At 44.5% G+C, this 60,948-nt stretch overlaps 5 protein-coding genes, 1 long non-coding RNA gene and 1 other non-coding gene across 24 annotated transcripts; 3 read left to right on the top strand and 4 right to left on the bottom strand.

Annotated features, from left to right (window-relative positions):
• Positions 1-1,752: 1,752 nt before the first annotated feature.
• LOC120655617 (putative pentatricopeptide repeat-containing protein At5g43820) lies at positions 1,753-14,791 on the top strand. 16 transcript variants are annotated; one of them, XM_039933528.1, is made up of 6 exons: positions 1,753-3,840; positions 4,268-13,795; positions 13,910-13,956; positions 14,136-14,211; positions 14,298-14,333; positions 14,582-14,791. In XM_039933528.1, exon 1 carries the CDS (start codon positions 2,008-2,010, stop codon positions 3,628-3,630), a length of 1,623 nt encoding a protein of 540 aa, XP_039789462.1. In that variant the 5' UTR covers positions 1,753-2,007; the 3' UTR covers positions 3,631-3,840; positions 4,268-13,795; positions 13,910-13,956; positions 14,136-14,211; positions 14,298-14,333; positions 14,582-14,791. The 16 variants fall into 16 exon arrangements, 6 of the variants coding, with proteins under 6 accessions (XP_039789462.1, XP_039789459.1, XP_039789463.1 ...); XR_005667619.1 differs by having other exon boundaries at positions 1,780-2,079; XR_005667628.1 differs by lacking the exon at positions 1,753-3,840 and having other exon boundaries at positions 11,071-12,095; positions 13,395-13,795; positions 14,049-14,211.
• A 7,921-nt stretch (positions 14,792-22,712) lies between these two features.
• LOC120655615 (formin-like protein 14) lies at positions 22,713-26,953 on the top strand. Its single transcript, XM_039933522.1, has 3 exons — positions 22,713-23,597; positions 26,400-26,456; positions 26,575-26,953. The coding sequence occupies exons 1-3, from the start codon at positions 22,785-22,787 to the stop codon at positions 26,611-26,613; spliced, it is 909 nt and encodes a 302-aa protein (XP_039789456.1). The 5' UTR covers positions 22,713-22,784; the 3' UTR covers positions 26,614-26,953.
• On the bottom strand, positions 23,921-28,690 carry LOC120655616. Its single transcript, XR_005667618.1, has 2 exons — positions 28,409-28,690; positions 23,921-24,251 (listed from the first exon to the last, which is right to left on the bottom strand). It is a non-coding gene; the product is annotated as an uncharacterized LOC120655616 (long non-coding RNA).
• A 2,046-nt stretch (positions 28,691-30,736) lies between these two features.
• On the top strand, positions 30,737-34,322 carry LOC120655613 (protein MIS12 homolog). Of its 2 annotated transcripts, none has more exons than XM_039933520.1 (7): positions 30,737-31,010; positions 31,150-31,216; positions 31,971-32,090; positions 32,704-32,796; positions 32,877-33,015; positions 33,743-33,877; positions 33,975-34,322. In XM_039933520.1, exons 1-7 carry the CDS (start codon positions 30,886-30,888, stop codon positions 34,031-34,033), a joined length of 738 nt encoding a protein of 245 aa, XP_039789454.1. In that variant the 5' UTR covers positions 30,737-30,885; the 3' UTR covers positions 34,034-34,322. The 2 variants fall into 2 exon arrangements, with proteins under 2 accessions (XP_039789454.1, XP_039789455.1); XM_039933521.1 differs by having other exon boundaries at positions 33,743-33,831; positions 33,975-34,114.
• Positions 34,323-36,209: 1,887 nt separating this feature from the next.
• LOC120653444 lies at positions 36,210-37,965 on the bottom strand. The gene is made up of 5 exons (XM_039931195.1): positions 37,828-37,965; positions 37,375-37,744; positions 36,830-36,996; positions 36,780-36,788; positions 36,210-36,335 (listed from the first exon to the last, which is right to left on the bottom strand). The coding sequence occupies exons 1-5, from the start codon at positions 37,963-37,965 to the stop codon at positions 36,210-36,212; spliced, it is 810 nt and encodes a 269-aa protein (XP_039787129.1).
• Positions 37,966-39,511: 1,546 nt separating this feature from the next.
• On the bottom strand, positions 39,512-45,227 carry LOC120655612 (protein DEHYDRATION-INDUCED 19 homolog 4-like). Of its 2 annotated transcripts, none has more exons than XM_039933518.1 (5): positions 45,016-45,227; positions 44,179-44,318; positions 41,392-41,469; positions 41,003-41,289; positions 39,512-40,075 (listed from the first exon to the last, which is right to left on the bottom strand). In XM_039933518.1, exons 1-5 carry the CDS (start codon positions 45,113-45,115, stop codon positions 39,964-39,966), a joined length of 717 nt encoding a protein of 238 aa, XP_039789452.1. In that variant the 5' UTR covers positions 45,116-45,227; the 3' UTR covers positions 39,512-39,963. The 2 variants fall into 2 exon arrangements, with proteins under 2 accessions (XP_039789452.1, XP_039789453.1); XM_039933519.1 differs by having other exon boundaries at positions 39,518-40,188.
• Positions 45,228-55,695: 10,468 nt separating this feature from the next.
• On the bottom strand, positions 55,696-55,804 carry LOC120657788. Its single transcript, XR_005668325.1, has one exon. It is a non-coding gene; the product is annotated as a small nucleolar RNA R71 (small nucleolar RNA).
• Positions 55,805-60,948: the final 5,144 nt, after the last annotated feature.

Genomic DNA, 60,948 nt, shown 5'->3' with positions numbered 1-60,948 from the left:
TTGTGCATTTATTTGTGTGTACGAAATTAAGTATATTGTGTATGTACTATGTCTAAATGTCTTGTTTAACTAGTTGGCAGTGCGTATTTCTATAGAATTTGGTTGTAATGAACGTAACCTTTAATGTAATATCTTATGTGGTATCTTGTTTAACGTTATATTTATATATCGTTCATTGTATCAAATTGGCTAGCCCCAAATGCTTGGACACATAATGTGACACATAGAAAATAGCTAAATGAGTACACATCCATGATACTGAAGAATCCAAATTATTTCAGTACAGTTTGCTTCACAATCTAGACCGATGAACAATATATGTTACACATTATTTCATGAAATCATCTAGGTAGTTACGCACAGGGGGAGGAACATCATCTCTTGGAGGCCATGGTTTGGGGGGCATGAAATCATCTAAGTCGTGATCCCAGTTAACAGAACTTGGTGCTGGAGGTGGTGCAGTTTGACTTGACGAATCTCTTGACTTTCCATTTCTCTCTTTTATGATTCTACTTTCATGTACAGGGGGGACATCAGGTGTTCGAGGCCACGATTTGGGGGGCATAAAGTCATCCATATCGTCATCCCAGTTTGCACAACTAGGTGCTCGAGGTGGTGCAGCACGACTTGACGAACCTCCGGTCACGTGTTCTTGCGGAGGCCGAGAACTATGACCCGAAGATCTTTTCCACCTCCTTCGTCTAGTTTGCGGCATAACTCCACCGAAGATACATACCAATTTTTTGAAATTTGGTATTGATTTGTTAATCAACTCCGTGTCCTCGGGGTAATCCTAGCATATAATTACACAATAATTTTACTATTTCGTAAATATGGATTACAAATAACGGACGTGATTAGAACTGAATAAGAGTTACCTTAATGTGCATCTCATACACCTCTGGCCGCATCCATATCTTACAAGTAGTTTGTAAGAATCCAATAACATGTTGATGATTCGCTAGTTCACATACCCTCATGTATATCTTCCTACGTTCTAGCAGATATTCCTTTAAATCTTGCATTGTAATACCTCGAAACAATGTCAAATATTTAAACTCAACTAATTTGGACAACACCATCTCTATCGTACCATCCGCTAATGGATCCAACTTCTTACTGATTACAAGACGTGTCATGATCTCAAGAAATATACTGGATTTTTCTTCGGTCCATGAAAATCCAACAGAATTGGAGGCAGACATTGCCTTATGCTGCAATAACAGTAAGGTACTGTCATACTAATTTTACTATTCTATATTTCACTATCCAAAATCTAAATCTATTCTAATTCATGATTATTTTAGAAACAAGTCCATAATAGTTGAGAAATATTGGTTACCTGCGGTTCGAATCAAAAATCCTGCAGGGCTTCGCCGGTTTTTTTACCTTCCTCACCCCTCCTCTCTCATTCTCTCCTCTCTAGATCTCGTGGGTAGAAAATAAGGTTGCAGAGGGAAGGGTTGGAGTTTTATATTTGAGGAGGGAGCCTGCCGCCCCCCTGCCGGGCGGCAGGCCCCCTGCCGCCCCACCAGTTGGCGGCAGGGGGCCTGCCGCCCGGCAGGGGGGCGGTAGGGACCTATATATAAATAAAAATAAAATTTTTTTGCGCAGAGATCCTTGCGCCCACCTGCCGGGCGGTAGGGGTATAGATTTGTAAAATCTGAATCAAAAATATATTTCTGTAAAAAATGTTTTCGAAAAATATAAAAATAAAAAAAGCGCGTGTAGTTTTGTGGATCTCGCCCAATCCATTCGCTCTCTCCGCGTTCTCGAGCCTCTGTTTCGTCTCGTCTCTCTCTCTCTCTCACAGTCACAGAGTCTCTCTCGGCCCCTCCTCTCCCAAACCTCACCGCCAGCCGCTCCCGGCGGTTGTTTCGGTTCTAGTTCCGACAGGGTCGTCGTCGGTGTCGACGAGGCGCGCCGATCGAGTTGTGATCCCGCGGGAAGGTCCGGCGGATCGGCTACCCCACGCCAGCGCAGCACGGTCGCGGGGGAGGCGCAAGGATGGCTGCCCGCGGCCTCCTCCTCCACAGCCGCAGCTACTCCGCCTCCGCCTTCGCCGCCGCCGAGGACATGGTCATCTCCTCCCTCCGCCTCCTCCCTTCCACTCCCCTAGCCAACCCACCTCCACTCCCCACTCGTACCCAATGTATCGACCTCCCTCTAGACCCCCGTCCACCACCTCCGCCGCCGCCTACCGCCCTGCTCCTCTCCGCCGCGGACCGCCTCCGCGGGGTCTTCCTCCGCAAGCCCCTGGGTCGCGCCTCGCTCCACCGGGCGCTCTCCTCCACGGGCCTCGATGCCACCACCGCGCTCTCGCCGGAGGTTCTCGCCGATGTCGTCAACGCCGGCGATCTCGGTGGCGCTGCCACCGTCGCCTTCTTCGACTGGGCGGTTACCAACTCCAATCCGCGCCCATCCGTCCGCACCTGCAACATCGTCATCAGGGCATTAGGGAGGAAGAAATTCTTCGGTTTCATTGACGATGCCCTGCAGATTATGCGCAGAAATAGCGTCTTCCCAGACCTGACCACACTGGAGATCATTTTGGATAGCCTAATTGCCGCCAGGCATGTCAGCAGGGCTGTTGAAGTGCTCAGAACTGACCAATTTGGATTTGGAATTGGGAAAGCTTGCTGCAGAAAGGAAGCCCTTACTATCCTCATCTGGTGCCTTTGCCGGAGGTCACATGTAGGCCTTGCCAGTTCGCTCTTGCAAACTGCTCGAAAGGAGTTCCTTGGTCTCGATAACCATGTGTACAATGATGTGATGGGTGGCTTTGCGAGGATCGGGAGTGTTGATAAGATGCAGGAGATCTGGACAAAGATGCAGGAGGATGGTCTGGTGCCAGATGCGGTCTCACACTGCCATCTGATTGAGGCCTTGGGTAGAGCAGGGCGGACTGAGGATGCACTCAGGGTGTTTGAGAATATGATACATGAGAGATATGGTCCAACTACAATGGCCTACAATGCACTTATTTTCAATTTTATCTCCATTGGGGATTTGGACATGTGCATCAAGTACTACAAGGATATGTTGGACAAGAATTGTCTGCCAAACATCGACACATACATCAAGATGATTACAGCCTTTCTGAAAGAGCGAAGGGTGGCTGATGCGCTCCAAATGTATGAGGAAATGTTGGCTCGAGGAGTTCTGCCAAATACCGGGGTGATAACAAAATTTATCGAGCCATTGTGTAGATTTGGACCGCCTCATGCTGCTTTGATGATTTACAAAAAGAGTAGGAATGCTGGTTGTGTAATATCCTTGAAAGCTTACAAGCTTTTGCTCGAAAGGCTTGCTAAATTTGGGAAGAGTGGAATTGTTTTGAACATATGGGAAGAGATGCAAGAGTGTGGATATCAACCTGATAAAGAGATTTATGAGTTTATTGTAAATGGGCTTTGTAATGTTGGCAAGGTTGATGCAGCTGTGTCTGTGGTGGAGGAATCACTTCGGAATGGATTCTGTCTTGGGAGAATTGTTTACAGCAAACTGAACAACAAGCTGTTAGAAATGGACAAAGTTGAGACAGCATATAATCTGTTCAAGAAAGTCAAAGATGCACGAGCACTTACTAACTCACGCAATTATTGTCGTGCTAATGGTTGGCATTCCTGAATCCTGACTCTTGAGCATAATCAGTTTGTGTTTGAATGGTATATCCGCTATTCCGCTCGCTGATGACTGGTGAGAGGCAGAGAGCAGTTTCATATGCCTGGGCAAGAAGAAGGCTGCAACGTCCAGGTTCTTCACTCGGCCGCAGGGTGAGGAGGAGGCCCCGACGCTCGGGTACGACAGCAAGCGGGTCGGTGGCAACGGCAACATCAGGTGGGTTGAGTACCTCCTGCTTGGCATCACACACGCCGGCTCTGTGCCCGTTGCCTCTGCATCCTCCTCGACATTGCTGTGCGCCGCGGCTGCCGCCGGCACAGACGCCTCATCAATGGCACGGCAGGCACGCTGCCAGGAAGCGTGTTCCTTCCCCAAAATCCCCAAATCCCATAGCAATTCCCAAATCCAGTAGCAACGAATCGCGTAGCAACAAATCCCCTAATCGTTGTGGTCCAGGGCCGCCGAGTTCAGCGTCGCCGAGTCAACTGGCGTAGGGGAGGAGTCGCCACCACCGCATCGCGGGGGAGGTGTGGTGCGGCGGCGGCCCATCGACACCGCCCTCCCGTCGCATGAGCCCTCCTCGCTAAATCCACCGCTACCACCTTCTCTTGCACTACTCATCCTTGTGCTTTTGTGCCTCCAGGTCTGGGGAAGGAAGCTTGTTCCATGCTGGAGTTCGCCTTCCTCGTCGCACACCTCGCGGCCGCGGGGTCATCGCCACAAAGAGGAAGAAAGCAGCAGAACCCGCGTTGTTGATCCATCTGGTCGCACGGAGGTTCGATCTGTGGTGCTCACTCCCTAAGTTCGCCTCCTCAATTGGCATCCGTGTCTGTGGCTCGATCTGGGGCATCTGCCCCTACTTAGCAGTTGTGCGATTGAGAGGAGCAGAGTTGCTGGCCACTGCTTAGATTAGATTGTCCACGAGGGAGATGGATTCGGAGGAGCCGGTGCCGTGTTTGTGGCTCGGGTAGGCGCAGATGAGGATAGAAGAACAGGGAGGAGGTGTGCTGGTGATTATATTGTTTTGGGTCGTTACTTTCCCATTTGGAGGACGAAGAGGAAAGAAACCAACTATTGGGATTGCTTGTTTGGTGGAGGAGAGGGAGAAGAGAAGCCTGAAGGAGGAAAGCTGCTGCTGCTGTGTGTGCTTTACAAGGGCTGGCTTGCTAGAGAATAAAAGGCTTGGAGCATTTATAGTGCCTTATTCAGAGCATGTCACAGGTGCTAGCATATTCGTCAGAGATTGTATTGTTTTATAAGTAAGTTCCATTCTGTAGCTGAAGTAAGAAATTGGCATCATTCATTGTTTTCTTTTTAACCCAATTCATGGTTGTGAGTCTGGGCAATCTATGGTTGTTTTTCATCAGATGTTTCTATTAACTGAAAATTTATAGTAGTTGCTTCAAATTCAGAGTTTGTTTTTGTCAATCAATTCACGGTTGTGAGTCTGGGCAATAATTAAATTCTTTTTTCTTGGAAGCATACTACATTCCTTCTAGTATGCTTCATAGGCCTTGTCATGGCTATTTTGTGATCATCATCGACCTGTTGATGAACCAATTTTATGAATTATCATTGTGTAGTGCACTGTTTCGCTCTATATACATGTCATATGCTTTTAGGTATTGCTATGTTCTTGCTGAGGGGGTTGTATATCTCACTGGAACTGTGATGATTCTAAAATTGCTATGTACTTTTCTTTTTTTTTCGATATGAGACGTACCCCCATGCCCATTCCAAATGAAACAGAAATACCAGTGTGCATACAAGAGAGCGAAGGGGTAGAGAGGGGGGGGGGGGGGAGGGAGGTAGAGGAGGTATTGTCCAGCCTGATTCAGACTAGTCGAGATAGATGCTATGTACTTCTCATGATCAGATGTAAATATCAGTATTTAGAAATAACTAAATTTTATTGATATCTCAACCTATCTATTCACTTTTTTCTTCTTTTTTACATTTGATCGAGAGGTTCTATCATGCACTACAAATGAAACCAAGCTATGGAATGCAGGTAACAACTATTCTATCACTTGTCATCGAGCTCAGCTGGTCGTGCAGTAGTTCTTTTGTTCTTTTTCAAAGGGACGTGCTCTTCTGCATAAGGTATCTCCAACTCCAATATTGCATCTATTGACATCTGGGTTGCTCTGTTTTCTGTGTATATTCGCCGTTTGTCAAGGATGCATGGTAGAACGTGAAAAGAATTCACATATAAGATACACATGAAAATTGCTTGCCAGAATTTGGCTCATTAAATCCTTAAGGTGTGGTCGTTTTGCTTGGTGTTCGGAACTTCAGTTTACTCTTCAATTCATCAGATTGTGAATAAAGAGTATTAGTTTGGTAATTGGTATTTTTTTTTCTAGATCAATGTTCCAAGCTGACTCTGCTGGTATTTCTGGCAATGGAGAGAAAATAGCTTCTACTTTGCTTTGTTTTAGTAAATTGCTAGCCTAATTCCGTACATTGAATAACCAGATTGTGGTTCTTGTGCATTTGTTTCTCTAGATCAGTATTCCAAGTTAAGTCTAATGGTATTTTACTGTAACTAAGTTGTGATCCCTATTTGTCTGTTTGTTTCAGTTCAGAATCAATGTAGTTGATTACCTTCAGTATATCAATCTGCAAACTAAATCAGATGTGGTTCTTGGAAATCTGATAACAGCTAATATAAGCATTCCATGTACATTAATGATTCACATATGATCTGCATGCAACTTTGTGATCCTGTATGGATTGGTAGATGACTCATTAATATATTAAGCCCTGCATTTAAAATCAATAATTCAAACGGTTGTTCCAGTGCAGTAGGACTGGGACCAAAAACCTCCCATATGCACCAACGTAAATCAATTGAAGAAATGACAAGTTTTTCCCATGGTGTGGTGGCTATGATCCCTTGAACCGTTTTTCTTCATGTGTGCAACAGGGCAACAAATGGAAAGAGTGCATGAAGAAGTCTTACTCTTCCTTCGAACTCCGGCATCTGTTGAAGCACCTCATCTAACATTTGGAATTTCAATTCATTCAACTGATCCTTGTACATCTTTTACTCCCTCATCAATGATATATGCTCCTTCAGTTTTACACAACCATGCCACTTGTTTTCAGACATTTTCTGCAGTAGTCTGTGGTATGCCCTTCAGATTTAGATCTATAGCATCAAATGACCACATCAAATAGTTATACAGATACCCACTTGAGCCGTTTAAGGAACCAGATACCCACTTCGAGAGTTTATGGACATAGGTGAGAATCCGAAAAAGGTTTATGGGCCCCTGGTGTATTTTCTCAATAGAACATATGTGCTGATATTACTTGAGAACTTCGCAGGCATGAAGGCCAACACACCTACACCATTATATAGTTTTTGAACCAAAATGGCCATTTGATAATGCTGTTGAATTATTGTGTCTAACCCACTCATCCCCCTAAAACCTGGAGAATAACAGGCTAGAAAAAAAGTCACTTACACCATATTTCTTTAAATTTATTTTATTTTGTTCAAAAATTGTGTGCCGTAGCATCGCACGGGCCTTTACCTAGCTTTACATCTAAGCAAATAGTCACATATCTGTTATCCGGCCTATCTCGACATGGAAAATATACATGAGATCTGCAAAATTCAATGCTAATGCTAGCTGCATCGTTTTTTATTTTATTTAACATGACCTCTATCTAATGGTTTTTCTTTTAGTTACTGCAGGTTCAACAGCACATTAGTAATTTAGTCTCTAAGTATTTTCTCTTCTCATCAAACCTTTTCTTTTTTGATATGGAGGATATATTTCTGCTATTTTGGTGCGCTTACTTCTCAAGAACATTTGGGTTAAATATTTCATGAACTCTAGTCTCTATACATTGTGTAGTGCGAACTGACAGACTAGCTGAAATGATGTATGCTAGTGTTATGGGCAGTCGGCTGGGGACTGACTGGGCTGGGTTAGGGTTAGAGATAAGTTTAGATCTCTTGCTTAGGGATCAAGTAAGCCTCTCTATATAAGGAGGGGATGTACCAATGAAAGGCAAGCAATGAAGAGAAATCAATCTAGTCCCAATCCCCAATCCAAGTCTACTCCCAGTCTAAGCAGTGTTGCTGCCCGAGTATCCTCTTTAATGATGTTTACCTCCTTGATGAACTACGGTTCGTAACATCTAAATTGTTAGATTTACTTTGCTTTACTAGCCTGCATTTAGACTTTGATTTCGTAAAATTTAGTGATATTCCCAGGCATCTGATAGTTTCCTTGCATAGTCCATTATGTTCCATTTACAATTACTGATAAGTGGAAGTCCTTGGCTAGAATATTTTACGCATCTTGTTGGGCAGGCTAAGAGCTGGTTTTATTTTGCATTAGAGATCATGGTGTGCCTTAGTACAGAGAAAAATTAAGTAAAGACTGAAGTGCCATGTTACAGGATTGTGACACCAAGATTATTTTCCTTCTTCAAGTAAAGATTTTAGTGTTCTGTAAGGAAGATCTGATCATATTGCATCTTCACCTGTAACTGTAAATATAAGTATAGGCTCAATGAATTAATGTATGTTATTGTCTTCTACAGAAAAATAGAAATAGAAGCTCTCTGTCATATTGCTGTGGAGCAATGACATGCTTGCATTATGATCGTTGATCCATCAGTCAGCAATCCTGTCATGTATGCTGCTAGTGTTCCCCATAAAGTCTCTATTTTTTTACGTTGCTTGAAATGTTGATTTCTTGATCAAACGCATCAGGACCATGCATTTGTTTAAAAGATGCTACTATAATATATTAACGTTGTAGAGATGCTACAAATGCATCTTGCTTATTGGCATTTTCCACCAGGGCCAAGCAGTTTGTAACGTCCCCTGTCAGCTTTTGGTCCTTCAGTACCAATTTAGCTAGGGATGCCATTTAACAATCTACATTGGCCTTGGCCTTGTTTGGTTTCCTAGAATTTCAGGAATAGTAACACTTTGACCGCTAGTTACTGTATTAAATAAAATAAATGTAGTTTACAAAACCAACTTCAGAACGAATCTAATGAGGCATTTGACCGTGTGATTAGAGGATAGTTAATGTAGCATCGCTGTAGTTAATCATGAATTAATTATCGTCATTAGTTTCGTCGTGAAAAGTTGTACCAATCCCTGGATGGGTTTTGCAAATAAACTTCATTTAGCCCTTCATATGGATCATAGAAGACGGCACTGTTCCTGGAATTCCAGGAAACCAAACAGCGCCATTGTATATCTCTACATAACGAAATCTGCTCCATAGGATCTGGCGTCTTATTTGGCCACGTCGCTGGCCGTTCTCTTCCGTTGGATGTTGATCGGACCATCCACAGTTGCAGTCAAATTACCTAGCGTTTCTAGACACTTCGTCCCGACTCCTGAGTGTCCGCCGCTGCCGCCGTTGTCCACCTACCCCCTCGCCGGCGCACAAGGAGCTGTCCCAATCCTCCTCACAAGGGCCATGGACCCAATCTCGTCTCGCTTTCATCACTCTCTCCAGCTAGTGCCATCCGCACTGGAATCTTTTTCTCCCATCTAGCTGACGCTCCTTCCCACTCATCCACAAGCACCTTCCATTCCCCCAGCAGTTGCCGGTCGATATTCTCCTGCCAGCTGCAAGGTCCGTCGTCCTCCACACCTGGCTGGTGATTCGTGAAGGAGCCGTGGTGTCTGCGCCAGCGCAGCTCAAGGCTCTCGCGTCGAAGAAGGTGAGCCGCACCAGCCTGCACTGCAAATAGCGGCCCTTGGGGCCTCTGTCACCACAGAGCACGACTGGTAGTGCCCCTACAGCCAGAGCGGTGGTCAACATGTACGACGCCCAACAACTGCTTGAGGAAATGCCCCAAAGGCTCTAAGGTAAAGGTGCTCACTGAAAGTTGGTGTTTGGAGGAGTTGTAGCCCAGTAGGACCTGCCAAACATAAAAATACGACTTCGATTCAAGAAGGGATCACATAAGTTTGTTGTGAAAATTATGGTTCACTTTGACCCATCTTTTCTATCTAAAATTACATATATAATTTTCAATTTATCCCTAATGCTTCATAATTTATCCCAAGCTACTGTAAAATTCTTTTATATGTTCAATACAAAACTGCTGGCTATTCCTGCATGTTCAGTCCTCGTGCTAACTCTTGTTCTCAAGTTTAATTTATGCTATCTTTGCATTTTAATTCTGTACAAACTACATATATTTCGTATGCATTCTTGATTGCCTTTTTGGCAGGTTGTCTCGGGTGTGATGAGGATTTTAAATCAAATTAGCTCTCCACTTGTCAGTATCTAGCAAACTTTCTCATGTGCATAAGCAGATGCTAGGTTAAAATTTCATGTGTAAGAGCCAATTTTGTACTTGAAAGTGAGTTCCTTATACTGATGTTTTTTGCCCATGGCTAGAAGTGCCTTGATTGGTTCAAAGCAACTGGTTAGTCAGTGCCATATATCAGCTTGATTGCCGATCCGCTTGGCTGCAGCATCTAATGTGGCACCCATTTGGTTGTGTCGTCATGAAATTATCTGCAGGCTTTTGAACAGGCTGTGGCCCATGCATAGATTGTTGTTCCCTTTCTTTGTCTGTGAGTTAAGGGATTGTAGTTGACAAGTGGTTTGCAGTTTCCACAAATCATGAGCTCAACCACTTCACGATGAATTATTAGCTTTTTATCAACCAATTGTGCACCATGGAGAATACCAAATCGGTTAGTGCACTGCTTTCTTAGGATTTGACTAACACATGTTGAGTATTTACAAGCAGCCAAATATTGCCAAAGCCACCAAGGTCAAGCTTGAGTTCTTGCCACATCAAATTGGAGGTATTGGGCTTACTGTCATATAGCATTGCCAAACTTGAACTTGGGAAATCAGCCTTTTCTGGTCGGAGTAGCCTTTTGAATATTGCATATATTATTTCTATGCATAAGGTATTAATTGTCAACCTTAGTTTTTGGCACAGGAAATGATCATTATCAGCTTGAGAACCTCAATGCCCACAATGAAGGTTTTGGTTCTTGACTCCAGATGACCTAATTTGAACTCAGTTGTCGGCTTCCCTGCTCGCAAAAGCTGTGTATAATTATGAGTCATTATCTTTGCTTGCTTTTAGACTTTAAACATAATCTAGCTAAATTGTTTACAACTTGTTTCTTCTTTCCTTATACAGCCTCACCATGGAAGAATATGGAAAACAGTCGAGAACTAGAACAGCAAGTGGCATGATGTTGACTTCGCCAATAAAACTTCAATGAAACAATATAGCTTCTTGAGATGCTCAATTGAAATTCCAAAGTGTGTATCAGAGTACTTTTGCAGGAAATAGACATACTCGTGACTTCTGGATGGTTGATCCCCTATAACAGCTTCTTATGTAAATGCTGCTTGAGGATTTCATGCCCTTCCATAAGATTGTCATGGCATTTGCTCAAAGCTAAAATTTTATACGCGTTACATTTCTATATATTAATTGTGCACCGCTCGGTGCACTCCTAGACTATCCACGTTAGCAAAATTAATATGCACCGTCCGATTCCTATCGTCCGGCGTCCATTCTGTCGATGCCTCCCCTCCGCCAATATGCGCTGCTCTCGGACGGAAGCTTCTCGACTTCAGCTGTCCGCCCGCGAATCCTCCACGTCGATGCTCTCCGAACCTTATTCTTCCTCTTCCTCCCTCTGCCCTCTCCCACTCGCTCCCTCTCTTCCTGCGCTCGTCGTCGGTGCTGCCTGCACGCGATGGCTGGCACTGTGCCGCCGGAGGCGGCTGCCTGCGGACCTGCGCGGTGCCGCCGTTCGCGAGGCCCAGCGATCCGCCGCTGCCGCTGGGCGCAGGCCTCCCAAACCCTAATCTCTTTTGTTTTCGCCCCTGGACCTTCGTTGCCGCCGCCACTGCCTCCTTCCCCGACGCCGGCCGCTGTCGAAATTCGTCGTCTCCCGTGAGCCTCCCTTCGATTCATCACGGCTACACCTTCACCTTTCCCTCCGCGGCCTATTTGAGCCCTCACCCGCTCGATTTCTCAGCCGCACAGCGCTCCCGGCGACCACCTCCGCCCGCCGCTGCCATCCTCCGAGGATCTCCTTGGACTCAGCGCCAACGGCGGGTCGGCGGCGATGGGCAAAGCGGTCCAACACGCCCACGGCCGGGCCTTTCCCCATGAGCGGCTTCTTTTTCAAGGCTTCGCCCCAAGAGCCGCAGACGCTGACCTCTCCTCACCGTCGGCCTCCAGCATCGCCGTTTGTCTTCTCGGCATCACGGCCGCCGCGGCTGGCGGGAGCAAGAAGCGGCAGCGGCCAAACCTCCACGTCAAGACGGCCTCGCGCTGCATGAACCCCCGGCAATGGGAAGAAGAGACGCCGCCGCCGCCGCAGAAGCTCGCCAAGACGAACTCACCTGACAACAACGAGTCCTCCCGTTCGGGCAACATGTCCAGATGGTGCTGTTTGTTCATCACTTTGCTGGCCACGACGGCCAACTGACCAAACAGTTAAGGCCGTGCATCTTCACTTTCTATTTTTTTTTGCCTCCGTGCGTCTGTGATTCCAATGGTTGCATTGCTGCAATTCCATCCCCTGCTGCCTACAAGTGCTTCGTCCATGGAGGATTTACACAATGTGTTCCATGGCTTGCTTGTGCAACCTGTGCTTCGGCCATAGAGGATGCACGCTATGTGTTTGATGGTTTGCCTCTGCAACACTGACCAATTAACCATGCGAAATTAAGCTAACAAGGAGTCCTATTTGATGGGGGGGAGGACACATCCAGGCTATTTGCCTTCTCTAAGTTAATGTTTCTTGCTCGAATATGAATTTTATTTTTGAAGCAATAATTTAAACAAGTTAAAAGTACCTTTGATATGATGCTCCTTTGTTGGTCTCACATATAAAAAAAAGTTCAGTGAAAAAGCACATATTTGACTGATTGGTCTCGCATAAAAAAAAGTAAAAATTTTGTTAGAATGCTAAATCACAGTTAATATTTTTCTCATGTTTAGAACTAACCTTACGACTGATTGGGATATGGACATATGCAGATTGGTATTTGCATTTTGCAGCTTCAGGTATCTGTAAAACAATTGGTTCCATGGAACCATGCAATACTCACCACAAAAAAGGGATGTATATTTCAACAGAAGTTTTTTTTTGAGCAACCAACAGAAGTATTTCATATTGCTCTTCTTTTTGTTGAAAATGCATAATTATGGCAGCAGATAAAGGAAAAAGGGAGGTAGTTGATAAGCTCTCTTAGTTTGTGGTGGACTTATGCCTGCTGTTCAAAAATCCTTATTTATGTCAACCTATGTTAACTGTCGGCTCTGATTTTAACTTTCTTATTTCGATTACGGTGTCTACAAGATCCAGCGCTATAGTTCCAGGTAAGCAAGAAAAACCTCCTATTCCAAAGTTGTAAATACAGTTAAGAACTATAATTTTTTTTGCTTATATTTGACAGTGAAAACATTTTTCATTATCTTTAGCTTGAAATACATGGATAGTGAAGGGTTATCAGCCAATTGAATTGCAACCTCTCCACACAGTGGATTTATATAGTATGAAGGGATTGTGTAATGTATCTATATGTTTTTTCAGTTTTTTTGCCGTGTGATAAATAACAGCTTTGATGCCAGTCACAATAGCAATTGCATAAAGTTTATTCTAACTTTAGTAGATAGGAAGCTAAATTTATTTGAACTTGAGTGCTTAGTATTGCTTTGAATATTGAATGAACAACGCAGGTGAGTGCAAACAAATCAGATGTGTTATTTTGGTCACCTTGAAACTGCAGGTGGTATGCACATGGATAGATATCATTGACATAGGCTCAGAGGATGCTCTCTGACGGCTGTATGTACCTTTTGCAAATTATCTGTCTAATTTTAGACAAGAAAAAGGCAAAGCCTATTTCTAATTACAGATTCTCACTGGCTTATATTGTTGACACAAAGTTCATACACTAATTAGTCCATGGGATCGCAATGGCATGGTTAACTATGATATTGATTCTTGTGGAGCGAACACGAGGCGGCGTATGGGAAGGTGAAGCTGATGGAGGGAGGGCGGTGTGGTGGAAGGATCTCTCATCTATAGTCTCTCATCGGCGGAGGCGTTCGTGGGGGGCGGCGCCAAGAAATCCAGGACATCTGCATCATCTACCTTGAGGCCTTCTCCTGCAGCGACCCCTCTGCGGTACTGCACCCTGCTTCCCTGCAGCCGTACTGAAGGAGATGGAACTTCGATTTGGGTTATGCCTTGCTCGGGCTCTTTAGCATGCTTGCTCTTTCTTGCTTGTGCTTGGCGCAGGTGACCATCTGCAAACACGAGGTCCACCTCCAGGGCATCCTTCAGTGGTGAGCATCTGCTCTGTAAATCTGCAGCTGCTTCGTAAATCTGTAATAGCTTTCTACAGTTCTTCAAGTTCTTTTGATATCTGTGTTGCTAGGATCATAGTGGTTGCGCCTAGGACTGCATAGCCATTTCGTGGATATATTTTCTAATCTCCCCCCCCCCTTCTACTGCTGTTTCTAAGAGAAGAAGAAAAAATCTCATTCGCTTCTAAACTGATTTGATCACGGTGTCTGCAAGAACCAGTGCTGTAGTTCCAGGTAAGCAAGATAAACCTCCTATTCCAAAGTTGTAAATACAGTTAAGAACTATAAATTTTCTTGCTTACATTTTTTACAATATACAGATGAGGATGACCCCAATGACGCTTACTACTATGCAGGTTAGTATACATAATACTCTTTACTAACTTCAAATAGCAAACCTATTTCAAACCATCTAAACTACGCATTTTGATATTTAAATTACAAATTTATAAAAAAAATACAGATCCAGATCGTGAACCCAAATATTGGTAACCTAACTAACCAAGTGCGTATTCAGTGCACAACAATATAATCTTCTTTTTCTTCTTTTATTTTCCCTTTTTTTGTTGAGTTTAAAAACTATCACTGATTTCTTGATTGTCAGTCCCTGCAGCAAAACGGCAAGACCCCCAAAACATTCTCGTGCGAAGCAAGTAGACAAAATACTATCATTTCCAAGACTCCAACTCATGTCCTCTTCCTGTGTATATACTTATGTATGTCTATAAAACTATCAGCTTGTATATAACTAGATATCTATTTTGCATATCAACAATTTATAATACCCTATCGTTATCCAATTACCTACACAAAATACAAACTACTTTTGCACTGAGAATGCCAACCTGCAGTATTAACCATTATAAACACAACGATAGCGCGCCAAGGGCGCGCGCAAAGTACTCGTTTATAGTACTTGTTGATCTGCGGTTGAAAAAGCAGAGACAAGTAGAAGACCGGAATGCATTTCCATACTATGTCTCGGCTAAGCTAATTTACTCAGAGGGTAACCAAACAGCAAGACAAATAAAAAAAACTCTTATCCTGTTACAAATAGAAATATATCAAAATCTGGCATTAATCACTCATGTATATGTTATACGTTGTACCATTTTTATGCTCATCAAAGGGTTGAAGCTACAAAACTGAAGTAACACGAAACACTGGCCTGATTCCAAATGGAATTTTTATGCTCATCAAAGGGTTGAAGCTACAAAGCTGAAGTAACACGAAACACTGGCCAGATTCCGAATGGAGCGGCAACGCCGCGCCAAGAGTTCTAGTGCAATTCTAGAAACCAACCAAGACCTGCGGGTGGAATTTTGCTAGGTACACACACATGACATTCGCAAAAGAGAATAGGTTGTAGCTTATGTTCTTTTTCAGTTTTTCTTTTGAACACATTTTTTGTGTTATAACAATTGCATACGTGCCAATTACAACGTTACATATATCGACATGTGCAGCCAGGGGTGATAATGGTTTGCTGGCCTAACTAACATGCTATTAAAAAAGAGTGGTGTACATGTACATCCCGTGAATGGTTGCGAGGAATGATATGTGTGATCGGATTCACGCGTCAGTGACCTAACGTCAGGGGGCGGAACCGTTTCCCATGGAGGTAGAGTTCAGGTCATCTTCATCTAGTGTGAAAGCGTGAAGCACCTTTAACCTGGTGGCAAAGCAACCCTTTCCCGTCTCTTGTAGGCGCTACAGGAGCGAGCGGCGAAAGGGTGGCGAATCCGCGTCCGGGGCCGATTCCGCTCCCTCTCCTCCTTCTCCGGCGTCCTCGTCGGCGCCGGGAGAGGAAGGGGAGGGGGGAATCGACCGCCGGTGTCCATACTAGTCTAGATAGGTTAGTCTACGCGTAGTTAGGTTCCTCGTTGTCGGTTTCGGCGGCGGAGGTTTGCTTCCGGGAGCGGCGGCGGCTCCGGCGGAGAATAAGGTTCTTCCTGGCCAGCGGAGGCATGCGGTTCTTCGTCGGCTTGGTCAAGCTTTTGGCTCTCCTGTGTATCTCCGGCGGTCGGGTCTTCGATTCCGGCGGTTCACCAGTGAGGTTTGGTTCCCTACCTGTTTGCGGAGGGGAGGGTAACTGGTGCATTCCTGTGGGTGTGCGGTTTGTCCGGGTCGCTGAGTTCCTCGGCGGCGCCGGATTCTTCTTTCGGTCGCTGGTTGTCTGGCTGGTGGTGGCGGATCTCGTGTTCCTCTTCCAGCTTGTCAAGGTGATGGCCGATAGTCTTTCAGCGGAATCGAGCCGTTTGGTAGTGTATTAGGCGGTGGATCTTGCGGCTTTTCTAAGGTTTGGGGTCCCTTGGCATGTTGAGAGGTGGAGGTTGCTGGCGGTGAAGTTGACGAACGGGATGCCGGAGAAGTTGAGGAAGATGAATAGTAGTCGTAGGGGCTCCTTTGTAATTTTTTTTTCTTCGAGGTCTTGTTTGTAAAAAGAGGATGTACTGTGCTGCGGTTTAATATATCTTCTCTTTCGCAAAAAAAAAGCACCTTTAACCTGGTACCTAAGCAATTACAAAAATTGTGAATCTAACTTTTCTCCTCGTTCTCCAACCGGCAGCCGGCCACGTACAACTAACTTGTTCGTTGTTCAGACAAAATCTATTTTAAACGTAGCACTCGATACAAAACATAACATCTTTGCTAGGGGTTACTTTCCCACCACCCTCTGATCAGTTTGATCTCGTGGGATAGGAACTTAGTCGACCACAATTTAATAAGAGCGGTGATAGCACTTGCTATTAAAACAAGAGAGTTGCTAATTTTCACAATTTTTAAATTCTCTTAGGCATGGAACAAGCATTTGATGCTCTTCATTATATGACCCTATTAGTTTCTTCATCCTTGCAAACCTCTAATAGCTTTTCCACCCTGCATCTCTAATATCAGCGACATAGCTATTTGTTGTGTCATTATGTTGTCCAGCGGCATCCACCTCATATGTTGACCGCCATGCGTATTTACATTACTTTTCCCATTACTATTTAGTCGTCAAAGTTGTAGAAACGTGTTCAAATTCTCACATATTTATTATACAGCTGGAGATTTCTTCCTCCTGTTCGGTTCGCTAGGCTGGACGCGGCTGGGGTTGGGGCTGGCGCTGGACTTGTTAGAAAGCACGCGGCTGCGGCTGGTCCTCAGCAGCTCCAGCCCAGCCGAACGGCACCCTTGTCGTTTTCAAATTTAGGTCGTACCATTACTTGTGTGCATAATAATAGGAAAAAAGATTTTTTTTTTGAAAAAATGTGACTTGGAAAATCATAAAGTTGGCAAATCAATGTGGGCAAATTGCCCCCTTCCTTTCCTTCCCAAATTGGAAAAAGTCCTTTTTGCCTCCCTGAACTATGGGTCGAATTTGAGTTTCCTCCCTAGACTCGAAAACCAGAAATGTTTGGGTCCCGAACTTACGAAACCAGGCATGCGACCTCCCGGAGACCATTTTTAGGCGGTTTTGTCCGACGTGGCGCCCTGTCACCAGTCCGCCGTGGAGAGTGGACCGAAGACGTGGCACTGGGCCCACCTGTCAGTGAGACGACCTGGGAGTCCAATAAAAAATGGCGACGCCACCCTCTCCTGCCTCTCGCTCGCCATTCCCCATCCAGCCATAACGCTAGCGGGCTTCGCAGGCGGGACACATAGGGCGACCTCCGGCAAGCGGGACACATAGGGCGACGACTGCACACTGTTGGAGTTCCCAAGCGGACCGAAGGAGTCGACCGGGGGGAGCTTCGCCGCGACACATAGGTAGGATTCGATTATTGAAGTTGTGCTGGATTTCTTGAATCTGGTGGTGCAATGTATAGATTAAGGGACTGTTAGGTAGATGCGGTTGGTTTTTTAGTCATTGTTGTTGTTGGGCAGTGGGGAATGGAATTCTTTTATCGTTGTTGGTGGATTTGTATATTGGTCGCGGTCTTTGTGTTAATCGATGTTTGTCAGATTTGGTCTGAGTAGTAGTATTGGGTGTGCATTTGCGCAGGTAGGCCAGAACATCAGATATTGCAATGGATCCGCTAGACACACTTGCAGTGAGGTTCCATTTTGGGGGGGGGGGGGGGGAATTCCTGAATGATGGAAAAAAAACGCACTACTGTGGAGGCAACGAGACAATGTCTGACATAGATAGAGATAAGATTTCTCTACCGGAGCTAGTGGGTCACCTGCGCGACCATTGTGTGGTGAAAGAAGGAATGTTAATGCATTGGTTGTTTCCTGGAAAAGAGTTAGAAAATGGCCTGCGTGTTTTGGTTGATGACAAGGCATGCCAATACATGTCTGACTGCATCACAGATGGTGGAGTTGCAGAGATTTATGTTGAGGATGAACCAACAGAGATGGAAGAAGATGAAGATGGTGGAGAGGCAAATGCAAGTGATTTTGAGGATGAGCTAGTGGATATGGCTGATGGGGGAACAGATTCACATGATGGTGAACCAACATGTGATGAAATTGAAGAGGTGCAGACAGATCAGTTGGTTTGCATGAAAGCAAGATCTGAGTCTAGGGAAGAAATTGAGAGGCAGATCAAACAGCTTACAAATTTTTACAGGAGTCCAACCAAGAAGGGAAAGGAAGTCTGTGAAAGCAGTGGGAAGTCAAGTAAAGATGGCACTGGGCACAGGGATGGGTCAGAATCTTCAGAGGATAGTGACTATGTACCTGGTGATGCTTGTTCTTCTGAAGAAGATGAAGAAGCAGATGAAATATTGAAAAGGTTCAAAACCTTTAAGAAGGGATTGAGAAGTGGTGGATTGGCTTCACTAGATGATGTGTAAGTCAGTGGTCGTGCTCCAAAATAATCAGAAATTGAAGTTCCCATTGAAGGCTATGATACTCCATATGCTGACTCAGATGATGAGGACTCAGTGGAAGAGGTTGACAGTGATGGGCAGTTAAGGAAAAAGAAAGACCACTACAAGAGATTCAAAGACAGTGATGAAGTACCCAAGTTTGAATTGGGAATGAAATTCAGTGAGAAGAAGGAATTCAAGGATGTTATAGTAAGGTATTGTTTGCATGAAAGGAAGGTAGTCAGGTTTGTCAAGGATGACCCCAAAAGGGTGAGGGCAAGATGTGATTGGGCCCACTGTCCTTGGGTTTGTTTATGCTCAAGGAACTCTAGGTCAGAGAGCTGGCAGATAGCAATATTTAACAATGAACACACTTGTCCACCTAGAAGGGACAACAAGCATGTAACTGCTAGAAGGATAGATGAGAAGTATGAGAAGTTCATAATCTCTAATCCTAGTTGGAATTTTGCCCAGATGAAAAGCACAATGCAGAAAGAAATGTTTGCAGATGTGTCCATCTCAAAATTGAAGAGAGCCAAAGCAATAGTGATGCAAAAGGTTTATGATGCTAGCAAAGGACAGTATGAGAGACTGTATGACTAACAGTTGGAGCTGCTTAGGAGTAATGTGGGCACTACAATTGTGATACACAAGCAGCCTGATGTTGAACCACCAACCTTCTGGAGAATGTACATTTGTCTTGATGCATGCAAGAAAGGGTTCATGGCAGGATGTAGGAAGGTTGTTGGCCTAGATGGTTGCTTTTTCAAAGAAGCAACCAATGGTGAATTGCTTCAAGCTGTAGGCAGGGATGCCAACAACCAAATGTATCCAATTGCATGGGCTGTTGTAGACAAAGAGAATAATGTCAACTGGGATTGGTTGTGATTTGCTGTTTAGGGACATACAAGTTGGAGATGGAAGAAACTGGGTATTCATTTCAGACCAGCAGAAGGTATGTGTTGCTTCTAACTTCTAAAAGTCTGCATAATTATAAATTAATATCTTTCTAACTCACTGTGTTCTTGTAGGGTATTCTGAATGCTGTTGAAAAGTGGGCACCAGAAGCTGAACACAGGAATTGTGCAAGGCATATCTATGCCAATTGGAAGAAAGAATTCCACAAGAAGGAATGGCAGAAGAAGTTCTGGGCATGTGCAAAGACTTCAAGTCCAATGTTGTTCAATCTTGCTCGAGCCAGGCTAGCTCAGTACACCCCAACAGGAGCTCAAGCCATTATGAGGACTCATCCACAGCACTGGAGCAGGGCCTATTTGAGGTTAGGGACAAACTGTGACTCAGTAGATAATAATTTGTGTGAATCATTCAACAAGTGGATAGTTGAGGCTCAGTTCTATCCTATCATCACCATGCTTGAGACCATTAGAAGGAAAGTCATGGTTAGGATCCAGGAACAAAGGGCCAAATCAGAAAGGTGGATGGGAAGAATTTGTCCAAACATTCTCAAGAAATTGAATGCCTACATAAAACTTTCAGGATATTGCCATGCAATAAGTAATGGGGCAGACAAGTTTGAGGTCAGGCATTGGGATCACAGGTTCACAGTGGACCTCCAGGAAAGAACTTGCTCTTGTAGGTACTGGCAGTTATCTGGATTGCCTTGCTGCCATGCAATATCCAGTATATATTTCAAGACAGGATCTCTTGAGAACTTCATTGCAGATTGCTATTTAGTGGATAGCTTTAAACTGACATACAACTATTGTTTGGAGCCGGTTGAAGGCCAGGATAGCTGGGCAACATCTGATAGGCCCAAGCTCAAAGCTCCAGGATACATCAAAATGCCTGGGAGACCCAAGATAGAGAGGAGAAGGGAACCTCATGACCAACCAAATGCAAATAAAAAATGTCAAGAGTGGGGACTGTTATTAGATGTCAGAAGTGTAAAGGTGTTGGGCACAATAGGTCATCTTGTAAGAAGAGGAGTGTCACAGCTGCTGCATCTGGTGGCCAGTCTACAACAGTGCCACTTGCTCCTGCTCCATCTGCACCACCTACACTTCCTCTAAGTTCCACAAATCAAAGCACCAACAACAGTAAAAGGAAGGTCCCCTCACAAACTGCAAGTCAAAAATCTGTTGGGACAGCTACTGTCACCAAAAAGGTAAATTTATTTTGTCACAAACTTTACAACATTGAGTTGTTGGACATAATTATATGACATTTTTCTTGCCAATGCTTGCAGTCAAAAACATTAGGCCTTGCGCATACCAAGGCAAAGGCCAGGGTTAACACTGCTTCAACTGGGACAGCTACTGTCAACCTAAATGCTTCTGCAGCAACTTCCAATGTTACAATCAACATCAAAGCTGGATCAGCATCAGCCCAGTGCTCTACACAACAACCCTTAAAGAAGCAACAGCAACAGAAACCATTGACTTCAAATGCACCAATCCTCTTTCTCCCTCCCTGGGATTCTGCTAAGCTTTGATAAAAGATGAGCTTGTCATCTATGCTACACTTGGTTGTCATGTATGCCAAACTTATGGCTTTGGTTGTGATGTCATGTATGCCAAACTTATGGCTTTGGTTGTCATGTAATGTATCTGAGACAAATCTGTGTTCTATGCAAACAATTTGCCTGCTATTTTCTATGTTTCATATTGTTGTCAACATAACTACCACTCTACTGTACTTGGACATAAATCAATATCACACAATATCACAGATTGCTTCACAGAATAGCACAAACCACAAATTGCAAACCACAGAATACCACAATATCACAGGTTCACAAACATGTTAGATAGATATCCAACACATACCAGCATTGTTCACAAACCACACAGATCACCTACTACACCTTCAGCTGGATCATTGAACACACAGTTCACATACCAAAACCTACCACATTCAGCTACAATTGTCAGTCACCCCTAACCATGTTACCAGGACCATTTCCTAACCTAAGCACTTGAACACTGCTCCAGCAGCAACGGAAGCAAGGATACCAAAGATCCAGAACCTTGCCATCGCTGGCTTCCGCGCATTTGCCTTGTCGCCAGCAATCAAGGCTTCATTTGCAAGCTTCAGCCCACAGATCTCCTTCTTCTGCTGCTCCATTTTCACCACAACATCAGCAAGAGCAGCCTTCAGCTTCAACCTTTCACGCTTCAGAGTCCAAACTGCGTCACGCAAGTCGACGAGCAAAGAAGCGACGAACGGATCCACAGGGCCTTCATACCATCCCATGAAATTACAACATCCAGACTGCAATGTGTACCCAATCCGTTGATTCAACCCAACATTGCACTTCAAATACAAACAAAACAAAATCAACTAAGCACTATGGACTTACCCGACTATGGTAGCACTTGAAATACCTCCGTCCCGGATTGTCATCGCTCCAGGAGATCCACAGTGCTGCCTTCTTCGCGCAGTGGCAGAACACGGCTGGCTCGTAGTCGAACGGGCCCCTGCGGTAGGGGATTGGTGAGGTGCGGCGCCAGCCGCCGTCGGCGCTCGCTGGACCACGAGCATCGCTGGAGCTCTGTGAACTTGCCATCCCGACTGCTCGACGCGCAGGCGGCTGCTAGGTTTTGCACCGCACGAGAATGGAAGCCCGCTAGGGTTATGGCTGGATGGGGAATGGCGAGCGAGAGGCAGGGGAGGGCGGCAGCGCCATTTTTTATTTGACTCATTGTCGTCTCACTGACAGGTGGGCCCAGTGCCACGTCTTCGGTCCACTCTCCACGGCGGACTGGTGACAGGGTGCCACGTCGGACAAAACCGCCTAAAAACGGTCTTCGGGAGGTCGCATGCCTGGTTTCGTAAGTTCGGGGTCCAAACATTTCTGGTTTTCGAGTCTAGGGAGGAAACTCAAATTCGACCCATAGTTCAGGAAAGCAAAAATGACTTTTTCCTCCCAAATTTATTTCTCAGAGTAGGGCCCCACTTCCCTTCCACCTTTTCGTCCTCTTCTTCAGCCGTCCCAAAGTCCCCACCACCGTCGGCCCGTCGCAGCCGGAGGGGAGAGGACGGAAGGCAATGCCGTGCTGCCAAACGTTGCTCACCGCCGCCGCCGCCGCCGCCGCTAGCACGCCGGTATGGCTCCACCGGCTGCACGCCAAAGAGGGCCTCTCCTTCCCCTCCCACCTCAACATCGACGACCTTCTCTATGGGGGGCGACAGGCCCAGTCTCCCCCGCCCCCGACCCCGCCCGTGCCGCCGCCTCCTCCTTCCGCCCATCACCAGACCAGCCTCGCCGTAGTCGTCAGGGAGCCGCCTCCCAAAGCCGCCGCTAAGCCCAAGCAGCCGCAGCAGCAGCCCCGCCCGCCGCGCAATCCCTCGCGACCAAACCCTAGCTCTAGCAATTCCCCACAGCCGCCGCAGCAGCAGCAGCTCGCCGCCGTGATCTCCGACGTCTTTGCGGTCCCGTCCTCCGCGCCGCCGGGCACCCCGCCGCCCAAGGCCTTCCGAAAGCAATCCCGGCCCCGCCCGAGGACTGACGACGACCAGCCGATCTCTGTTCTGCCTCCTCAGCCGCGCCCCCACAAGGACAAGAAGGAAAAGATCGCCAAGGCCAAGAAGCGCCGCCGGGCGGAGCGCGCCGCGGGGGCCGACAGGGAGCGCACCAGTAAGACCGACGTCACCGTCATTGACACCAGCATCGACGACTGGAAAGCCGCCAAGGTGCTCATCCGCAGGGGCGGCATCTGGAAGGTCCGCGACAAGAAGCCTTCTGCAGTGTCTGAAATGGAGGATGCCATCGCCAAGGGCAAGAGGAGGGCTGGCCTTGTCTCCAAGCTGCTGAGAGACAAGGAAAAGGAGAAGCTTAAGGAGAAAGAAGCAACAATAGCAGTGAGTACTCTTCATGCCGATGCTAGTGTCATGTAATATCAGTATCTCTTCTGTGCTGCTTGACCTCCCTCTCCCTGGAGCTTACATCTAGCTATGTGATAGGATTGCTTGTAGAAATTATGTTTTTTACAGAAATGTAGGATGCCTATAGTGCCAAAGTAAGAAATGAAGGCTTTTTTATATTCTTTTAGAATAAATGCAGTCCCCCTAGTTCCATGGATATGAAACCAACAGAGTGTTTTCAGTTTATGGCCCAATGCCTTCAAGCAGAAAATGTTCAGACTAGGGACTGCAGCTAATTTACTACCCCAACAACATCCACCTAGGGTCTAGCTGCCAAAATTGGATTATTTATATGTTTAGAACTCATGCCAACGGTGCTCATATTACCACATGCAATGGATTCAAACACAAGATCATCACTGGAAGCGGCAATCCTACCCTTTGATGCATCTGACAACATAATCCTTGGAAGTTCCTTGATCTCCTGTTTCAGCAACTTGATGCATTTGATCATTGATGCATCTTCAGCAACATGGTATAATAACATTTTTTTTCTCCAATTCAATAGTACCCCAAACTGTCCTCCAGATCTCTCCCATCCCTGTCCAAACTTGTCCTAGAAAATATAACCATTGCGCAGTTCCAAAGTTCCTATAGTCCATAGGGAAGCAGAAGTAACTACAGTGATAGCATCAATTTATTGTCACTATTAAACACCAATCTAAAAAAAAGGGCAGCCCAGTGCATGTAGCTCCCGCTTGCACAGGGTCCGGAGAAGGGTCCGACCACTTAGGTCTTTTTGTCGCAGCCTTTTCCTGCATTTCTGCAAGAGGCTGGTACCAGGACTTGAACCCGTGACCTCAAGGTCACAAGGCAGCAGCTTTACCACTGCGCTAAGGCTCACCTTCTATTAAACACCTATCTATGGATTCAAAATCAGTCCCTAACGATTTGTCAAACATTTCCTCAATAAACAACCATACATTAGAAGCACCATGTAGAAAAAAAATTAATGATGGATGCTCTTATTATCTCTGTAAAATAAGCAATCCTTCTCTCAGCATATCACTGGTAAGCAGTTTATTTTAGCAAAAAAATAAAAATAAAGTAAAACATTATTCTTGGTGTCAGTCATTTTCCATAGTGCTTGAATATACACATGTTTCACTTCACCAAAAGTAATTACTGCGTACAGGGATTGCACATTTTTATGTTTTGTTAATGTTCACGTTTTGTTTTTATTTTGTTTTCCTTCTTGAATTGAAGTGTACCTGTTGATTTACTTTCTTCGATTAAGTAATGTTGTTTTGACGATCTTAGGAGTGAGTTGGTGAATTTGGTTTTGTGCAATCCATTATCTTGTTGTGTTTTGTATTGTCTCAACTATGCCCATTTGTGCCAGCAGACATACATAAAAGTGCGCATATAGGTAGAAATATCCACTTACGATAGCTTGATTGTTTTGTTATGTGGAGAAAAAAGATATATTATCCGTGTTGGGAATACATCTTCCCGCACAATGCACTGGTGGCTGCTGAGTGATGGGATGAGATCACTTGGATCACGATTTTTGTTAGTTTCAAGTATGGGTAATATCATGTATCGGGCACTGTTCGTTGTTGTTGTTGATCATTGGAATTAGATGTTCGTTATAGTTGAATGGGTTCTCCTTTAGATCAGTTAGCATGGAATATTCTAATGTAGCTTTAGATAATAGATAGATAAAATGATCTGTCAGTTTCAGGATCTACCAAAGTGCACACTTGCACACTTATAAGATCTAGTTATAAATAATTGATCTTGTGTCAGCAAGTTGTAGCTTACATTATGTCATGACTTGTGGGTTGGGGCTAAGGGGGAAATAATGATGTGTTGGTTTCTGTTTCATTGTAGACCAAAGTGGGGAACCTACTATGTTATGCTTTATTGCTTTTACAATTACAACATTTGTTCACCAATTAAAAAGCACTATTGTGTGTCGTGCCAAGGGAAAAGAAACAGGGCATAGTTTAATAGTACAACCAGTACATTTTCCTTATATTTCAATTTAAGGATGATAGATTAGAATCACACAGAACAAGTTGGATATTCTTTTTAATCACATTACTTATAATTGAACCAATACAACATGTTCCTGTTGTTGATTTTCCAGCCACTTGAACCAGGTGCTTGGATTAGAGTACAACCTGATAGCTGTACTCGCTAGTGTTGCTTTGCTAATCATCAGGTTTGAGTGCCATTACTAACGCGAACTCATGATCACCCATTCCCCCACTTGAGGTGCTTACCACAAGGGCGTATGCACATTCATTAATAACAGTATGGTTACTAACATTTGAAATTTCAAAAAAGTTAAGGTGGTTTAGGAGTAACATAACAAGTTTGCTGTTAATTAACTGTGATTTTGATTCTGTTGTGGAAATTAAACTGCAGTTCTTTGACATGATAAAATGCTCCCTTTGGTCATAAAGAGTGTCATTTTGAATGTTTAGTTAAAGTTTTGAACCTCTGTTATTGTTATCTCGATAAGTTTTTTGCATTTATTTGTTTTGGATGGTATATTCATACTGTTCTAGTTTTACTTTGTGTTGCAATTACATCACTATAGATTTATTAGTGGTCAAAGTTGCATGTTGTGGTCCATGCTGAGGTCCAAAGAACATTCTTCTGTTACCAATGGGCATTGTTTTAAGCATATTACCATCTGTTTAGAAATTTCGGCTGGATTGTAAAATACTATTAGGCAGCCATGCATAGCATGTTTCACTAATGCTTTGTATGATTGTATGTCTACTCCAGGGATACATTGAAGCTGGTAATGGAGATGTGACTAAAGAATCAGAGGACTCCGACAAGGTAAACCTGATGAGTTCATTTGTGATGTAAAGGGCGCTCTTCTGTTCCAACCCAAAATTAAATAATCCATGCTGTTTTTGAGATGCTAAAGAAGTTTTCTATTACATGCTGCTTGCAGATGTTAGTAGTTCTGAACCAGAGCCAGAAGGCCAAATAGAGGCAAGAAAAATGGGTCAGACAGCCCTACTATAGGTGACTTGGGAGGAAATTGAGGACAAGGCACATACAAAATTGTCATTACATTGCAATTAACATAGTCAGTATCATTAATGTCCTATTGATCCTTTTTTTCTTGTGTCTTGATCTCATCCTACTTGAAGTTCAAAATTCCAATCATGAACATGGGGCCTTCTGGAGTTGGTAGGATAGCAATGTTTTTAGATGAACCCTCACAAGGCCACCTAAATGTTTTCCATTTTCCCCCTTTTGTAGAGAAAGGTCAAGTCATCAAAATGTTATTGTTGGCTTTTGTTGGAGTTGATGGGCGTCTGATTCAATTGGTCTGTTTGCATGTACTGCAACTCGGTAGGGTACTGTAAACAATGTTCAAAAAGGCGCTAGGCGGTTTCTAGGCGGTGACCCACCGCATAGAGCCTAGGCGAGCCTAAGCGAGCCTAGGCGTTTCAAGGCGGTTTGCTAGGCGGTGCCATATACATACATATACCTTGTCATATACATCATATACCTCTAAAAGAAAAAGAAAAACAAAGGACAATTAAGCTTTGAGTTAAAAAATAAGCCAATCAAAACAGTCCAGCAGCCCACATTATCCCCTCCCCTCTCCTCCGGCCCAGCAGCCCAACTTATCGCCTCCCCTCTCCTTCTCTCGTTCCCCTTCTGGTCTTCCCGACGCCCCTGCCTCCGCTCGTTCCCGACGCCGCTGCCTCCTTCGCCGCCGCCGCCGCCCGTCCATACCTCGGCCGCCGCCCGTCCCCTGCTTTCTCCTCCTCCGCCAGCACTCGTCCCTGCCTCCTTCTCCTCCCTCTGCCTCCTCCCTCGCCGGCGCCGACGAGCTGGCGCCGCCTAGGGGTCTGCCTAGCCCCATAGGCCAGGCGGGAACCCCTCGCCTAGAGCCTAGTTGCGCCTAGGCGCCCGCCTAATTCCGCCTTTTTGAACCGTGACTGTAAATGTAATGTTCATATTGGTTGCTCAGTTGCTGTACAAGTTTGGTTCGTTGGTTGGCATTGGTTTCAATGATTTGAAGATGTCGATGATCGCTGGCGTGAGCTTGACCTCCACAAGATGCATTGGAATTTCAAAGCCAAGCATGAAATTGGTGCTCAAGCGTAACAAATTTCATATCCAATCTCAAATAAGCTGTGAACTCTACGGACAGACAGATTTCAATAATCTTGGTGAGTTGATTGATAGATCTGGATCTCAATACGCATAACAGTTTGTAAGCTAATTCGGCTGTCAACCCACACAGGAAAGGGCAGCAGTCGCAGTTGAAGAGACACATGCGAGATGAGGAGCGGATGAATGTTGCAGATGAAAGAATACTGGAAGTTGAGAGCATGCGGGGACTCGACTGACTGACTGAGCATATGAAGCCGTTTGGATGCGTTGTCGTTGATCGCGAGTATGAATGCAAGTGGGGCGGGTTGCGGCCGGCCGCCCCGCGTCCGCACGAGCCGCGAGCGCCGTCGCGGGCATCAGCGGCTGCCCGCACTGCGCCGCTTGCCTCTTACGGATCAACGTGAGATCCGGACCATAACCACACCAAATTATTTATTACTTTGTTCACTGAACCATATATATTAGCTGGTTCCAACAAACCAAACCTAAACCGAACCATATATATTAGCTGGTTCCAACAAACCAAACCTAAACCGAGCCATATATATTAGCTGGTTCCAACACTACACAGCTACACTGCCAAACCCCACGTCAGAACCCGCGGAACCCACAAGCGCACAGCGCACGCACTCGACAGTCGACACCCAGCTCACCTCGCGCCGCCGCCGTGGCGCCATCCCCGTGGCCTCCAGCTCCCGCCGCCTGCGCGGCAGCCGCGGGCCCCGCGATCATCCCAATCTTCACATCCGCAGCGCGCTGGCCAGTGGCCGAATCGCGCGAATCCCGGCAGTGCCGACCCGTGGCCCCCATGAGCGAACGAGAAGCTGCTGCTGCTGCGTCGCCATCGCCGCCGCTGATGACGAGCGGAACGGATAAGGGCGACGGGGATCCACGACAAACCAGACCAGTCCGGACCAACCCACCTAAATTGTCAATCCCAACTAAACCAGCCCACAAGATATCTCAGCCCGATTATCACCAAACCAAGTCGGCCCAAACAAAAAAAAAACCAAACCACAAAGACTGGTTTCGGCCCAGACCACTAGCAGACTGACTTGCGGACTTTGCGGCTGCCCGCATCTGTCCGCGGCCAGCCACATACAGCGTGCGGCAGCCATCGCGGTGACCGCGAGCGAGGGCTGAGAACGGCGTCGCCGGCCTCTTGTCTGCGCGATTGCAGCTGGCGCAAGCTCGAGCATTGCATCGTGAGGCAACTCCTTGGTTGCATGCAGCAATCCGCACGTCGGGCTGGGCAAAATAAACCGAGAACCGAACCGAATTTATCGAGAATAGATACCGAAGGAACCGAAACCGAAGAAGTTGGTTCCTGTTCAGTCCTATGATGAAAAGAATTGAACTTTCTCGAGATATTCGGTTCTTGAGCTCGGTTCCCCCGAAGAACCGAAATGTAGCCCATTAGGCCCAATCTAAGGTCCGGCCCAAGTAAAAACCCTAATCCCATCCCTTCCCAGTTCCCATGCGCCCCCAGCCCCCCACACCCATGCCCACACACCCGAGCTGCCGCCCCTGGGAACCCAAGCACGTGACTCCCAGGTGGCCAGGCCCCCACCCCAGACGGCGGCACCCCCAACCCCGTCAGCGGCCGGAGTCCCACCGCGTCGGACTCTGTGCTGCGTCCGTCCCCCTCCCCACCTCGCCGCCGTCGGTCACCGCCCCTAGCCCCAGACGGCGCGGCGTCCAGACCTGCGGTGCTCGACTCGGCCGCTGCATCCCCCGATGCGACCTCCTGCGGGCCTCCGGCCGCCGCCCATGACCCCGTCCGCTTCCATCCCCGTCACCCACCCCCAACAACCAGCAGCACTCGGCGCTCGCCGACCCCGTCAGACGAGGGGCAGCCTCGGCGGCGGCGCATCCACGGCCATGGCGCTCGTCCGCAGGGCGGGGACGGAGACGACAACATGTGGCCCCGAATCGACGGCGCGTCGCCGCATCCACGGGCTACGCACGCGGCTGCAGGGCAGGGTTGTCGGTGGCAAAGTGCGGCCCCAGATCAACGGCGCGGTGGTGCATCCATGGACGGGGCGGCGGCGGATGGTCCATGTTCTACCAGGGTAGGGCAACTCGGTTAGTTCGGTTAGTATCGGTACCGAACCGAACTAACTGAAACCGAACTTGCTCGGTTCTTACTTGTAAAAAGAACCCATCGGTAACCGTTTCTCCCGAATGGCCAGCTCGATCCGCACGCCGCCACACTTGCTCGGTGATGATATAAACGATACTAGAGCTCGCTAGGAAATTGTTGATCGTCCGATAGCTCTGAAGCACGCCGGAAGGGATGGGAGGCAGGGTTGCGGCACCGAGAGCAAAGCCGCGTCGTCTGCTTCAGTAGGGGTGCAAATTGGTGATTTTTAGGTGCACCTCCAATCTTCTTTAATTTAAAATTTTGTATTAATTTTTCAAAATGAGATCTAATTTTAGAGAAGTAATACAAAATTTTAAACTTAAGAGAATTGAAGGTGCACCTAAGGCCCCTATGCTTCAGCGATGCGGTTTTGCGGTTCAGACTATGCGATTTTGCAGTGTGGGCTGAGCCGGCGGGTTTGCGGCAAAACCCGCCCGCGCTTGCATCCTGAGCAAATCCGTTGGATGAAGGTCCAGATTTGGCCCCGCCCAGGTTGTCTGTGCGTGGTGCAGTTCATTTCAGCAGCCCCCCGTGTGGCCGATTTATGGGCAGCCGATGATTTAATTTGGCACGGCATGCACTGAACCGATCCAACGCACCTTATTTCCCGGTAGTTTTGGTACAAACTGGCTGTAAAATTAGTGAGCTCCCAACCCCCATCCAACATTTTTCGTTCGGGAGGTAAAAAGGAAATCGAGCTTCCAAACAGACCCTAAAGGAAAACTTGGATTAGTGGACGAAGACCTGCGGGCTCAGCCCATCAACAGAATCAGGCCCAGTTAGCACAGCCCGCGAGGCTCATCCATTTTATTCCTCTTCCGATCAGAAACAGGCAAGAGAGAGAAAAAAAAAGAAGGAAGCGACCGTGACCAGCGCGAAATTTGAAACCCTCGACCGGGGCGCCGGCCGCCGACGACCATCCCTGCTCCGATCCGCCGCCTCCCACCAGCCAAGAGCTCAGAATACTTCGGAATCAGGAGGGCGAAGATGCAAGACGGCGACGACAGCGCGGCGGCGGCGGCGGCGCTGGGGCTGAGCCCGCAGGTCTTCGTCGACGAGGTCCTCGATATCATCGCCGACGTCAGCGCCGAGGCCTTCGAGTACTGCCTCCAGTTACGCTCCCTCCGGATCCTTCTCTCGCGAATCCCCGCCCCGATTTCCCCTTTTGTTTCGGTATTCTCTCTAACGCCTTCGCCACCGACCGGGAGGGCCTGTTTAACATGCCATTTTGCCGTTGCTTTTCTTCTCCAGGGAAGCGGCCGCACCGGGGGTCCTCGGCGCCGCCACGGCGGCCCAGAAGGCTGCGGAGCTCCAGCGGGTAAGTGACGGACTCTGGCGACATGATTCGATACAGCCCAAATCGCGGATTTGATTTGGGGGTGGATAGTTAGTTAACTGCCATTCCTCAGCTGATTCGTGTTCCTGTCTTGTGAATTCCACTCTGCTGATCATTTTGGAACTTTTGTGCGATGAGACAAACCTTTGGAGTACCTTGATGTGTGAAGATGTCTTGATAAACAACTTTCTGCTTCGCGAAATTTTAAATGACTGAATGCAACTCCAGAATGGTTAAAATGGACCGTGAAAATTTTCTTATGCATCAGAGTGTCACAACCACATGTCATCAGATAGCGTTCGTTTCCCACTAGGCCACGTTTAGCTTGTCTTGGATTTTTCTTGTGCAGTGAAGACCACTAGCTGGCCTGTTACAGGCTACATCATTTCAGTTTCTGCTGGTTTACAGAGCTGTATAGCGAAGGACAGGACGACAAAAGCATGGCTTCATTAAGTAGAGTATCAGCTATATATGGTGGACTAACCTTCCAACCGCAGCACTGCTCTTAGCTGCTTTGGGCTTCAAATGTCTTAGGCAGCTGTGTACTCCATACTCCACAATGTGCATTAATTTGCTTAACAGCTAACTTGTTTTACTTGTGCTGACATTCATTATCACATCTTTCTTATAAAAGGCTTTTCACAACATTAGTAATTGCATAAATTCTTATTTCATTCTTTTATGGACCAGCAGGACCATTGCGATAAGTAGAAGTATTTCTTTGTTTCCTCTGTAGGGATTAAATGCCATTCACCATGTCGTAAGGGATGCACTGGATAAAAGAATGATGAACTGGGAGAACTACTGCTTCCAACATTGCTTCAATATACCTGAAGGTTTTGTGGTGCCTGAAGATGTACGTATCTTATATCCTAAAGTAACAGATTCATCTCAAACATGTCAAGTTTGTCATTAATGTGCTGTAGCAAAATTTGATTTGTGTTCATATTGCTCATTCATTGTATAGAAGAAAGGGAACAAAAAAAACCTTTTATGAAGTTTCATAATATAGAAATATGATGTTTTGAGTTTATTGGTGTAAACACTCAACAACAGAAGCTCATACACTCTTGTACAGTCATAAAAGCCAAGAGGTACGCATTCAATATTAAATAGGACATTTTACAAAATTGCTGAAATACTGGAGTTTATTTTTAATTTAGTTTCTCCCAATCTCTCAAAGACTTGGAGAATTTGATGTTGTTGAAAGTTGAAACCAGTGTTTCTGGTGAGTGCAACAATTGTTATACCTTTGTTTCCATTGATTTTGAAAATTATCAATCTATGTGGAATATCATTTAACCTTAATATTTGTGATTGGTTGCAGTAACTACAAAATAAGCCTTTGATTCCACATATTTTGTTAAGTGAATGGAACCATGCTTTGTTTCACATTCACTTTATTTCCTTGTCTTTCAAGGTATGGTAATGCAGATGAGTATATATATGTTCGTCTTTTCTTTCATCAGGATAATTCTTGTGCAAAAGAGTCACACAAAGTTGGGACTTCTGATTCAGATTTGGATCTGGAACTTGATTCCTTAAGGAGAAAACTTGAAAGTGTAAGCACCTTAGTTGTTATGATTTTATGGTATATAGATTTCTGTAACAATTGACAGTGTTTTCGCTTATTTCCCGTTAGGCTAACAAGGAATCTGAAAATCTTCAAAGAGAGATGTCTTCATTAGAAAGGCAAACTACGTACAAAAGGAAACTTGATTCTGCTATTGCTGAGATTCAAAAGTTGTTCGAAGACAAATTCGTGCAGGAAAATTTTGAAGGTATGACATTATATTCAGTAATTCAACCCAAAAACAGAAGCAGAGAAGTGTACAAGATTTGATCTATTATTCATTCCTTGTTAAATTTATCAGTTCTGTCCAGTATTTCCAGAGATAGTTGCACTTTTCTTTTGTTGTTCACCATTGCTAGCATGTGAAGTTATTAGTTTTTCTTTTTGATAAAATTGGAACTAATATGTACATAGTAAGGAGTTTAGGGATTCATTGTCTTGTCAACCTGATAAGAGCTTGAAACTGCTCAGTTGTTTATTGGACATTAATAATTCAGGAGGATGTCATACCTTATAGAAGTAGTTCTATGTTATGAAGTTATGGTAGCTGTAGGCCTTCATGTTATTTATTTACTTAATTGAGAACAGACTACCTTGTTAATGATTTCCCTTCATGAACTTGTTTGAAAATTTGTTAACACATAGCAATTCCTTCTCAATACTTGTGCCTAGCAGCTTGGTGTCATTTTTTTATGGACAAGACCTAGAATTGTTAAGGAATCAGTACTCTTTTCCTCCACATGGTTGCTTCACATTGTAAGACAATAGACCACTGAGACATCTATATTGTTATGTGAAATGTGTGACATCAATTACAAAGTTTACATGGACCTTTAATCTAGATAGAACATCTTCCCATTTATCAATTCAACCTCCAGTCAGTCTAGTTAGCCCTGGTTCAAAAGTATGACTATGCAACTGTGCTGAACCTGCAGATCTTGCAAAGGTGATACCACTGTTGCAGCAGAAAATACTAGGTATGAAGAAGAAAAGGACTGAGACTGGGAGCTTGATAGACCAACAGGTTTGGAACACGAACGGTCTGAGGGATAATAAGTGTCCAGCATTGGGAAAGGGTGCTGCCACCACTTTCCCCATGGTCTAGAGTTCTTCAGTGCATACAGCTATACCATTTGTTGCCACTGATCGAGAACTTATCCCTCTCAGGTTTAACTGCACGCACTGAAGACATTCAAGAGATTGTTAGTATCTTACAGAACAAGTAGCTTACAGTGTTGTGCAGCCTAGGCCATATCTGGATGGCAACTAATAGTCGCATTCACATACAGTATCAGCTTCTCTTTAACATTGTCTAGCTATCTTCTCGCTAGCTGCTTGTCTCACTGAACTGCGTTAAGGTGATGGGGGACTTCCTGGATAAGTTAGGGCTGCTATGTTGTGTAGCTGTGGTGTTTTGTGGTATTTTAGGTTGTGGGATAGTGAGACTTATTTGAGGATAATTCGATGTACCCTCTGCTGTGTCATTCTTGGATCACTGTGTGCTTGATCATGAAAGTTTATGGTTCCTGCTGGAAACGGCTAAGCTGTGATGTTGTGTGAGAATACGACCAGGAAGAGATAAAAAAGGGGAAAGATGTAGAATTCGGGCACATCCACAAGAACTAGATAACTGAAGTATCGGTTACAAGCCAAGATAAGCAGCCTTCACCAAGCACCACCAGGGAAACGACGAGCTACAGCTATTCTAGTCCTAGCTAGGGTTTAGTTCTTGCCCATCATCCTCCCAACCGTGCCTGACCAGAGCCTATATGTTGGCTCGGTCATTAACTTAATAAGGTTCTTAATTAATACAAAGTACTCTTAGCCACTTGGCTAGAAAGGTAAAACTGCTGTAAAGACTAAGTAGTAGACGAAGCACTAAAGCCATCCGATGCAGAATGAAGGGTCCATGTTGAAGTCGCTGAAGCGATGTGCTTGGCACCGACTTGTACAGTAGCGCCAGAGTTCAGGCTTAAATGGAGTTGTCTCTGAATACTGAAGATGGTGAACACCTGACATGTTGATGCATTCTGAGTTGTTTTTCTACAACAGTTTATTTGGGATGAGTTCAGGTTCAGCGTTGAAATATCTGTCACAGGTAAATAAAGTCACTTTGGCAATTCAGTACTGTTATTTCACGTTGGCGACTTGTCGCATCAAATGGACATGCGACAATTGCATAAAGTCTCATTTCGTAGCGTCTGAGCAAAATGCTTCACAATTATCTGCTTTCAGAAATATGAAAGATAAGCAACTCGCTGGGGGTATTGGACCCGCGTTGTAACGTCCGTGTGGCTGTTGGGCTAGGCTCAACACGTGTGCTAGTGATGGGTGCACTAGGAGCAGCCAGGGACATTAGTTCCATATTGAAAGCTAAGAGTAAGCTAGACCAGTTTAAATAGATGGTCCAAGAAAGCTATTAACTTCAGTTGCAATTTTTTGCACGAAATGAAGATGAAAGCGCAAGAGAGTTTAATAAGTAATCAGAGCCAACTTTCGCTGTGTCATGCGTCACAGACGCTTACGGGTTAGATGTGCAAGCATGGTGTGCATGACGAGTTAGATGTGCAAGCATGGTGTGCATGACGCATGGACCCTATGTGGTCACGGTAAAATCGATCTGAACGAGCTCGACGACTGTTGGGCCAGCTCCAACACGCGTGCTAGTGCTGGGTGCACAATAGCAGCACCCAAGGACATTAGTCCCATATTGGAAGCCAAGAGGGAGTAGACCAACTAGGCCCTGTTTGTTTCCGCTTTTCTAAACCTCGTTTTTTTGAGAATCAGGATTCTGAGATAAGCCTGCTGCCTGGAGAATGGTTGTCTGAATAAGCTGGGTGTTTGGCAATCCTGATTATTTTGAGTCGATTCTTTGAGTTGAGTGGTAAAATATATAAAATGCCCTTGAGGCTGATGACATCTCATTTTTTTGCTGAATACGAGTATAATTCAAAAATTCTTATATTTTCTAAGTATCTTGACTACATAATATTACTATTAGATCAAATAGATTAATATCACAATATACCAATACATGTCCCAGCACTAATTTCTAAAGTACAAGTACATAAATGATGGATACAACTAAATCACGAAACCATAGCGGTAGCGATCGCATCACGAAATACATTCATATCGACATCATCTCCAGTACCACCATCATCTGTGTCATCATAAATTAGATGAGGACTACCATCTTCAAATCTTCTCGAAAATGCGGATCTTCTAAGTCACATTCCCTAATGAAATTGTGAAGGGCCATACAAGCAACTATAATCTTGGACTGCTTGTTAACTGGATAACTCGGCAAGTTCAAGAGAATGCGCCACTTCATCTTTAGAACTCCAAATGACCGCTCAATCACATTTCTAAGGGATGAATGTGCATGATTGAACACCTCTTTCAATCCCACTGCTTGGTGACCATGACGCAATTCAGAAACATGATACCTTTGTCCCTTGTAGGGTGCAAGAAATCCTTTTCTATTAGGGCATCCAGAGTCAACAAGATAGTACAGATCCAGGCCAACTAGTGACAACAAATATGAACCGCATATCAAAGTCACATACCGCCATCACATTTTGTGAGGCATACCCATGGCGGCCAATGTACTTGGGTTGCTCACTTAATGGCACAGTCACCGGTATATGAGTTCCATCTATTGCACCTATGCAATCTTCGAAATGCGGCCAGAACCTAGCCTCTTGCAGTTTAGGATGGATTGTTCTAAATTGTGGATCTTTTGGCCTCACAATATCAAAAGCTAGTCTCATAATGGATTCAAGAACTTCTACAAATTTTCTACTAACAGTTTCTAATGATCGCCGAAACTTGTTCCTACATTGTCTAAAAGATTGAGGTGAACCACAAGCCCACAAAAACATTCCTAAGACTTCCTTGCTAGTGTACATCCTACTAGATCTCAATCCATAATTTTGAACCAAGGTGTCATGAAGCCGTAAGAAAACTGACCTTCGCATTCTGAACATATCATAACAATCAACTAGATTATGTAATGTTACCTCAACCCATTGTAATCCGGTCATGATAGGTAATGGGGAATTATCTATTGTCTTCTTGTACAAATTTCTTGATGCCATCCAATCCAAAGCAACCATTGCAACCATGAAATCGTCATCATCATCACTAGACTCATCAACAACCATGACATTTCCAGACTCAGAAGTGCCTCAAGATTCACTAGAACAACTAGAAGAACTCATAGAATGAAAGCCTGTGAAAAAGTAATAATTAGCAAGCCAAATTTTTTATTGGTACAGCACAACTGATAAATGTCTTAGGATAAAAATACTCCAAAGTCACACACAACAAATTTAAGGATGCAAGAAAAATGTCTCACACTAGGACATAAGGATAATAATAACAAAAAAGAACACACTAATGCTTCTTTCTGTTCTCCCATGCCCTCCATAGCCAACTCAACCTTCCATTTGGTGTCTTCAGTGTAATGAATACATCACGGTTCTCCTTCTTGGTAAGAAGTTGTGTAGCATAGAAGTGTTCATCACTCCCTCAGCCCCATCATTAATGACTTGCTCCAACATACTTCCAATCTCATCTCTAACAAGATCAACAACTTGTGAAGTAGCAGAGTGTTTACTACTCTGAGCTTTAATCACATATGCTTCAACTAAACGCTTCATGCATTGGTCTCTGAAAGTCTTCTTCTTCTTTCCCTTAGGTGAGTAATGTGCAACCCTTTTTCCTGCCCTCCTCTCCATACTAGTTCCAATCTCACCTATCTCTCCATCATCATTACCCGCAGCATCACCCTCCCCAACTTCACCATCATTACCATGCCCTGTTGGAACATAAGAGGTCTCATTTGTAACTATAACAGCTTCAAACATTATTCTCATTTGATCCTCGTGCTCAAATGGTACAAATCTGAAATTAGCAGTACATCCTGACATAGCCTACAAAATATATTAATGCATTTATTAGACAATTCGTTCAACAATACAAATTTGGAGGTATAGAAGATTAATGTATGGCTCACCTGTTCTTGTTCCTTCCACCAATCATCATCAGCAACAATGCAACCAGTACTGGGATCCCTTTCCAATCCTGTGGCTCTTAAGTTCAAAGTTTTCCATTGTGTATACCTTTTTTTCAGCACATCCCATCGGTTCTTCATTTGCCCTTCAGTGTATGGTCTTTTGGTTCGTTCATAAAATTTGCGAACCAAATTTGCATATCCCACATTGTTCAAACAATGTTGAGGGCGATTGTGGGCAAGAACTTCTTCGCAGCAAATATCATTAAAAACTTTGGCGGCAAATGAATCCCATTTTGCCACTACCTTTCCTGGCTTTTCCATCTAAAAACACAAGGTCTATTATTTCAAAAACAGTGTACTACCAACTGATTTGTATGCACATATCACTAATCTGCAGCAATCCATCTATGTTGCAACTATATATTCATCCAATTAACAGCATATCCTACACTAGACATTCATGCAATAAGCAAAAGAGGCACTTACAGCTTCTTGCACCAGATCGACGAGGATAGGGACACGAATCGAGCCGGCTGCGGATGTGCTCAACCTTGTGGAGGGCACCAGATCGATGAGGGCAGGGACACAGTAGGGGCATCAGTAGGTGGCCCGGCAGCGCTGCTCCAATCGCATGAAATATGCATTCCCAGGAAATAAATAGGGCCAAAAAGGGCGGCGTGCGCACCTGACTTGCGGCAGCGGGGCGATTCTAGGTGGTGGCCACGCGGATCCGGGACGATTCCAGGTGGCGGCGCGGATCCGGGACTTGCGGCGGCAGGGCACTTCCACGGGCTCCGCACGGCGCCTGGGACGAGCTGGTGCGGCCGCGCGGGTGCCCCGCCTCGCGTCTCGGCGTGGGAGGCGCCGCAGGAGGGGGGGGGGGGGGGTGGGGGTGGTACAGGAGGGGCCGAGGGGCGGCGAGATTCGGAGGTCCCAGCAGGCCGCGGCCGCACGGGTTCTCGCAGTAGGGGGCCGGCGACGGTAGAGGAGGGGGCGGAGTAGGGGGCGGCGGTCCAGGACGGACGGGCGGCGCCGAAATGCGAGGAGTCCTATCGGGAGGGGTTGGAGACGGGGGAGGAGGGGTATCAGTGGGAAAATCGGCTCGCTTCTCCCGTGCGCGAAGTTTTGGACGTGGTGGTCAGAATCGGTGTTTACGTTGTATCTGCGATTCCTGGAGAAGCCGCGGTTGAGAAAAGCGAAAAATAAGCGACGCATTTAGATGGGATTTTCGCTTTTCTCCATCCAGAATAAGCTTATAATCGAAAACAAACACGCCCAGGTAGGTGGTCCAAGGAAGCTATTAACTCATCGTTCACATAATGGAATAATAGCAATATCATCCTCTACATCTGTGGACGAGCACAGATGCTGTCTTATCAGCTTCTCAGTTTAATTAACTTATCCTTGATTTACGTATGAAAATTGTCATGACGGCAGACTAGGGGTGTCAATCCTTAGGTGCCTCTCCAACCCTCTTTAGTTCAAAATTTTATATTAATTATTCAAAATGATATCTCAATTTGAAGAATTAGTATAAAATTTTGAACTAAAAAGAATTGGAGGTACACCTAAGGATCACCAATTTGCACCCCTAGGCAGACATTTGCAAAGATAGCTCATTCTGAGGCTAGGATGCTACGAAACCTACACCTCCAGACTCATGAAAAGCACACTACAAATGCCATAAGGATTTAATAGAGTTGTCACTTACACACTGGAATATGTTGAAATAAATGAACGCAAGGTTCAAATAGATTTCATAAGCATACGCCATAGTTGGAAAGCCAACATTCAAATGTCCATAGTAATAATAAATAGGATAAGGTACAACACGTTCTGCAGCACAAAACGAAATCCAATGAAAGAAACATCAAGACTCTACTATAAGAACACTAGTTAAAAGCCTAGCAGTCTGAATTTGATCTGGACAGCAAATGTTCAGAGCTGCTTCCATATAAAACATATAAGGTAAGAGGCCCTCTGAGTCTTCAATTTATCATCGAGCTTCATGGAATCAGGTACCAGCCTCAGTTTGATGAACAACTTCGAGATACCGGAGGTGATTAGCTCATTATTCATCCAGATAAATGAGTGGGCAAAAAGCCCACATGATTTCAATGCATGAGCTATGTCCTGCTAGTCATCGAAAAGGGTAGTGACAAGGATATGCTGTACAAACGCTGATCTCACCACAGCTCGCCTCCTTCTCTGCTCCCTCTCTTCATGACTAAGGTTGGAATCAGCAGAACTAAAAGAAGAAATTGCATTAATACATCATGAAGCACTCAGAAGACTTGATGTTGGAAATTGTCCAGTTCTCTCTATTGGAGTTCAAAATCCCATCATAATAATGTATTTCATCTGTGTAGAGACAAGTTGTTCAACATGCCTACAACATTTGATAAAGTGCATAATCTGGTACAAGAGTTGTAGTGCCATTTGTTTCTCAAAACTTAAGGGCTAGATGGAGCCAGCAATGCTGCGGTGATATGATTTATGAAGCAAACTTCATTTCATAATGGAAGAATAGTACAATTAAACAGGCCTGATAAATTTACACTCCAGGGTGACATGCTTGATCAAACTTAAGCTTATTTGTAGAAAAGGGGGTTAAGCTTATCAGAGAACCTATATAAGTAAATCATTCAGCATAGAATAAATTGCACCACAGTTACATGAACTTGCATGATAGGTGCAAATAAGAGTATATAACTTGATGGGAGATCAAATACAGCACTTATTTTGTTTAGTGTGAATATTAAGTGCAAAGCCAACCTTGTCAGCCGTACCAAACTGGATTCCAGTATGACAAAATAGCTTCTCGAAAGATGTTAGTTCATGCGCAATAACTTGGCCTACAGAGTGTATCCAGTCTAGGCTAAGTTCTTAGTCTAATCAGAAAACGAAGTAGACAGATAACTAGGTAGATATTAAGCTGACTGTAACATGCATATAACAGCAAAACTTAATTTAATGTGGATAGTTCATACATCTTTAAGCTAACTGTACCTAAACAGGTTTTGTGGCTTAGCAAGGAACATTAAGCTATACACATTTTCATTCAAAGGAGGCTAAAAAACTTCACGTGATTAAAACAAAAAAAAGCCACATAACATGCAGAAGTAGACAGAGTAAACTAATAGTGATAAGAGGCAGGAAAAGAATTGGATTGTACCTTATCTTCCAATTCTTTGAAGGTAGTGATCTTTTAAACCAACTATTTTCGGCCACAGCAGGAGCAGAAGATTTTGAGGTGTCTTCTGCTTCTGATGAAGATAAATTTAAAACTAATGAAGATAGCAGTGAATCAGTGACTGAAGTTGATGTATTGGTGGTGCTGCTGCTTCGACCGCTATTTCCAAGCAGCACCTTTAAGTAGGTCTCTTGAAGATCTCTCCCTGCATAAGAGAGAGTGTGGTTGCCAGCACCAGCAACTCTACGTAACCTGTGATGTCTTTGCAAGTGCACATTATTAAGGAAACATACGGAAGTTACAGTTCAAAAATAACTTCTACAACACCAGTGCAAACTGCCAATAAAGACAATCATCTCAGAAAAGGATATTTTGAACAGGTAGCCGTGCTGAAGAGTTATATGTTCCAACAAGTCCTTCGAAATCCTGGCCGAGCAAACTGGGCAAGCCTATGGAGCATATGAAAGTGAGGTTAGAAACTGTAGAATATATTACATATATAATGGATGCGTATGAAAGTGAGGTTAGAAACTGTAGAATATATTACATATATAATGGATGCAATGGGCTGAGATGTTCATAATGCCAATAGCTAGCTTCTGTGCCTATTATAAGCCCCACAAAAACAACATGGTTTGCCTCAACTTATAGTGTATAAGCCCCTCAACAGAAAGGCCAACAACCTTGTGGGCATGTATGTCTTCCTCATAGGCTTGGTGGTGCATTTATTTTTCTCGAACAACGTGGGAGATCTGCATGTCATTTCATTAAAGAAGAGTGCAATACCACTCACACACAGACAAACACCATATGCACAATCCCTAGAGAATTAGTTCAATTTCGATCATGCCACAGAAAATAAAAGGGGACAACCAATGTGCCATTGCAGAGAAGCCCTTGAGCAATTTTCAATGGCGAAAGGCTCTGACGGCACACCACAACTCGATGGAGCAAACCTGATGCAGCCTATGCCGAAAGCACCATAGGCTAATTTACTTGAGTAGAAGGCATGGTGGTGTGTGAATTGGGGAAGAGAGCAGAGACCATGTGCCAAGGCTACAACTTACTTCCCTACATAAGCCGAAGCCATCCTTTTGGGTCCATCAGTTTGGCCACAACTTCAGTTTATACTTAGAATATGGTACGCTGAATTTTAAAAGACAATGAGGAAAATGAAAAAAGGTTACTTCCATTATATGATTGAAATTTGAAACCAGTCCTTGCCCCAAAAAAAGAAAACAGTCTATGATACCATTGTGCGAATGCTAGACCAAACAATTAAGTAATTGTACCTTGGAAAAAGTGTGTTTAACATGTGAATTACTTGGACAAACTGTATGAATGCTAACTATCAAGTATAACAAACCTCTACTGAATTTAGGTTTCATACATACAAAGAATATTTGATATTGCACCTTATTATATGTTCATGAGCAGATAGGCAGTCAGCCAAGATTTTACAACACTTGAACCAGTTTTAGCTCCACCAATGTTCTGAAGACCTTAATTGCCATTCTGACAAAGCTAATATCTTGATTGTTCATACACGCGTTTGCAGTAGTTCAAAAGATCTTACAGCATCTTCCATTCTTTTCTTTGAATATTTCAGTACTACAGAGAAGAACGGAAAACTTGGCTGGCATACCCACATTTCCTTGCTGTGACTTTAATGCCTTAGCGCTTATGTGTACTCTAAAGTACCCCGATTTGCATAACCTAATTGGCTAGTTGCAATAAATGAATCCAATACCATAAAACCATTTTATATGTCAAAACCAAGCAAAAATAATGGAAATTAAAAATTGGCAATTTTCATTGAACAAAATTTCCCCCATGAATGTTAAACATGTAAAATGACAGGTTAAAACTTTAGCAAGTGCAATTCAAAAAACTTTCCCATAGACGTTAAGCAATGAAGGGTTAAAACTTCCCCTGTGTTATACTGTGCAAATGTGCAGTGGTGGCAGTGCTTAGAGATGTGGTGAAAGAGGTTAACTGCAACAAGGGTGCTGTAGTTGGCCAAATAATGAAAAACAGTGTCAGCATTTTCTAGAATGTCAAACCAGAACATTATGGATGATTGTGCTTATTTTGAACTATCACCACTGACCACTTAACTATTTATGTGAGCGTGGGTGTAGATAGGTGCGTGTGGGGCTCTGTACAGATTGGTGAGGGGTTACGCTCAAGGTTAGGTGTCACGAGGAAAACCTAACTCAGGATACAGAGTATATAAGCTCATGGATTATACACATAGGTACTTGTAGAGAATGACTTCTAAGTGCTTGCTGGAGGCCATTCAGACCTACGTTTTTAAAGCTTTAAGGCGAGGTGAGGCGACCCACCACCGCCTTATCGCCTAGGCGACACCTAGGCGGGCTAAGGCGGACTAAGGCGACACCTTAGTTGAGGCGAGCCACCACCACCTTGTCGCCTAGGCGACGCCTTGAAAACATAGATTCAGACACTTGATAAACACCATTCCTTGCCTACCAACCATGAACATGGGCCTGGTAGTAAGTTCCTAGAAGCAACTTGTGTATTGCCTAATGTTCCTAAAAGCAACTGATATGCATTCCCTAATTTAAAACTTAAGTTAGAATGGTGCAACTATGTTTCAAGCTTGACATCATCTCAAGAAATCTAGATGAGTTATTATGGATTATTTACATGCACCTCTTAGTCAATCAAGTTCACGAACGGATGAACTCAGATCCATTGAGTTTGAGTAAGGTTGCAGGTGATGTAAAATATTATCAATACCATGTTATTTTAGTGCTTATTAGTTTCATCATCTACAAATGATAAGCAATATTTAATAAAAATAACACTCTGATGTGAACACTTACATCGTTCAAATTATATTAAACAAATATTAGTTAGTATAACCAACTTAATACAGTGCCCAACAAAAACAAACCATATGGATATGCAGCATAAATAACTGGTAGTTAAATATGACCATATTTTATATCACAGCCATGGAAGACAACTATACTTTTAGGTCTTGAATGTCACACAGAATGTCACTAGTATGGATCCGATTACTTTCAATCTACATTTCCCTGTAAACAGTCAATCTACATTTCCTTCCAAACATATTGGATATTGCAAGCCAAATAAAAGAAGCACACATAATACGAAGGAACTAAACTTACCACAACTTTAGACTCAAATGGGTGCTCATCCTCCAAATGGGTGCAAAGTGATGTAATATCATGGTCTTCATAGCAGTAAGGACATGGGAAGTCTGAGCGTCCCTCATCCTCTGGTTCAATATCATCATACCCAAACCGATCTGCAAGTGTATTATTTATCAGTATCTACAACAGAGTTTAGGATTGTGCCAACCAATCACTAGTTCAATGGTATGGTTTCTGTGTTTTGTGTCTAAGTGTCATAGATACAGTTCCCTTCAAATATACATTAAGTAGATTTTACTCTGTATTTTTCTGAGATTTAATCCTGCCATCTCTAGATTGCTGAGAACTATGACCACTAAACTACGCCTTTCAGATAAATCTAGTATTAAAAAGATTATAACACAAGACATGTCAGGAAATTTAGTTCGAGTCCCAACCTTTTAGATAATAATGTAATAATTCTTACATAAGGGTGGATAATTGAAATGCTGAACGAGAAGTTCATTTACATGAGCAGCATAAATTTTTCAGCCGCATCTATCTCCAAAATCTTCTCTCGTTTTCCCGTCTCTTTCGCCCGTTCTAGGCCCCCAAATGCAACAATAGGAAGCAAAACTAAGATCCATTTCCGCTGCAAATCGAACGTTTCTTACGCGGCCCCCGAAGAGAACATAAATCCAACTGAAATCGCTTAAATTAATAGCAATTAACCGGTCCGGACGGAAACATCCGATCTCTCAAGTGATGAATCGAGATCCAACAGAGAGCCGGCGCCAACGGTACAGTCCAATCTAAACAATTTTTTCCCCGCAGGGTATTTCTATGCCGTATGAAGAAACGAAAAGGAAGTACCGTGATGGGAAGCCGGAGTGGCATGCTGGCGCTGGGCGCGCTGCAGCGCGAACTGCCGCTTGGCGGCCATGAGGCGCGAGATCCACAGCTCGGAATCCATGGTGGCTGCAGGCTCCCCGTCCTCCAGGCCTCTTTCCCCTTCCTTCTCTCTTCCCCCTCAACACGGCAGACGGCAGGCACCACCAACCAAAAAATAATTAAAAAATATTTATTTTCTATTTGATGGTGATTTTTCCTGTTTTTATGTAGAAAGGTGTTTCCCCCCTTGGTAATAAAAGAGGGCAAACCGGCAAACCTGGTGGTTGTTGGGACCACAGGTCAGAAAGTCAGACCGGAAGAGTTGTCCTTTTGTTTTGGATTTGGGTTGCTGCTTATACTTCATTCTTCTAATTTTACATAAAAAAATCAAAGTCACACGGAAGACATATAATTATAATAAATTTTAATTATTTTTTAAAACTTTTATTGATAGACACTAGTAGAAAACAAGCCAAATTTCCACTCTAAAAGTACCGGTATGAAAATGAACTGGTACCTATGCATAGGTACCGGTTCATCTTCATACCGGTACTTTTGGGGTTGATAGAATCTATGAATGAGCCTTAGGTACCGGTTGGTAACACCAACCGGTACCTAAGGCTCACCATATATACTGGGTGGTAACTTTTACATTAGTACCGAGTGGTACCATCAACCGGTACCTATGGATGAGCCTTAGGTATCGGTTGGTAACACCAACCGGTACCTTAAGAGCCTTAGGTACCGGTTGGTAACTCCAAGAGTTACTTCAAAAGAAAAATATCTCTCTTCCCATCACAAGTGATGTGTAGGTGAGATGGTAAGAAAGGTGCACGTGACGCAAGAAGTCACAAGTTCGAATCCCAGCCACCACCGCATGCATATTTTTGACAAAAATGAATGCCATTGGTACCGGTTGTGTTACCCGGTGCTAAAGCCAAGAGCCTTTGGTCTCGGTTGTGGGTACCGGTAAGGCCCTATTCAACCGGTGCCTAAGGGCCTTTTTCCAGTAGTGAGATATAGAAACCCTCATCATCGGCAAATTGAGAATACCGATCATCCAATTATTTTTCCTATCAAACATCCAATTGTTTTTTCCCTATAATCTGCTAAAGAGAGGATTAAAGATGAAAAAAAACTACATCATATCCCCTTTCACAATCCTTTTTGCTTTAATTTTTTTTTCTAAGTCCTATTATTTGTGAGAGAAAGGGAAGAGGAAATTATGGATAAATAAGAAGAAAAATAAAAATCGATCCAATAACAGGTGGGTCACACATGTTAGCAGAGACAAAAAGAGGAAGGAAGAAGAGAATCTACTGTAGCAGCTCTCCTTAAGCTTCGCAGAAAATCGTCAGATTCGGATGATCCGGCTTAGGGTCGGATCATCCGGCCTAGGGTCGGATCATCCGACAGGGGGAAAAAATCTTGCACGAGATTTGAAATCTACTTAGCTTTTGACGATTCTCTTTGAATACAAAGTTGATAAATGAAGTAGCTAAAGCCTGTGAACTAGATTAGCACAAGAGAAAAGCCACTAACAAGTAGATCAAGTCAAGATTAGCTCAAGAACAAAAAATACAACAATAAATGAAAGAGACATAAGATTTATCCCGAAGTTCACTCCACAAAGGAGCTACGTCTCCGTTGAGGTGCTCACAAAGAGCAGGGTTGCCCTATAACTCTTTCCCTCACTCGATCAACCACACAAGAAAATTGAGTTGCTCACTAGTAGATGTCCACGAAGGACGGTGTAATACAAACTTCCGGGGCTCAACCACAAGAGAATGGAAGTTCACCGGCACATCTAACCGTCTAGGAGCGAAGCTCTAAGAGTAACAAACACAAATCGACAAATCAAAGGTTGCTTCAAGTGCTTCTTGAGATGAACAAGTGCAAGTCCTCAGAGTGCTCTTAAATCACACCTCGAATCTCACTTCCACTCAATCCCTAGGTGTTTCCTTGCAAGAATCAAGCTCTAGGATGGAGAGAAGTGAAGGATTTAATGCTTTGGAGGCGAGGTTGGTCGGGGAGTGAGAGAGAAGTAAATGAAGGGGGTGAAGGGGTATATATACTCCAACCCCCGAAAGTGATTGTTGTGTGTTTTCTGGTGGTTCCCGGATCATCTGGGGTAACCTCGGATCATCCGAGGTAGTGACAGAATAGGTCAACAAACACACTCAGAACTCCTAGGTCCGGATCATCCGGTGTCGGGCCGGATCATCCGGCCTGGCCTTCTTTCAGACGCTGACAAGTCACCAGGTCCAGATCATCCGGGCTAAGGCCGGATCATCCGGGCTTGCGCAGTACTGAATTTTACTTTGTGGCCGAATCATCCGGGCTAAGGCCGGATCATCCGACCTTGTGCAGAGACTTTGTGCAGGGGAAAATTTTGTGAGTGTTTTCTCTCAAATATGTCATCTCAAATGAAGCATTTTAACAACATGAAATTCATTCGAATGCGTCCCCCTTGATAGTACGGTGATCCTATACTCAAATTCAAATCGAAAATTAAAATTAAATCTCCGATAGAATCCACCATACTCAATTTGAAATTGGGAACCTTCTTTCCATCTTCTTGTTTTTTTTCATTTTATTCCTGCACACACTTTCTTCAAAGCATTATATCACCAAATTGTGATTGACAAAAATCACCAAAATCATTTAGGGGCCTAGATGCACGTGCAATCTCCCCCTTTTTGGTGATTGTTGACAATACCAATTTGGGCTAAAAAAGGAGGAATAAAATACAAGTATTCTAATCAAGAGATAGAAGAGCTCCCCCCGAAATATGTGCATGAATATTTCAAAGTGGCCTCAAATGCCAATGCACATATTTAAGTGAGCTCCCCGCCACAACATTGCATACATGTGCTTTTGTGTGATGAAATAACCGTGATGCATATGACAAAATCAACACACCAAAAAAGTGAGAAATAACATTACACCATCCACAAGCATCACACCATAGATAAATAAAAAGTTCGACATCACACTAGTAAATTTAGTCTTATAAACCAAAATTGTTCACGTGGCACACAACACATAACACCATCTCAAAGTTCTTACAAGTCCATACATAAATAGGATAAATAGATGAAATGATGAAAAGCAAAAGCGAATGAGGGGCCTCCAAGCGCCAAATTCACTCCCCCTTTGGCATCAAGCGCCAAAAAGGAAGCTACTCGTCGTCGTCGTCATCGCCATCACCATCACCATCACCATCTCCATCGGACTCGGTCTCCTCATCTACGTCGTCCGCTTCCTCTTCCTCGTCATGAGTTGTGCCCGGCATTTCTTGACCTCCATAGTCAAGCTCAACATCATCAAAAGGATTATCTTGAGGCATATAATCATCCCATGGATTGTAGACCCTTGGAGGAGTGGGAAAGTCCCTAGACTCACGAACTGGAGAGTGAGGAAGATCAACTTTGGCCATGATTTCCTTTTGCCTTCTCTCAAACTTAATAAGTTCTTCATCCATGTACCTCCTATGCTCACGGATCTCCTAGGAGTTGAAGGAAGCAAAAATGCCTTGAGTAATGAAATCCAACTTGCCTTTCTTGCCTTTGGAAGCCCGTCGCCCACGTGAGGTGGAAGGTCTTGTAGGTGAAGAAGGTGCTGCCCGAGAAGATGAAGGAGCTCCTCTAGAAGATGATGAACCAAGAGCAGAAGCAGATGAAGGTGGATATACACCAGGAAAAGGTCCAGAAGGTTGAATCCCAGTGCTGTGATTACCAATGTGGAGAACTTGCTCAATCTTGCCTTTGGTTGTATGATATGACACATGGAGGGTGCTGTGCACAATATTGAGCTGAGTCACTGTATTGATCATATGGAATATGTAAGGCGTATAGTGACATGCACTGGAGGAATCTGATGAGCAGGAGATGATTTCATTTCAAATGAACTCCATAACTGCAAACTTGCGCTTTCTAGGAGCCATCTGTACTAACAAGTTCTTGGCCCTATGTGAGATGTTGTCCGAGTCACCCCCTCTTGGAGTGAGAGTAAACCGGAACAGAGTGTTGAGCAATCTATAGAATGGAGTGAGACCCTTGACTTGCCCATAAGCCCGATCATACATGAAGTGCATCTTGGAGGGATCAAGTTCATTACCTTCATGCAAATCCACCTTTGTCTCATCACGATCCACAAAGTATCCACCACCATAACCAACTTGGTTTCCAGTGTGGCCAAACAAGATGCTGAACTGAGCCATATTGTTTGTGAACCTTTTTCCTCCAATGAGAAACTGAAAGATCCGTCCGTCATTACTAATATGAAGTGTGGCATAGAATTGGGCCACAATTTCCTCATTCCAGGGACAAGAGAAACTCATGATATCAATCAAATCCATCTCTTGGCACTAGTCATAAACAGCATCAACTACCTCTTTAAGTGGTGAAGCTAACCACTTCAAATAATTCCAATCGATCCACTTCATCTCTGTGGTGACATGCTTCTTGGTCATGATAACTGACTCATAGTAGTCGGCTTGATGAGAAAACCAAAAGCGAGAATCACCACGAAAGCTACGCACAACCTCAAATGGATCTGCACTATATCTCAGATGTTCAACAGAGTTGCCACCCTTCTTGTAGTTGATCATAGGAGGATCACGACGGTCACGAGTTGGTTGAGCAATAGTGGCCATAACATTCTCAAGATATGAAATATCAATATCAGCATCAGGCTCAATCCTAGGATTACTAGGATCAGCTAGAGCAGAGCTAGATTGCCCTCTAGAAGTTCTTCCTGTACTTCTGCCTTGTCCAGGTGGATATGCTGCACCACGACCCCTTACATTTCTCTTGGTCGCCCCCTTCTTGGTGCTTTGCTTGGGTCTAGTGTACACTTCCTCTTCAGAGCTCCCCCTATAATCATCATCACTGTCTGAATCAGTGGGAGGACCCTTCTTCTTACTCACTTTGGTTTTCACCATCTAGAACACAAGATAAGTAACCAAGATTTAGAATATAATGGAGAAGGAATGAAAAAATTCAATGAATAAGTAGTTCTTTCCTGGGTATAGCCGGATCATCCGGGTATGCACCGGATCATCCGGACTTGTCCAGGTCTGGATCATCCGGGCATAGGCCGGATCATCCGGCTCTGCTCGGGATGAACTACAAAGTCATGAATCCGAGGATTTAGCCAACGAAATCTAATGAAACTCTAGGCATGACCTCTAGATAGATAAAGAAGATGATTCACCGGAGGAAATCCCCTAGGACTTCCTACATTGAGAGATCGGGATGAGGGGATTTTGAATGAGATACCTTTAAGATTCCTGTGCAAATCGAAGGAGTTCCGGAGGAGTCCGGATCTTTTGAGACGTGGAGAATCAAATGTACAAAAAATATTGAAGAAATCCTGGTTGAATCACCAAATCGCCACGCGCGGTTTTGAGGAGAGAAGCGGGGACGGCGGGGAGAAAATGAACAAGTTAGGGTTTAACCCGCCGCCGGCCCTTTATATAGGGCAGCTGTCAGGGCCGGATGATCCGGGGTAAGGTCAGATCATCTGGACATGACCAGAGAGATCTGGGCGTAGAGGCCAGATGATCCGGTTAAGGTCCGGATCATCCGGGGATCACCAAGTTCAGATGATTTGAAATGGGGCCAGATCTTCCGGGTATGATCAGTAAGGTTTTTGCGGAATGGACCGGATGATCCAAGGTAGGTCCGGATCATCCGGGTTCTACCAGAGAGATTTGCCAATTTAGATAGATTTGATGACAGATTTTTTGATCCGATGATATAGAGAATAATGTATGGACATCTAAGATTCTTAACTCAGAATGATTAGGCACAATCAACAATACATAACAATGATCATTTGAGGTAAGGAATGATCCAACGATCACAACATCAAAATTTTTGGAAATAACTCACACAAATAACATTTTTCTGTAGTCTAGGGATCAATACACGGTATGTGCAACATGTCAAAACAAGTTACGAGAATCCAAGATATTTAGCTCACTCCTAAGAAAACAAAACCTTTGCTCATCGAGGGGTTTTGTAAAGATATCGACTTGTTGCTTATCGGTACTCACATGACTTAAAGCGATATCTCCTTTGGTTTTGTGGTCTCTTAGAAAGTGATGTCTTATGTCAATGTGCTTGGTTCTTGAGTGTTGGACAGGGTTGTTGGCTAGTTTGATGGCACTGTCATTGTCACACAAGAGGGGTATCTTTGTATACTCACAACCAAAGTCACTCAAGGTTTGCCTCATCCAAAATAGTTGAGCACAACAAGCACTGGCTGCAACATACTCGGCCTCGGCGGTGGATAGTGCAACAGAATTTTGTTTCTTAGAGCTCCAAGACACCAAGGACCGACCAAAAAATTGGCAAGTCCCCGTTGTACTCTTTCGATCAACTTTACAACCGGGGTAATCCGAATCGGAATAGCCAAGTAAATCGAAAGTGGAGCCCTTGGGATACCACAAGCCAAGGTTTGGAGTTAACACTAAATATCTCAAGATTCTTTTAACAGCTACCAAATGGCATTCCTTAGGATTAGCTTGAAATCTTGCACACATGCACACACTAAGCATAATATCCGGCCTAGATGCACAAAGGTAAAGCAAAGAACTGATCATGGAGCGATATACCTTTTGATCCATAGATTTTCCATCTTCATTTAGATCAAGATGTCCATTCACAGCCATGGGAGTCTTGATGGGTTTAGCATCGGCCATATCAAACTTCTTGAGCATATCATTTGTATATTTAGTTTGACATATGAAAGTCCCTTCCTTCATTTGCTTGATTTGAAAACGAAGGAAGAACTTCAATTCACCCATCAAGGACATCTCGAATCTCTTGGTCATGATCCTACTAAACTCTTCACAAAACTTTTCATTAGTAGAACTAAAGATAATGTCATCAATATAAATTTGACAAACAAAAAAAATCCTTATCTACTTTTCGAGTAAAGAGAGTAGAATCGGTTTTGCCCATTACAAAGCCGTTCTTGAGAAGAAATTCCCTAAGGCATTCATACCATGTTCTAGGGGCTTGCTTAAGCCCATAGTGCGCCTTATGGAGCTTGTAGACGTGGTTTGCAAACTTGGGATCTTCAAAGCCCGGTGGTTAATCAACATATACCAATTCGGAGATTGGTCCATTTAGAAACACGCTTTTCACATCCATTTGATATAGCTTGAAATCATGGTGAGTAGCATAGGCAAGTAAAATACGAATTGACTTAAACCTAGCTATGGGAGCATAAGTCTCACCAAAATCCAAACCTTCGATTTGCGTGAATCCTTGAGCAACAAACCTTGCCTTGTTTCTTGTTACCATGCCATTTTTATCTTGCTTGTTTCGAAAGACCCACTTGGTTCCTATGACATTTTGTTTGGGTCTTTCTACTAAGGACCAGACTTCATTTCATGTGAAGTTGTTCAACTCTTCTTGCATGGCCATCACTCATTCCGGATCATCCAAGGCTTCATCTACCTTTAGTGGCTTCAAGAAAGAAACAAACGGGTAATGTTCACAAAAGGTAGCCAAACGAGAACGAGTGGTTACCTCTTTAGTTATGCTTCCAAGGATGTTGTCCACCGGATGATCCTTTTGGATACTTTGATGAACTCTTGGATGAGGAACTTGTGCTTGTTGTTGAACTTGTTGAGCCTCTTCTTCATCTTGAGGTTGATCTTGATGATCGGATGATGGTTCTTGATCCATGTCCCGAATACTCCGGTCCTCTTTTCGATTAGACCGGATTTGGACCCGGAGTCTCCGGCTTGATTTTCGGAGTTTCCGGGATGCACTGCAGAATGTGTTCTTGATGGACTTGGAAACACCATCCTATCCTCATCTTGATCCTCTTGTTCTTGAGGCTTTATCTCTCCAATGGCTAGCATCTTGATCGCCTTGCTTGATGATTCCTCCAATCCTACAACATCATCAACTTTCTCTCCTTGAGAGCCATTAGATTCATCAAATGTCACGTCACACGCAATCTCAACGCAACTAGAGGTTTTGTTAAAGACGCGATAGCCGTGAGCATTTGAGGCATAACAAAAAAGAAACCCTTCATCTACTTTAGGAGCAAACTTAGATGTTTTGTTTTTCTTATTTAGAATGAAACACTTACTCCCGAGGACCCTAAAGTATGATACATTTGGCTTTTTACCAAGGAGAACATCATACACCATCTTGTTCAATATCTTGTGGAGGTAGAGGCGGTTGATTGCATGACACGCCGTATTGATTGCTTCCGCCCAAAATTGATCCGAGATCTTGTATTCATCAAGCATTGTTCTTGCGGCTTCTATGAGAGTTCAATTCTTCCTCTCAACAATTCTATTTTATTGAGGTGTGTATGGTTGTTGATGGTGCTTGAGTGCCATTTTCACCCGTCAACTAACCTCGCTCCACAGTTGTTTTTGAGTTTTGTACATTTCAGATGAGCAGGAGCAGAATAAGAAGAAAACACGCAGCAGATGCCATACAACTACGTAGAATATCGCATCCAGCGTCACACCCTTACAAAGAGGGCCCACATGTCAGAGGAAACGGGGCCTCCACGCAAGGTGCACTAGAGGATAAGGATAAGATCCAACGAATCAACCACTCAGCAAAGGATCAGGCCAAGGGACTGCCAGGTGGGGTCGGCCGACCCCCTGGGTCAGCCGAACCTGGCCTAGTTCCCGTCCAGGTGCACTTCGAGGAGGAGTAGCTGCCAAGGCACCTGATCACCTTCCATATGTGCGTTGGCGGGAAACCGACCTCTAGAGCTATAAATATGGCCTCTCTCCACACACACACACACACACACACACACACACACACACACACACACACACACACACACACACACACACACACACACACACACACACACACACACACACACACTTCAGTCCATTCTCTCCAAGAAGGCTCTCCTCTCTCTTGCTCTCTTAGCTAGGTAGTGGAGCTAGGCTAGTTCTCTTTAGCGAGCAAGTCGTCCTCGGGGTCGTTGAGCAATCCTTGGCTCCTGGTATGGCTTTGTATCCGACTTGTCAGACTTCTATTCATAATATAGAGTTCTGCCATGGTTGCTTTACTATCTTGATAGTTTATCAATCCATGCTTAGATCGTTCATAAGTTATACTACGGTCTTGGTTAGGCCAGATGATCCGGGTACGGATAGAGGTTCGTTGTGCTTTCGGGCTTGCTCTAGTGTTTTACTCATCCATCCGAAGGGTGGGAGACCTGGGGGCACTAGAGTAGTGACTTCATACAAGAGCGTGATGCTCGGGTATGCGGGATCCTTCGGATATGACCGTGCTCCATGGTGTGACTGGGGTAGACGGCAGGTGGTGACAGCCCTGTCCGTCTGGCGTAATAGCGGTGTTGCATTTAGCGTACTCCCCGACGTTCGGGTTTGGTGTAGGAGTTCATACAAAGAGGTAATGGGATTGGATGTACTCCAGTGCGGGACCTTCTCCCCGCTATCCCATTTTCCTGGCACCTGAAGTCCTAACCATGATCTAACATGATCCCAGCTTTGGATAGAAGCACTAGGACACCTAACCTAGCCTAAGCTCCAGCTGACTTGACGTAGGATAGACTAGTTCTTTGTTTTATAGTTTCTCTCCTTTATTCCTTCCTCTTGGAATGTGGATGTGTGCTGTGTCACATTACCCTTGCTTATTCTTTATCTGTACTTACCCTTGTTAGAGTTTTGCCTATTGCTTGAGGCACAATGTCATGGTTAATGTTGAGTACAATACCTTTGCCGCTGTTGTCCTTTGGGACACAAATAAATGACGATACCCTTACTCTCCGGGTGAAATGCTACAATGGTATATCCATGCGCTTGCGGATCCATTTGTAATCGTATTGATTATACCACGAGAGTGGCACCCCTTGGCTGCAGTTGCTAGGATGGGTTCGCACTCTCATTTCTAGTGATTGCACTAAGGACTGCCAACAGGCATTTCTGGCGCTGTTGCTAAGGATTAACCATTCCTAGTGATTGCGCTAAGAAATGTCAACAAGCATTTCTGGCGCCGTTGCCGGGGACAGCATGTGAGCAAAGATATTGTGCTGATATTAACTTAAACCTTGTACTCATGATATAGTATTTACTCTTTCAGGCTAATGTCACTTTATGTCTTCTTTTATTTTTGATTTGAAAGAAGACAGGGGTAGTGTATGACCGGTTTCTCCCTGCCGGAAAACTACACAGACAATCCAGAGAGGCTCGTGAGAAGGGCACGACCTCGCATCGTTCCTCCTCTCGCTATCCTCCCGGCACAGTAACCCATTTTGGAAGCACCACTTGTTCTTGAATGACTGAAAAGACTCTCCGCGAGTTCTCCGTCCCCTCCACCGACAATGTGGCCACTGGCCCCAACATCAATGTCGGGGATGTGAACTTCGAGCTCAAATCAAGCCTCATCAACATGGTGCAGGCTAGCCCATTATGTGGCAAGCCAAATGAGGACGCAAATGCACATTTGTAGAATTTTCTAGAGCTCTGCGACACCGTTGTCATATGGGGTGTCGCCGCCGACGTTGTCAAGCTTCGTCTGTTTCCCTTTTCCCTCTTGGGGAAGGCGAAACAGTGGTTTTATAAAGAAAAGGACATCGACACCTGGGCCAAATGCTCCAAGGTGTTCCTCGCAAAATTCTTCCCACTGGGCAAAACAAATGCCCTGCGCGGGAGAATTTCAAGTTTCCAGCAGACAGGGATGGAATCCATCCCAGAAGCTTGGGAGAGGCTGCAGGAATACATCCTGGCCTGTCCTCATCGTGGCATGGATGAGTGGCTCGTCCTACAAAGCTTCTACAACAGGCTCACAACGACATCTCGAGCCAACATTGATGCTGCTGCTGGAGGAGCCTTCCTCGACCTGACTATCGCCAAAGCAAAAGAATTGGTCGAGAAGTTGGTCTCCAATTAGGGGTGGAGCGATGAACGACTCCAACCCCGTACAAAAGGCATGCATACCGTCAAAGAGATGGGTATGATTGCCGCGAAGCTGGACCTCCTAATCAAGAAGATGGAGGAAGGGAGCAAACAATCGATCCATGCTCCCGTTTACGCCATGGGTTCGCACTTCACGTGCGAAGTCTGTGGTTATGAAGGACACTTGGGGAACGACTGCCCCGAAACCCGTGAAGACTGCGCCTACCTCAACAACAACAACGGGTACCGTCCACAATAAGGAGGTCAGGGGTGGAACCAGCCACGTCCACCTTTTTAGGGAGGTAATAACTACAATCCTTCTTATAATTCGAATTTCAATTCAAACCAACCTCCATTGAGAGAACTTGTTCTTGGCCAAGTTAAAATCAACAAAAATATAAATAAAAAGCTTTTGGCCAATGACAAATCCCTGGAAAATTTAAATGTTAAGCTTGAAGCTTTGTCTTCTACTCTTAAAAACCAGTTATGTTTCAACAAAATGATCGAAACCCAGCTTGCACAAATTGCTGCTTCGTTACCTGCTGTTGAGAGCAGGAAGATCCCGAGGCAACCCGAGTCTCCCGTTGAAAATGTCAGCATGGTGTCTACCGGACGGGGTAACTAGTCCCGGAGGCCACGATGCAATAACTATGCAGGTAGGTACTATCCCCCCAAGGAACGACATTTGGGATGGCATGGTGGCAGCGGTGCAAGAGGATCCAGGGGTCCCCATGGTCAGCTGCTCGATCTACGTCAAACACTTTGAGCGAAGCCTATGCGATCTAGGGGCAAGCGTGAATATAATGCCCAAGCTAATATATGAAGCAATTGAATATCCTGCTCTTTCCCCAATAACTATGCTCGTACAGCTTGCAGATTCAACCATTCGGTATCCCGAAGGGATAGCCGAACACATTTTCGTACGAGTACGAGACTCTTTCGTCCTTGCTGACTTTGTGGTATTTGATATGGAGGGCGACCTCGGAGTCGACCTTGTACTTGGGCAACCTTTTCTAAGGTCTGCCAAGGCAAGGATCGATGTCAGAAAGGGAGAAATCCATTTCCGTGTCGGAAGGGAGGATATGTTTTTTAGGTTCAAGAAGAAGGAAGAGCAGCGCTTCATGATCCAACAAGACAATGAAGGGCAAGTACTCTAGGGTGCACCAGAACTCCAGCCAGAACAACGACCCTCCGCACCTAAAAGAAAGAAGAAGGAAAAGAAGGTGTGGCGGAAGGTCGAGAGTTCGGCCTCGTCCAGTTCTCCAGGACGAGCCGACGAATGGTAAGAACGATGGAGAAAAGTCGTGCACGTCGGACTTTAAACGACGCACCCTTGCCAAAGGTAAATTGGTATTTATCTCATGTTTGTTTCATCCGCTTTTCAACATTTTCTTTGCACCTTATTTGTTTTCCTCCACTGCATGTTTGAAATTTTCAAAATTGTTTTCTGCATGCTGGAATTTTTTCTTGCATCTTTCCCTTTTTACAAAAAGACCAAAAATATTTTGATTTTTAAAATCCTTTGGGAAAAATATTTTGGACATCTTTTCGAGCAAACTTTTGGCGTGCACCATATTTCCAAAGTTCATAACCGTTGAGGAAGCATCTGGCCAAAGGGAGCACCAGGGGGCCCACCCTGGGGCCGGTCGACCCCACAGGTCGACCGACCCAGGACCAATGGCTCCTGGGCCCCATCTTCTCCAACGGCTACCTGACCATTGTGCCTGGCTCTTCCTCGGGTGCACTTGCCAAAATTTCTTTAAATAGAGGCCGAGAGAGGGGTGATGAGCTCTCATGCTCACTCTCTCTACTCTCACTCCCTCTCACACATTCTTGCTCGGGTTTCCTTTGGATTTTGACTCAAGTTTGATTGCAAGAACACTCTCTCTCTCATTTCTTTGCTACAAGATTGATCACATATTTGGAGGAACAACTTTCGGTTAAGAGTTTCATTTTCATTTCACTAACATAACCCGAATCGAGTTGTTCTCGTTCGTTTTTGTTTGTTCTTGTTGCAAGCATGAGAGGTGCAGGGCGGAAAATTTTCGGAGCTCTCAAGAGGATGATGAGGTTGGGCTCGTCCCATTTGCAGGGCGAGTCGAGCTCTCATCATCCCCCCGAACCTGCACCAACACCGACTACAATGGATTATGAGCAAGACGAACAAGAAGAACAGTTCGAGGAGCAAGCTGTAGAACCGCAAGCCGAGGACATGGAGATAGATGAAGATGATGCACCATACCTCAACTTGCAAGATGACCGCAAGCGTCAAGCCTACGCCATGATCAAGAATCGAAGCTTTGGTCATACCAGAGCCTTCGATCCGGACCTTCTCGAAAAAACAGGTATGGACGTTGACTTCGCTCGTGTTTGGCATGCGGTTGGATGGGATGGTTTTGTGCCCATTGAGGAGAATGGTTCTCGTCTCCTCACCATCCAGTTTCTTTGCACTCTTCGGGAGGTGGACAATGGTGTTTCTTTCCAACTTTTTGGAGTTGAGCGCTATTTTAATTGGAGAAATTTCAGTCACCTTCTTCGGTTGCATCGCATCAAACATGGGAATCTTAGATGGGAACCCCGTTCCTTTCATTGAGGAGCCCCGTGTTATGATCGGTGAGGCGTACTTGGTTCAAAGCCACACGCTCAAGAAAGGCCCGAATGACTCCTTGATTTTCTTTTCACTTAGTTATGCAAATGAAATCCCGTTGCCAAATGCAGGGTATCATTTGTATAACAGTCGTTCGCTAACCATCCCTCTTGTTCCACAAGAGGATAGCCGCCGGCATAGTGTTTCTAGTCTTCCTGGCAGGCTTACAAGAAGCAGGGCCAGAAGGGAGGAGTTCATGCAGCAGCAACCTCAGCCTCAACCACAGCAATATGAGGCTGGAGGTTTGTCATGGCAGAGTGCCAGCTCCACTGAGTGGGCACGGTAAGCCTCAGGGCACTGGTCCACCAGTTCCAGCTCCAGCGGACCCCCGCGACGTACAGCTTCATCCAGAGGTTTTGCCACTCTAACTCGGCAGATGGGCAAGCTGAACATGCGCACCACCAACATCGAGAGTCGCTGGGCCAACACATCGAGTCAACACAGAACTGGCAGCAATATACTAGCGAGGGGATCCGAAACCTGGAGCAGCAACAGCAGCAATCCCAGGAGGAGTGGAGGGCCTACTACTGTTGGGCTGGGTTTAATCCCAACCAGCAGCAGTGAGCCTGAAGCTTAGCCTGGGGGAGGACCCCCATGAGAGGTGCCTTGTATCAAACTCTATCTTTACTGCTTTCAAAACCTTGCATGAAACCAAACAAAAATTTGCAAAATTATGAAATTCCATAAAAATTTGCATAACTAAAATCAAATAAAAATTGGCAAAACCCATAGAAACCCAAAAATATTTACTTGCTTTCCAATATGTGTAGTAAGCATGTGTAGTTTTTCCTTATTGAGATGATGAATAGTTGCTCTGTTAGTTCCTTTCTTATGTCTAGTTACAACCTTGTGCGCTGCCTAAGTTTTGAGTTTGGTGGCTAAATTGTTCAAACCTTAAGCTTGAAACTTGTGGGTAGCGAAAAGCAGAATTCGAATCTAGGTTGTTGTGGGTTATGATATGGCTGAAAAGAGTTGCTATGATCTTCTCCTACGTGATGCTTGACATCTGGAGTACTTCTTTTCAAAAATACAAAAATAAAATAAAGTTCCTCGGTGATATGCAATTCCTATCCAGAGCCATATGAGTTACAAGTTTGAAAAGCCTTTTCTACATATGCAACTTGTCTTTTCATTGAGCTTTGTCAAATTTTTATGACCCTTTGAGAGAATCACTTCATATGCCCATGATCAAGATCACGTACACGTCCACTCACATGCTATACTTCTACACCTAGAAGATAGCAAGTACATCCCCTATCCATCCATAAATAAAACTCCAAGATGTGCCATGTTTATCTCTCTCCAAAGTTATCATCATAATGTATGGGGCTATACAAAAAGAAATAAAAGATGCATACCCAAAGAAGGTATGCCACATACCCACAAGGCATGTCAAAAAAAAAGAGAAAATATGCATACCCAAAGAAGGTATGCCACATACCCACAAGGTGTGTCAAAAAAAAGAGAAAAAAATATAGCCCATACCAAAAACATTACAAGGGAAAGAGAATTCATATAAAGGAGTTCTCATCCATCATCCACCAAAAATATCCACACATTTGCACATCTTGATCAAGGCTTATGACTTGTTTCTCCTTTGGATTCGGTCTTTGACTTAGCGAAATATGAGAAGCAAGTTTGCCATTATGTCCTCCATACCTACAGATCCACCAAAAAGAAACCATTAGAAGTAGGATGGAAAAAGAAAGGCGCATAAAAAGGCCTTGGTGAGGAATGAAACACATTGAGTGATCCAAGAGATCACCCGAGGAACTACAATATTTCTTTTCAAAAACTTTATAAAACCTCCAGATTGACGGCTGAACAAAGGAGTGGTAAGTGGTACTCTACAAGCCGTTCTGACCCTCAACCGCAAAAGATGAGGATGATGCTATGAGCCCCCACAGGAGTAAGGTAAAAGGTGCGAACAAGGCCAACTTATTCAGAATAAAGGTAAGAACACTCGGTTGTGCCTTAGGCATAAGTCAGGAATGCAATATTGTAGCAACTCCTGATCAACAACCTAAGTCTAAAACTTTGCTCGGGATGAGCAAAGGGCTAGCTTGGGGGAGTTGTTGATGGTGCTTAAGTGCCATTTTCACCCGTCAACTATACTCAATAATAAAGGAAAACCACATGCCTTACTCACATATTTGTATCACTAACCTCGCTCCACAGTTGTTTTTGAGTTTTGTACATTTCAGATGAGCAGGAGCGGAATAAGACGAAAACACGCAGCAGACGCCATACAACTACGCAGAATATCGCATCCGGCGTCACACCCTTACAATGAGGGGCCACATGTAAGAGGAAACGGGGCCTCCACGCAAGATGCACGAGAAGATAA

Source organism: Panicum virgatum, chromosome 1N, assembly GCF_016808335.1.
Source record: "Panicum virgatum strain AP13 chromosome 1N, P.virgatum_v5, whole genome shotgun sequence".
NCBI classification, from domain to species: Eukaryota; Viridiplantae; Streptophyta; class Magnoliopsida; order Poales; family Poaceae; genus Panicum; species Panicum virgatum.
This window is presented reverse-complemented; position numbering and strand designations above follow the sequence as displayed.

Coding starts and splice junctions, on each gene's coding strand:
- LOC120653444 (XM_039931195.1), bottom strand. CDS start 37,965: ATGAAGAACCGATGGGATGTGCTGAAAAAAAGGTATACACAATGGAAA. Junction 37,745..37,827: donor GGTGGAAGGAACAAGAACAG/GTGAGCCATACA, acceptor TATATTTTGTAG/GCTATGTCAGGATGTACTGC. Junction 36,997..37,374: donor TGTTAGAGATGAGATTGGAA/GTATGTTGGAGC, acceptor GTGAATCTTGAG/GCACTTCTGAGTCTGGAAAT.
- LOC120655613 (XM_039933520.1), top strand. CDS start 30,886: ATGCAAGACGGCGACGACAGCGCGGCGGCGGCGGCGGCGCTGGGGCTG. Junction 32,091..32,703: donor GTTTTGTGGTGCCTGAAGAT/GTACGTATCTTA, acceptor TTCTTTCATCAG/GATAATTCTTGTGCAAAAGA. Junction 33,016..33,742: donor CGTGCAGGAAAATTTTGAAG/GTATGACATTAT, acceptor CTGAACCTGCAG/ATCTTGCAAAGGTGATACCA.
- LOC120655612 (XM_039933518.1), bottom strand. CDS start 45,115: ATGGATTCCGAGCTGTGGATCTCGCGCCTCATGGCCGCCAAGCGGCAG. Junction 44,319..45,015: donor CACTCCGGCTTCCCATCACG/GTACTTCCTTTT, acceptor ATACACTTGCAG/ATCGGTTTGGGTATGATGAT. Junction 40,076..41,002: donor TCAAAGAATTGGAAGATAAG/GTACAATCCAAT, acceptor TTCTTCTTTTAG/TTCTGCTGATTCCAACCTTA.
- LOC120655615 (XM_039933522.1), top strand. CDS start 22,785: ATGCCGTGCTGCCAAACGTTGCTCACCGCCGCCGCCGCCGCCGCCGCT. Junction 23,598..26,399: donor AGAAAGAAGCAACAATAGCA/GTGAGTACTCTT, acceptor TGTCTACTCCAG/GGATACATTGAAGCTGGTAA. Junction 26,457..26,574: donor AATCAGAGGACTCCGACAAG/GTAAACCTGATG, acceptor TGCTGCTTGCAG/ATGTTAGTAGTTCTGAACCA.
- LOC120655617 (XM_039933528.1), top strand. CDS start 2,008: ATGGCTGCCCGCGGCCTCCTCCTCCACAGCCGCAGCTACTCCGCCTCC.